We start from the raw sequence: 72,089 nt of genomic DNA, 5'->3' as shown, positions 1-72,089 counted from the left end.
AAGACCATGGGAAGAGACGGCTGGAACGAAATCCTCCACACAGTGCGTGGCCCCTGTTGCCTCCCACTGTAAATCTCAACACAGAGGAGCTCGCTGTGTGGGCGGTGCCGCCCCCACACTGAGCTTCCCATATGGCTCCCTTCGCTGCGCCGTCCTCATGGGACCCCACCCACATAGCGGCCACAAGCATGCTTTGTTGCAAGGGCAGGTGAGTTCCTCTTTCAACAGTCATAACGGGAGGTCATTGGGTCTCGCCTCGATAAGTCCAGCGAGGGAGAAATGATTGCTGTCCAGGCTAGTGTGTCTTATGGTCAGACAGTTCTATATTCGGACAAAGTTCTTTCTTCCTGTAACTGAATAACGCCTCCCTAGGTCCTAGTTCTGAACTTAGGTCCTACAGAGAGTACACCACTTCCACGTGACAGTCATTTCAGCCATCATGCTGAAAAGACAACTTTTTTAGAGCAGATTTAGGTTCACAGCAAAATTGAGAGGAAGGTATAGAGATTTCCCATGTACCTGCTGCCCCCACACATGCACAGCCTCGCCTGTTAAACACCCCCCACCAGAGAGGGAGATTGGCTACAATTGATGAGCTCACACTGACACATCATAATTACCCAAAGTCTATGGCTTACATTGGGGTCCCTCTTGGTGTTGTACATTCTGTGGGTGTGGACAAATGTATAATGACATGTGTCCAGCATTGTGGTATCATACAGAGTAGTTTCACTGCTCTAGAGACCCGGGTTCATCTTATAACATGATTTCAAGACCCTCTCAACGTCTCCGTTGACTCCCTTTGGGCCTGCAATGTTGTATCAATATCTCCTCTACCTTATGGCTGGACCGCGTGGCGTTCCTGAGAGAGGCAGGCCAGTGTGAGCCGGTGAGGCCGTGGTCCGGGCCTGTCTGCACCGAGCGGGGCACGGGCACAGAGCACACTGCAGCCTCTGTGGGGCCACTTGGTACTGTTTCATGCACTGATTCACCCAGCACGTCTGTTAAGCGTCCAGTGTGTGCCCATTGCTGAGGATGTGACGCTGAGCAAAAAGGCTCAGCCGGGGAGAGGAGTGCAAGGGTCTGTCTCTAATGGACCAGATTTAAAGGCTGTCATTCCAAAAACTTCTGAATTATTATTATTATTATTATTATTATTTTTTTTTAAAGATTTTATTTTTTTCCTTTTTCTCCCCAAAGCCCCCCGGTACATAGTTGTGTATTCTTCGTTGTGGGTTCCTCTAGTTGTGGCATGTGGGACGCTGCCTCAGCGTGGTCTGACGAGCAGTGCCATGTCCGCGCCCAGGATTCGAACCGATGAAACACTGGGCCGCCTGCAGCGGAGCGTGCGAACTTAACCACTCGGCCAGGGGGCCAGCCCCTGAATTATTATTATTTTTTAACACAAATGGTTATCCTCAGTTTTCTCTAGATTCTGCAGTTAGGTCTTGAAGTGCAAGATTTTTCATATGAAGTTAGTTTCAGCTATTTAGCTATTTGTTTTTATTTAGCCTGTCAAGTATGTATAACCTGATGCATTACTGCTCCTCAGCTTTGTCACATGTGCACTCAATGGACACACTTTCTACTGTTTACTGAAATTGTTGATAAAAATATTCATCAGGACAGGGTCACAGAGAACCTACGGCAGACCACTACAGACTCCCTCCAGGAGGGCGCTAATCCACATGCGGGTCTCCCACAGAATTCAGTCCACTATTCTTGTATTGTAGAGGATTTCTTCCCAGGATCTAGGGTGAAAATAGGAATTAACTTGAATGGTGGTTTACCGTAATTAGAAACCAAGTTGTTTGTGCAAATTACTTTTCTGGTTAGTTTATTGTCATAAGATTTTGGACTAATCAATGGTAATCTTAAATGTCTTCCAATAAACATCCTATGTTTTGCTCAAGGAGAAGGAGGAACATTATGATCATCATTGATGGCCACTTTCCCACCCCCGCCCTCATTTTTTCAGATAGCCTGAAATTTGTAGGAAACTGGAAATCCTTCAATGTGGCACGTTGAGAAACTAGAATTTGGTGTCTGAAGGAGGGTTTTCTTAGATTAATTCTGAAGATCTAGTTATTGATGGGAAAACAAACCACTGAGGTAAAGTTTAGATACTTTCTAATTATAATTGAGCTGGGAAATTAAAATCTTTATGCAATGTGAACAGACGTAGTTTATATGCTTTTTCAGCCTCAGAGCTGGATTTGGGAAAACACCCTGTCCAGTTAATAAGGAATTCAAAATACGTGCCAAGTAACTTCAGGGGCCTGACGGGGCCCTGTGAGAACTGGAAGCACCGTAGCTTTTGTTAGGTCTCGGTTCCCGGGCGTCAGATGACTCATAGCCCAGACAACGAGACCGGGGCATTTGAAGGCCCGTGTGTTTCTTCATGAAGAGTGTTTCCTTAAATGTAAGTGCAGGTTCCAGATGTTCTTACCTTGCATGACCTGTGTGTTTATATAATCTTAAATTGCATGGCCTCGTTTTCTCAGATGATTTTCAGGATTGTGTGTGTGTGTGAGGAACGGAGGGTAGGGAGCAGGAAAAATACCCACAAGCAGGGAGAGGCCTTTGGGGTGATGAGTCTTACACTGACCGAGGCCAAGAGGCTCTTCATTTTTTTCCTGGCTTTAGTGGAGAATTATGGCTGTGCAGTTTGTCAAAAGTAGTATTACCCTGCATTAAAATTAAACTATGGTTCTCAGAGATGACCTTTGAGCTTTGTAATAAATACCACTGTTGGAAGGTTACGCCTCCAGACGGATAACTCTTTTCTACTGTTCATTTCCTCGCTAACATTTGCGATACTGACCATCACATATTTATTTACGTGTTTACTTTTTGTCACCTCTTCTTCCCATCTGACTATGAATTCCTTGACCTCAGGAATCATGCCTTGTTTTATATGTCAGTGTGTACTTGGCCCCTAGCAGAGTGTCCGGCACATGGTTGGCACTTAACTTGAAACCAAAGTTGAAATTAAAGTTTTTCATCAAGATCTAAAACGTAAACTTCTTGTCTTAGCTCCAAAATTGTGCCAAGAAATCATCCTCACCCATCATAGGAGTGGCTGGATTGGATAATCTTTAGGGTCCCTACAATGGATAGTCTGAAACTAATATGGGTATTAGACCAACTAAAGATTCTCACGCGCCTGAGCCTGCTCCTCGGTGTTGTGGAAATTACAGAAGAAGACGGAGTCTCATCGTCAAGATGTTTATGGTCTAGTTGGGGGTCCACATCACCCACACAAAATGATTCTGACCATGTATATCTAGACGATATATAACCATGGGCTGATTTGGACCACCAGGACCACAGGACTCTAGGAGGAAGAAGAGATCATTGTGACTTGGCGCCTTGATTCTACATTTTGGAGAAATGGCTGGTTATAAACTGGATTCGACAAGCCTTATTCCTGGTGTGTTCCACAAATCAGCTTCTCTTGCCAGTTCTCTGTTTCTGGATGGGTTGTGTAGACGGAATACAATGAAGGGCGTGTTGACTGGGCGTTAGATGAACTGGGTGAGGAAGGGTGATGGCATGTAGGCAGGGATCTAGTCCCAATCCGAACCATGAGCTCCGCGTGGTCGCATCCACTAAAGCACCTGCTGGCAGTACTTCGGTCAGTGCTTTAGAAGTGGTCTCCCCTTTCAAAGAAAAATACACTAGATTGCAGAAGCTGACAATTTCTTGAACTTCAACTCAGTATTTTGTTCCTTTCCCTGAAAGCCTAGAACAATATGGTTTTAGTGACAGATTGTGGCCGCTCAGTGTCCATAGGGACTCGGCGACCTTTTAGTGTGTGCATTAGCCTGGGACCCTTATGGCCTCTGATCCAGAGCCATCTGGGGAGCCCCACCGGCACCCCTCTCGCAGGCACAGACTTGGGTTTCGCTGCAGTGGCCTGCTACTTGGGGGACATCATGCCTGTCGTCCTGAGTCTCAGGGCAACATCGGCTGGTGTGTCACACACACACGTGCACGCACACGCACACACATACACACCCCCATGCAAAATCATCAAACTCTCTCTTTGTCACTATCAGAATCCTTATTCCCACTGAAATATTTATACCATATTTTGTTGCAGTGGCCACATCGTCTGAGTAGCTGCACCTAGACCAGATATGCTGGGATTGGCTGAAATCCGGAAAAAACAAAATTGCCAGTAGCTGGAGAGGTTGTAGATAACCATCTCTGGGGATGTCAGTCACAGGTAGAAGGACAGTCACTGGGCTGGGTCAGCTTCTAGGAGGGAGATTTGCAAGGATGCAGTAAGAGTCCAAGCATCAAAGAGCAGACCAGTGGGCAGGTGCCTAAGAGAACAAGGCGAGAGCCCCAGTATTGGAACTGGGGTCATGATGGGGACTCAACCTAGAGAGCAAGGCACAGGAGAAGCCCATTTTCAGAGCTGTGGCGCCAGGCAGGACCAGGCCAGGAAGTGAGACCCGGGCAGTACCTGCAAAACTGTCTGAGGTCAGCGTCCCAGCTGCCCTGGGGCTTGTGCTCCTGGAATCTAGTAGGTAGAACGCAGGGATGCTCCTGGAACCCTACAGTGCACACATGGCACCTGCAACACATCAGCTGAGGAACCCCGGTCCAAAGTGATGTTGAAGGTACCAGGATGAGTCCAGGGGCAATAGCGGGCAGGAGGACGGGACTGGTGTTAGAGTGAATCACGAATGAGGGAGAGTGGCCAGAAAATCAGGAAAGGGTAGCAAAATTTGATCTCATGTCCTTGAAGGAGGCTTCTTGGTTTTTTTAAAGGATGGAGAGAAACAGTTTGGAAGTGGCAATGAGAGTTATGTGAGAGACGAGACCCGAGAGCTGCCACTTGAGAAGCCTGGAGGGAGCAGTGTCCTGGGAGCACAGCCAGGTCGGAGTTGGAGCACGAAGGGCATGCTGGAGGATGTGGGAAACTTGCTGAGGGCAGACGGTGAGCAGCGGGGGCGACAGATGTTGGAAGGAAAGAGAGTCAGGTTTGGGGGGCACAGGGTCCTGTGGGGAGAAGCACCCGCAGAGACTTAGCGTTACGAAGTGATGATCACGGTGAATTTGAAGCACAGTGAGAGGGACCCTTGACGTCTCAGAGGCTGTGGGGGTTTGAGGTCTTGGGGCGGTGGGTTTATTCCCAGGGTTCGTAGTGACCAAAGACTCGGGGGGTGGTCTCACCCACAGATGGAGGTGCCGTTTCAAACTACGGTAGGAGACCTGACGGTTGCTCTGAGCAAGAATGGGGACATCTCCCCTCTCAACCTGCTTTGTAAACATAATGGACTTTACTTCAGATAATTTATGTTAATGCCAAGCTACTAAAGGTGGGGAGGAGAGACATCCTTAGTATTTTTAATGTACTTCCCATAACTTCCTTCACTGTTTTCATCAACCATTTATGGCATGCATTTGGATAAAACATGCTAATGTGTAAATATATATAATAGGGTCTCTTTTGGAATTCCTAAACTTTGGGAAAAGCGCTGTGGTGCTGGGAGGGGTGGGTGTTGATGGCAAACTGGTCTATTGTAAGACTTTCTTAAAGCACTGAAAGTGCTAAAGTCCCAAATATTTAGAGGCCTTCAAGCCCTTAATATTCCCTTAATTTTATTATGTCTTCAAGATGTTATTGTGAAATATAGCATATGCATGGAAAAGTGCATTTTCATAAATAATTGTAAACAAGAACAGGTGTACCCACCACCCCCAACATACTGCCCCCCTCCGCTCCCCAGTTTCTGTGACATTTATGGTAATTATTTCCTTGATTTTTAAAAATAGTTTACTGACCTATATACGCATCCTAAACCATATAGTACAAATAGGTCTATTTTGAGCTTTATGTTAACTGAATCATGCAGTCTCTATTCTTTCGTGTCTGCTTCCCTTGCCCAACATTGTGTTAGTGAAGTTCATCCATGATGTTGCGTGTCACTAAAGTTATTTTCATTTATGTATAGTTTTATTTTCATTTCTGTGTTGTTTTCCATTGTATGAATATACCAAAATATATTTCTCTTTCCTCCTGTTGATCACTAGTCGTTTCTAGCTTTTGGCTGTTACATAAAAGTTTTACAAAGAATATTCTTTCACATGAATCTTGCTGCACATATGCATAAGATTATCTAGGGAATAAAAGAAGAGTGGAATTTCTGGACTGAATGGTATAGACATATATTCAAAATTATAGGTTAATGCCAAAATGTTTTCCCAAATGGTTGTGGCAATTTTCACACCCACCAGCAGTGATGAAAATTTCAATTGCTCCACATCTCCCCAACAGTTGGTATTGTCAGTCTGGTGGCATGTAGTGATATTTCATTGTGAGTACTTCTTTTTCTTCTATATTTTCCTTAATGATTACTATATTATTTTCATCAAGATGCACAGCAATGGTAGACAGCTTCCTTTTAAATTTCAGAATTAAGTATTAAGCATTTTTCTCTCATTTTAAATTTATATTGCCCTACAGAGAAAAAAAGAGAGCCTGACATAATATAAAGTCTGGGTACTCTTCCATGATTGGCTGGGCTAGTGAAAAGTGGTCTGCTCTTCCCCAGGTCTTGGCTCTAGTATAACGATATCAGGTTATAATATTTTAAATGCAGCAGTGCGGTAGAAAGGGTTGGCTAGTTCTAAACCAGGTAAGGGAGGGGGCAATGAAGGCACACTTTGTTCCAGGAGCAAATTTTCTGAAGATTCCCAGTTCATCAGTTTTTTTCCCCAAATGAGTTTTAGGAGGGGATACAATCTTAACAGGCAGTCCTGGTGGTCTAGTAGTTAAGATTCAGCAATTTCACCACTGTGGCCTGGGTTCATTTCCCAGTCAGGGGACCACACCACCCATCTGTCAGTTGTCATACTGTGGTGGCTGCATGATTCTGTGATGCTGAAAGCAACGCCAACAGTATTTCAAGTATCAGTAGGGTCACCCATGGTGGACAGGTTTCAGCAAAGCTTCCAGACTAAGACAGACTAGGAAAAAGGACCTGGCCACCCACTTCTGAAAAAATTGGTCCATGAAAACCCTTTGACTAGCAGTGGAGCATCATCTGATGCAGCACTGGAAGGTGAGAGGATGGTGCAGAAAGACCGGGCAGGGTTCTACTCGGGTTTCCACAGGGTCACTGGGAGTCAGATGTGACTTGATGGCACCAACAGCAAAAACTATCTTAACGTGATTCAAACACTGAATCAAATATTGCCTATGAGAGGTGATTGCAGTTAACTTTCTGAGGAGAAGGATGGCAAGTTTAGATGAATTCTCTGATGGTACTTTTCCACTTAAGCTGTCCTAGTTGGCTTGGCTTCAGAGACTGGGAGAGACTCTCCACAGGCACTCCAGACAGGGTCTGGTCCACTGGACTTCCTCAAAGTACTACAAGAACACCTCCTGGGAAAATTAAAGGAGGAGAAATATCCAACGCTACTTCAGGCTATAGTTAGGTACCATGAATTGTTGAGTTAATCATAAGGCAGGACTCAAAATCTGATGTGTGGAAGTTCAAGTTTGTGGTAATGGCAGGAGAGCTTTGTCAGATTAACTCTTCCATAGATAATCATTACAGAAACTGTTCAAAACGTATAAAAAAATTGTTGATGGCAATGGAGAGTAACTGAGAATAGGCAGAAACTGGAAGGCATCACACCCTCGAAAGACAAGCACTGGGCTTGGTACAGTTTTTGAGTTGGCACCCTTCTGCCTGAGGTACTCCCCAGTCTGTGACTTGGGCAGCAGAAAGCTGCAGCGTTTCTGGATTGAGATGTCAGAAGAGACACTTTGGAGCTGGGAGATCATCTACAAAGTCAGAGGGAAAATCCGGAAAGACAGAGTGTCCTAAATTGGCATATAAAATCCACCTAATCCTTGGCTGACTGCACAACTATGCTTGTGAGCAGGAGATCTGGAGAATCTGGTGAAAAAGCCACATCTAAAGCCAATATAGATAAATGGAGATTTTAGCTGTTGCTTACTGCAGAGTATGGCATTTGAGCCAAGACAAATTAACTGCTTGCTAAAATAAAAATCATTCTCCAGGGGCCGGCCCCGTGGTGCAGTGGTTAAGTGCCCACATTCTGCTTCTTGGCGGCCTGGGGTTTGTCAGTTTGGATTCCAGGAGCAGACATGGCACTGCTTGGCAAAAGCCATGCCGTGATAGGCGTCCCACATGTAAAGTAGAGGAAGATGGGCATGGATGGTAGCTCATGACCAGTCTTCCTCAGCAAAAAAAAAAAAAAAAAGAAAGAAAGAGAGAGAGAGAAGGATAGGCAGATGTTAGCTCAGGGCTAATCTTCCTAAAAAAAAAATCATTCTCCAGAGGAGCATAAAATAATCCAGAGACTCTACAATGTTTCATTCATAGTAACTTGTACTTAATAATATTAAAAAGCTAGACATGTGAAAAAACAACAAAATGTGGTTCATACTCAACAAAAAAGAAGCAGCAAATAACAACCAGCCCCAAGTGAACCTGATGTTGCAATGGGCAGACAAATGCTCTAAAGCACCTAATAAGGTGTGCGTTAGAACTCAAAGGAAAGTAAGTGCCTAATGAATGAGTAGTTGGGGAACTCTGGTGAAGAATTGTAAATAGAAATTATAGACCTTAAATGTTCAATAATAGAAATGGAAAATTCAAAGACTTAACAGAAGAATGAAGATGGCAGAGGAATCAGTGAACTTGAAAACATATGAACAGAAAACAGCAATTCTGAAGGACAGGGAAAGCATCGAACAAAATGAACAGAGCCTTTGAGGCCTGTGTGAAAATGTCAAGTAGTCTAACAGGGCCCCCGAAAGAGATGACAATGATAATGGAACAGAAAAATGTATTTGAAGAAATAAAGGTTAAACGAGTTCTACATTTGATTAAAGACATCAAGTTACAAATCTAAGAAGCTCAAAGAGTGGGATAAATATAAAGAAAAGCACACCTGCATATGTCATTGCTCAGTTGCTGAAATCCAAGTGTAAATATAAAATGTGAAAAAGCAGTTAGAGAAAATGGCACGTGGCATACGGTAAATGATTACACAGATAACAGCGGATTCCTTACCAGAAATGATAGAGACCAGAAGACAATGGAATGGCGTTTTAAAAGTGATGCAGGAGGAGGGGCTGGCCCCGTGGCCGAGTGGTTAAGTTCGCGCGCTCCGCTGCAGGCGGCCCAGTGTTTCGTTGGTTCGAGTCCTGGGTGCAGACATGGCACTGCTCGTCAGGCCACGCTGAGGCAGCGTCCCACATGCTACAGCTAGAGGGACCCACAGCGAAGAATATACAACTATGTACTGGGGGGCTTTGTGGAGAAAAAAGGAAAAAAATAAAATCTTTAAAAAAAAAAAAAGGTGATGCAGGAGGAAGTCTGTCAACCTAGAATTCTGTCTCCATGGAACTGCTCTTCAACAGTGAAGGCAAAGAGGTACTCCGGGGCTGTGCTGTCCAGTTCAGGAGCCACTGGTGACAGCCACCAAGCACTCAAATATGACCAGTCTGAATGGGGACGTAAGTGTACAATACACACTGCATTTCAAAGACTTAGTGGGAAGAGACCAAGGTAAGCTCTGTCAGTAATGATTTTATTATATTGATTGCATGTTGAAATGATCATCTTTCAGCTATGTCAAGTTAAATAAAACATAATACAATTGTAAGAATGAATATGAAAGACATTTCAGATAAACAAGCACTAATATAATTCATATTCAGCAGACTAGCACTGTAAGAAGTGCTAGGGGAAATTCTTCAAGTTAAGGAGAAACAACAGGTGGTAACGGGATCTAGAAGATTTAGTGACGATCACTCGACATGGTAAATATGTGGGTAAACACTATATCAATATTTTTCTTCTCCAAATTTTTAAAGAAAACAAAATAATTTTTAAACTAAAAATTATAGAACTATATTTTACTGTGTATACAGATACCATATATGAAAGCAATAACATATGAGGGTGATGGAACCATAGCATTGTAAGATTCCTATATTCTACATGAAATAACAAAATATTAAATATAAATAGATTGTTATAAATTATGTATGTACATTGTAATCTCTAGAGCAACCACTGAAAGTTTTTAAAAGAAAATAGCTAAAGGCTGGTGCAAATGCAGTGGTGTTCACAAGTAATTGATCACAGCCAGTTACAGATTTCTTTGTTTCTTCTCCACTCCCACTGCTTCACTTGACCAGCCTTAAAAAAAAAAGAAAGAATATAGCTAAAAACAGAGATTAAAATAGAATGCCAAAAAATCTTTGATTAACTCAAAAGAAGGCAAGAAAAGAGAAACTGAGAAAAAAAAAGCAGATGAGACAAATAGTAAAATGGTAGACCTAAATCCAGCCATATTAACAATTGGAAGAAGTATAAATGGACCAAAACACTAATTAAAAGGCAGAGATTGTCAGACTGGATAAAAAAGCAAGATCAACTCTATGTTGTCTTAAGAGATGCACTTTAAATTCAATGATACAAATAATCTGAAGTAAAAGGAGATAGATATAAATATATGTATATATGTACGTATACATATATATATGTCTCAGGAATCATTAAAAACTGGAGTAGCCACAGTAATACTAGGCAAAATAGACTTTGAGACAAAGTATATTACTAACGATAAAGAAGATCATTTCATAGTTATAAAAAAGACTACATCAGCAAGACGTAATTATTAAAAATGTGTACAAGCTTAATAACAGAGATTCAAAACACATGAACCAACAAAGGAGAAAAGAGAGATAAATGCACTATCATAGTAAAACTGTTCTCAATGATCTATAAAACAACTAGACAAAAAATCAGTAAAGATACAGAATATAAATTATAAATTATGATTATAAATCTATATGTTTACAAATCTATATGTGTAAATTATAAATCGAAATTATAGAATCTAAATGACTTAATTGACATTTCTGGAAACTCCACCCAACACTGCAGAATCCAGAGTATTTTCAAGCGTAAATGGAATGCTTATTACCATGATTCACATGCTGGGCCTAAAACAACACTTAATCAATTTCAGAAGATTGAAATATTACAGAGTGTACCTTGTGGCCACAATGGAATTGCATTTGGAGTCAATAAGAATAAGAGCTCTAGAAAAGCTCCAAATATTTTTTATGTTAAATGATGAACTTAAAACAACCCCATACATCAAAGTAGAAGAAGAAGAAATCATGATGGAAAAGAGAAATAATTCAAACTGAATGAAAATGAGAATACTACATATCAAATTTTATGGAATGTAGTTAAAGCAATACTTACAGGGAAATTTATAACTCCAAAATGCTTGTTTTAGAAAGAAAGTGATTTAAATCAATGCTCTAATTTTCCACTTTAAGAAACTAGAAAAAAATGAGCATATTAAACCCAAAGTAACCAAAAGGAAGGAAATGATAGAGATAAGAACAGAAATAAATGAAACAGGAACAGACAAGAACAGTTGAGAATATAACAATACCCAACTAGATCTTTGGAACATATTAATAAAATTCATAAACTCCTGGCAAGAATAATTCAGAGAAAAGGGAGAAAACATGAATTAATAACATCAGTAATGAAAGAGGGAGATCACTGAGGTCCTCCAGGCACCAAAAGAATAATAGGGAGATATTATAACAACTTTATGCCAATAAATTTGATAAATTTATTGACAATTTGCCAATAAATGGCAAATTAAAATGGACAAATTCCTTAGAAAATACAAACTTAAAAATGACACAAGATGAAAGAAAGAATCTGAATAGGTTTATATCCATCAAAGTCTTAAACTTTCTGTCAAAATCATTTCCGACAAAGAGAACTCCAGGCCCAGAAGCTTTCAGTGGTGAATTCTTTCAAACATCTAAGGAAGAAATATTACCAATCCTACAATATTCTTTTAGAAAATGTAGAAAGAAAATTTTCCAATTCATTTTATGAGGGCAGCATACTTGTGACACCAAAACCTAACAGAAAAGTCACAGAAAAAGAAAATTATGAACCAATATCTCTTAAAAACATAGATGCTGAAATCGTTAACAAAATTTTATCATATTAAATCCAACGATACATAAAAAGGGTACATCATGACCAAGTGGGCTTTATCCTGTGAATGTGAAGTTGGTTTAATGCTCAAAAATCAATATAATGACCATAGTAATTGAATAAAGAAGAAAGTGATATATTCGTCTCAACAGATGCAGAAAAAGCATTTGATAAAAATTAAAACCCATTCAAGACAAAAGGTCTTAGGGAACTAGTCATAGAAGGGAACTTTCTCCATCTGATAAAAGGCGTCTATGAAAACCTTCACGTAACATAATACTTAACGCTGAAAGGCAGAATGCTTCCCCCACGACTGGGAGCCACACAGGGACGCCTGCTGGCACCACCCCCACCAGCATTTGCTGGAGGTCCCAACCAGTGAGAAGGGTGAGAAAAGGAAATGAAAAGTATACAGCCTAGAAACAAAGAAGTCAAGCTGCCCTGTCCACAGACAACGCGATTGTTTACCCAGAAAATTCTACTTTATTGACAACAAAGCTTATCAGGACAAATATGTGCATTTAAAGTCTCTGGATAAAGGTCAATGTTCGAAAATAGAATTGAATGTCTATATACTAGGAGCAAACAACTGAAAAATAAAAAAATTTATGTGTAATAGTGTCAAAAAAATAAAATACTTAGAAATAAGGTTAACAAAAGACATGCAACATATGTACCTGAAAACTAAAAAACTTTGCTGAGAGAAGGTAAGGAATACCTGAATACAGTCACGCTCTGCACAACGACATTTCGGTCAACAACTGACTGCATGTATGATGGTGGTTTCACAAGGTTAGAACCGTACAGCCTGGGTGTGTGGTGGCTGTACCATCCAGGTTTGTGTCAGTATACTCTATGATGTTCGCACAACGACGAAATCATCTGACAATGCATTTCTCAGAGCATATCCCTGTCGTTTAGTGACACAAGACTGTAAATGAAGAGATATAATCCATGTTCATGAATGGTTCAAAGACTCAATATTGGTAAAATGTCAGTCATCGCTAATTTGACCTATATTTTCAACACAATTCCAATCTTAATCCCATAAAATTAAAAAATAGTTGATTGTAACATTGATATGAAAGCACAAGGAATATAGACTAGCCAAAACATTGTGAGAGAACCTATGATACTTGACCTCATGACTTATTAGAAAGCACAGTAATCAGATTGTGTGGTTATAGGGCAAGAAGATGTAAGTAGAACAATGGAATAGAACAGAGATTCTGGAGCCCACATAAATATGGTCTATCGGTTTTTAACCAAGGCATCTAGGAAGTTTAATGGGAAAAGTAAGTCTTTTCAACAAATATTACTGGAATAACTTGATATCCATATAAGAAAAAAAAAGAAACTTGGCCTACCTCATACCATAAACAAAAATTAATTTGAGGTGGATCATAGACATAAGAGTAAAAACTAAAGCTATTAAGTGTTTAAAAGAAAACATTGGAGAATACCTCTATAACCAGGAAGTCGGCAAATGTTTCCTGGACAGGACATGGGAAACAATATTCACAAGAGAAAAATTTAATAAGACATTGAAAAAAATCCCTTTCTGCTCATTAAAAATACAGTTAAAGAAAGAGAATGGGCAAACCCAGACAGGGAGAAAATATTCTCAATGCACATAGGACAAAGGACTTGTATTGAGAAGATAATTCCTATACTCAATAACAAAAAGAAAACAACTGATTTTAAAAAATGGGGAAAGACTAGAACAACGACTTCACCAAGGAAGATACACACACGGTGAAATGAGCACATGAAGAAGTGCTCAACATCATAGTCAGCAGAAGGATGCAAACTAAGACTGTGCAGGATATCAATCCACATTCATTGGAATGACTACAATTTTTTAAAAAGGAGCAACTGGAATTCTAACACACTTCTGGTAGTACACCACTTTAGAAAATGTTTGGCAGTTTCTTTTTTTTTTTTTTTAATGAAGCATGTGTTAATTCAAACCTCCTCCCTCAACATGCCCAGCTTTTTTTTTTTTTTTTAAAGATTGGCGCCTGAGCTAACAACTGTTGCCAATCTTCTTTTTTTTTTTTCTTTCTTCTTCTTCTCCCCAAAGTCCCCCAGTACATAGTTGTATGTTTTGTTGTAGGTCCTTCTGGCTCTGCTATGTGGGACGCCGCCTCAATGCGGCCTGACGAGCAGTGCCATGTCCGCGCCCAGGATCTGAACCGGTGAAACCCTGGGCCACCGAAGCGGAGCGCACGAACTTAACCACTCAGCCACAGGGCTGGCCCCCTTGGCAGTTTCTTATGAAATTAAACACACACTCTTTGATTCAATAATTGGAGTCATGTTTTTATATATTTAGAAAAACCAAACCAAACCAAAAATAAATATACATCCAAAAGATTTGCATCCTAGTGCTCATAGCAATTTTTCTCACAATAGTAAAAAACTGGAAACAACTCAAATGGCCACCAAGAGAGGAAAGGATAAACAAATTGTGGTACATTCCTACAGTGGAATACTGCTCACCAATGAAAAGGAACAGGCTACTGGCAAAGCCAACACGTGGATGACGGTCACAGACATTAAGCTGAGAAAAGAAGCCAGGCCCCCAAAACACATCCCGTATGATTCCATTTACGTGATGCTCGTGTATAGGCTGAGCTAATCAACCAACGGTGAAATATATCTGAACAGTGATTGCCTCTAGGAGGTGGGACAGAAGGCAACCTTCTGACAAGGTGGAATGTTCTACAGCATGATAGGATGTGGATTACACAGCTGTTATCTATTTGTCAAAATTATTCAATTAAAATTTATGCATTTCAGTGTACTTAAATTTATTCCCCCAAAAGAACTGTAAAAATATAGTAAGGATAATAATTGAGTGGGGCATGGAGAAAGGGTGGGGGTCAATGAAACAAGAATGGCAGAATACTGATAATTGTTGAAGCTGGGTGATGGGTTCTTGAAAGTTCGATATACAATCCAACAGGCATGTCTGTAATGGTCCAAGCGGGAGTTTGTGATGTCTCTGGTGTCCCTGACTGGTTGTTCAGTCTTGGTCACTACCAGATCTTGGTGGTGGTGTCAAGGCAGGTGTTAAGAACTGGGAAGTCACTAGAACACGTGAGATTACAGCCTGCAGCAGCACAAGATGGGGGAGCTGGGAGGAGAGCCTAATTCGTAGGCTAGGCAGACACTGAGCACACGGATGGAGAATCTTGGGCACATACATTTTCTACTCCATCTCCAGAAGTGGTCCAGCTTACTGAGAAGTATCTACCGTGACTCTGTGGACTCCGGAAGACGTAGGACTTGACACATGTGCTGTGTGAAGAGGGGGGTGAAGGCGCGTAGGCCTCCTGGAACCCATGGGACTTTAGGAATTCCCTTCCCACCACCTCTAATCCATGCAAAGAAAAAGAAGCTCGCCAATGGATGGTGGATTGTCGAGCAGCAGCACACAGCGTCTGTGCCCAGACATCCATATTGTCACCTGTGGACAGGGCATCTGGGAAAGTAGTGGGGCCAAGTTGATCGGCAGCCGCCAAGTGGCTTTGTAGGGTCATTGCTTGTGGACCAAGAAGAAAAGCCAATCTCAGCTGCTAAGATTGGGGCCATTTGCTCCATTGTCTTTTGATTTGTAAAAGTTCAGGGATGCAGACAGTAAGAGAGGCGATGTGGTGTAACAGAAAGAATCCTGAGTTCACAGTCGGGAGAATTGTGCTGGAGTTCCACTCCACTATTTACTCGCTAATTTGTGGTTCTTTTTTTACTGTACTTACTGATACCATCATAACCCCAATTACTAACCTTAGTCGGTTTGTTAAGTTGAATCTTTCTGTTTCTTGGAGTAGTTGCTGAATATTTGTCTGACACCTGGAGACCTTGCAAAGCTTCATGGTAACTGTTTCTGAAAACAGATTTTTATTGGCAGAAAGTTAAGGTGCTAGGTCTCCATAGACACCAAACTCGGATAGGCCTCAGGAAATGCCGTTATCTGCACAAATCCCTGTTTTCAGCAATGTTTAGATAGTTTACACTTTTCATTGTAACTCCCTGGGCCTTTGCTCAAGTTGTCTCCACTCTGCCTCTCCAATCCAACACATTCACCTTATTCTCTTCATCCTTAAATGCCAAGTCCAGATGCCTCTCCCTCCATGAGGACCTCCCGGGCGATCTGGTGTGACACAAGAATAAATACAACAGAACTGGAGTCACACTTTCAGTGCACATTCACGTGCTCTTCCCTTGCGGCTCCTTCCCTGGGCTCGCCCCGCTTGCTCTGGAGACGCCACTTTTCTTGGAGGACTGGGATTGTTACGTAGGAGTGGAAACAAAAGAAGGACATTGATTTTCAACTTTTGAAATCCAAAGTAAGATTTTTATGATGACAAAATAATCATGAATTCCAGGTTTTGTCGAGAGAGGAAATCTTTTCTAAGGTCCTTTATTCCCGTTACCCTGTTGAGGCCTAGGCCTGTGGAGAAGACTCTGAGCAGAGAAAGCCCAGGCCGTGAGGCACAGGAGTGAACGGCTGGCTCCTTCTGACCTACAGGCTTGTGGAGAGGAGAGAGGAGAGGAGGGGAGTGACAGTCAGAGCTGGCAAGAGATGATATATCCTGACTTGCCCCCCAGAGTGAAGGTTCCAGAAGGGTGGTGTGTGGAGGAAAAGTCAAAAGGAGGGACACTCACTCCATCCCGTCACTTGAAACTCTAGGAGGACCTCTGTACTCGGCTTGGTGCCTCAGCCAAGATGGCGCTGCAGCGTGGTGTGGGACTGGCTGGCGGATGGTGTGGCTCATGAACCTGAGACCATACCTGGCTTTCCCATGGTCTGCGAGGGGTAGAAAGGGAAATCCAGATGTTGCCCTGAGTCCTCCTGAAGGGGTGCAGGGGTGCTGGGCTTGGGGGAAAGAGGAGCTGTTAGTATGGGGATTTCGTAACTCGGGTCTGATGGCCAGACCCCTTGGCCCCTGATGGCACTGGTTACAGCTCAGGAGTGACCAGCCAGGGCCCAGCTGGGCCAGCCTGCAGTGCCGAGACCAGCAGTGGTCCAGGAAAGCCCTGGTGCTCCAACAGCCTTTCATTCTTGTTGCCATCAGGTCACAGAAGCCCACACATCTTAGAGATGCCGTGCGCTTAACCCAAAGAGATGATGAAAATGAAGACTGGGATAGCGTCTTGGATATTTTAATTTGCGGTCCTTCTTAACCCTGGCCCCAGCCAAAGTACACGTGTTCTCCATCTTGCTGTGACCCACGAGAAGAGCAGATGCACCAGGCACAGAGCGGCTTGAGTGTCAGGTGTAAGTGTTGGCCTTGCAACATCCAGTCTAAGTTCTTAGGAATTTAGTCAACATTCAGCATGTTTTTGTCATCCTCTTCTCTTTGCCGTGCAATTTAACACTTTATTATATTGGTATTTGCTGTGCAGCCTGCGGTGCTCCCCAGAAAACGGTCTCGTCCATTGATTTGTTCTGATTGCTCAGTCTCATTTTTCCCAGCAGGATTACAGGGTTCTGAGGGCGCGGTGTTTTCTCCATTTAGTTTGCCCTCCCTAGCAATTAGCATAATGCCACACAAATCAATGCCCAGTATACATTAGCTGATTGAAGTGACACGCAAGGACACGGGTCGGTTCTGTATGATCGAGGCTTTCGCTTAGCTGAGATCCGCTTCCAGCTGGCACCTGCTGCCTTCTCAGAGGCGGAGCGTGACCCGTGAAGCAATGTGCAGTCTGCATTTCTTTCATACATTTAATGAAAGAACAATATTTATCTTTAACGATGCTGACTTGAAGTGTGTCTCTCCTCATTTCATTAAATAGCTGATTTATTTAAATATTTCCATGTTCCTCGTATTCAAAATACACCTCTGGGACAAATGTAGTTGCGGTATTAGATGACATTACGTGAAACGGGAGAAGCTATTATAGTGAATCATTTTGTGTATACGTCTGTTGTGCCTCGGGACTTAACGTTTCACCCCTTCTCACTGGAAAGACCAGGATGTCCAAGGATGACTGCATTCTTATTTTGAAGGTTGAAGCCGTTTCAGAGAGGCGTTTCTGTAATTAAGAGATCGCGTAAGCTTGAGCGGGACTCTCACAAAGGTTCTGGGTACAATTAGAAGACACCTAATTTGCACGTAACTCATTCTTGATGAAAGCCATTTGTCTCTTTGCTCTCTCTCACAAGGGCAAAGAACGGGGTGGTGCCCCCTGGACGCAGCCGCTGTGCTCCCTGCAGAGGCACCTCGCCACCGCCAAGAGCGACAATCCCCTGCAAACTGCACCGCCAGCAAACTGCACCGCAGGCCTGCGTCTGGGGGCTCACGGCGGCCTGGTTCACAGACTCGCGGGAGAAAAATTCCGACGTACAGGACTGGTTACCCAGCCGTGCATCTCCTCACCTGCAGCAGGCAGGTTGGAACTTACCAAGTTGCCCCTTTCACGTTATAAACCTTCAGAAAAGGAGACAAAAAACTTGAAATTTGCTCTCTAGAATAAAAATTGTCCCTTTAAAAATTTATTTGCAGCTGTGCCCAAATGATGATAGATTTATCCCATAAACCGAGGATCAGTAAACACGGTGTACCCTATAAAGAACTAAACAAGTCCTTGCTCATCAGCGCACTTAATTGCGGAGGTTCTATCAAAGCCGCGCACACTGAATCACCAACCGCAAGTGAGGTTGTGTGCTGTACGGAGGTGCCTCTGTCCTTGTTTTTCCACCTGTTAAAATGAAAGATTCTTGGAATATCATATGTGTAAAACTTGTTTATGATGCAAATAGAAAGATGCCCTTTCATCTCTTCACAGCTTTGATGTCGTGATAGCAAGATCTTAGTGCCACCTCCTCCCAGACACGCACCCGAGATGCTATCTGGTTCGCAAACTTGTGCGCCCAGTGTAAATACGTGGGAACCAATTACGAGCTCATTCTGCTTTCAGTACTTTTTATGAGGAATTTGTCCACTTCTAAATTAATAGAAAGATGAGAAGAGTTTGTTGATACATTTTTCTTTAAGATTTAGAATTATATCTGGAGCATCAAGGTAAGGGAAGCCTGTGAGGAGGGGAAATAAAAGGCAGCGCCTCAGAGTTCATTTGCTTCCTCTAAAGAGGACGTGAAGTCCTCGGTGAGCTGGAAATGCCGACTGGAAAGTCCTCCGCCAGACGCAGTTGTCTTTGCACATAGAAGCGTGAATTTCCTTCTCTCCTGTTTTGAGAGGACAGACCCTGCTCCTCTCAATAAATATTTAACTAAGAAGCTCAGTTTTTATCTCTACCACAGTCTTGGGTTTTAACTTTGCTTAAAATCTCCCCCAATTTTAAAAGTATGGATTCCTGGGCCCTGCCCCAGCCCTAAATTTTAGTTAAATATTAACTTTTAAAGAAAGTCTCAGGCTGGGGCCTGCTTATGTCTTTTTTAAAGGCTCCTGGGTCATCCCAACGTACCACCGGGGTTGAGAACTATAGATCCATCGAATCACATTATATTTTAATGTTATTTTACTCATTTAAAAATATGCTCATTATTCAAATACTTCTGAGCACATACGCATACAGAAACCTAAATTTCCAAAACTAGAACAAATTGGAAACAATAGTTGATAGACTCTCTTTTGTACATTAGAGAATCTTTAAGTAAACAAAGTTGCATGAAAGCTGTATAATACACTAAAATTTAATTTTAACTACTTCAATTTCTATTGAAATGGCTGGTAACATGTGTGACAAAAAGTAAGATTTTAAAGAGAGAATCTTGTAAGACAGACAAAATCCTGAGTGTGAGGAAAACTCCTAACGTTCAGACTCCCTGGAAATTCGCTGTACGACTTCCTTCTCATTCATTTTAAAACAGAGAGATAATATTCTTTAAATTACCCTTTGTCCAGAGTTAAAATAGCAAGGAATTTCAGGCAAGTAATTAAAGGCTCAGCTATTGAAGATAAGGCCGATACTAGAACGTTTAAAATGGGAGCTTCATGGATATTCAGGGATCAGGAAAGATTTAAGCCTTTCTCCTCAACTTGGTGTATAAATGGAAGTACAGATTTTCTCTCCAAATTGATAGCCTGCGTGCACCCTGCGAGATCTAAGATGAGTCTTTTAGATCATTTCGAACAAGGCAATTACATCATGTTTGGCGTAATTCTAGCACTAAGTATACCTTATTATGTCCTCATTTTGTAAAGGCTGGTCTTCTGCATATATATGTTCTTTGTACTGACCAGAATGTTTAATTAATTACAATACCACGTCTTACCATCATCCTGCATAATGAGAGTTTACTGTACAGCTATTTTTGGTAGCCTGGAAGAGTGGAAAGCTATTCACAACGATGAGTACCTGAATCTGCTGATTGTAGACATGAGCAGTTCACAATATCCCATCAGTGGTGATGGGGAGCAGACAAGCTAATTGGCCCACTTAAAGGATACAGCTCCCCAAAGAGGGCTGTCTTTCATGGCTCGAGTTCCACTAATCAACAGATACTCGTCGAGCTCCTGCTGTGCCTTGCATGATGGTGGAGACGACGGGTGCAGGGCACCAATCAAGGCCCACAACCCGGGCATCTCTGGATTCAGCCGGAGAACAAGATATGCACATACGACATTTATAGTAAAAAATATCATATTTATGAAAATGCTCCCATTCTATACTCATGAAAGAAAGTGCTCACAGGACGGGCGAAAAGAACAAACGAATATGGAATAAAGTATCAATCACATGTACTGAATGCGGAATGACCAAGCACAGCCCAGTCAAAGCGTTCTGGACACAGGAGCCAGAAGTGCCCTCAGAAGGGTGCCCCGTATGCTCCGTGTCCTGGATACGGGGCGCCCCCCAGAGCGGCCTCAGCTCCTGGGAAGGGGGCCATGCTCCCTGGCTTCGGGCTGTGGGCTCCTGCTCCGTGTTTGTTCGTGTTTTCTGTTCGCCCTGAGATTTTGCTCCAGGAACACAGAAGGGATGCGGTTAGGAAAAGGGACATTTCAGCCCTGGGGGCTCTGGATCCCAAAGTCAAGACACCAGCATCAGGCTCGGAGCCACAACCGGAAGATACCAGCGGCTTCCATGTGACCAGGTGACCGTGCCTTGGAAGGCTGACCACTAGGCAGGCCCAGTCACACTTCAAACCTGTGAGTTTTTTCTATTTTTGTCCGCTTAAAGCCAAAATAATGCCCTTTCTTCAGTGACGCTGTCACCGTCTGAAGAGAGCCTCGGTTTCCCTGAGCCTGTGGGTGGGCAGATTGCCCGTGAGTGTGCCCGGAGGGGCCAGGGTGGCCTGGGCTTCTGCCTTTGTCCCGCCGCTGTGCCTCCCCCGACCGCTGCGCATCCCCTACGCTGCTCATCCCCCACCGCTGCCATGACCCACTGCTGCCATGTTCCAGAAGCCTCCTGAAGCCTGAGGCCTGTCCAGACCTCAAAGGCAGGGAGAAAGGAGGGGGAGGAGAGAGAGGAGGGGGAAGAGGGGGAGAATGGGGAGAGGCAGGAGGAGGGGGAGGAGGGGCCCTGTTCAGATGCCTCATAAGGAACTTTTCGTCCGTTGGTGTTTGTGGAAACGATCCTCTTCAGATGTGTGCATATAGGACACGAATGTCCCTGCGTACGTACAGCTGCCGCCTTCCACAGTTGGGGGTGTGTGGTTTTCCTGCATACCCTTCAAGGTGCGCGGGGAGAAAGGGACTGGAGGGAGCCGGCGAGGGCGTCGGTTGCACCCCAACCCATGCATCGTGTTGTGTCGTATCTGACAGTATGTTCTGGCTGCATGAACCCTATTTGCACCAACTTTGTCCTAAAGCGGTGCAGTTGAATTAAACATAAGGTCAGGTTTAAAAAAGACAGAAGAAAGGTAATCCGACTCAGAAGCTGTTTCAAACAACACTTGATAGTCCGCACAGGAGCTTTCCTGGGACAGAGGCTACTCTGCCGAAAACTGATGAGTTCACTCCAAATGGCCTCGCGTTTTTAAATTCAGCCTCATGGTGCAATACTTCCTCCTACTTTTATTTCAGCCCCACTTATCTCTCCCACTTGGGCTCATTTCACCTACTTTTGATTTGATTTACAAATTTGCTATTGGATTTTGGAGGCATTATGGAATCTATGCTGGTGCCAAAGGAGCCATCCTAAGTTTCTCTGTTGAGGTTTTTTGGTGCCGCTTCGGCTCTGCCTTGCCATCTTATACTCCTGCTGGGACGCCACTTGAGCGGTCACTAATAATGCCATCGCAGGGGCCTCCAGGGCAGCAGGCAGGATTTGAGCTGGGCCCACGCAGTGCAGATGGTCTTCTTATCTTAGACCCCCTGTGTCCAGAGTGAAATGTGCCCGCTCTCCCGGACAGGTTAGAATCTTGCATGTGATTTTGCCCGTCTTACTTTCTCCATTCCGGCAAACTCTGTGTCACACATAGGAGCCATTGAAGAATAACAAAAAGAGACCTACCAGGCAGCAGTGGATCAAAAGTCAAGGGTGTGGGCAGAAGTAGGCGCTCCTTGGGAGTCAACGGAGAATGGCATCACATATTAGAAGGAATACTTCCTCTTGAGAACGGTGGGGACGGGAGGCGAGCCAGTTTGTTCACACTGGGTGTTGTGCCTGTAAGCATCTTCCGAGGCACACTCTGGGTGTGGGGCAGGGGTAGGGTGCCGGCAGAGGACAGGTTCGAGCGCCCTTTGCTTGTGCTGTTGGTCCTGTCCTCACAGTTTGGTTAAGTCAGGATTTACGGGGTGTCACTCCAAGCCTAGCACTATTCTAGCCGATGCTGTAAACGCAGGTCCACCCCTGCAAACCCTTTGCTCAGCAGCTTCTTCGGTTTCTACCTCTGGTATTTTCCCTCTGCGGCCCTCTGCCACCCTAGATTGATGTAAAAATGTTCCCTGTCAGCCCCTCCCAGGTGAGGCCATGTCCACACAGCCTGCTCCTCGCAAGACCCCAGCCAGGAGCTGAAAGGCACCTGCCTCCCGATGCTGGTAGCTCAGCCTCCCCCACCACACCTGGTCGTGGATCGCATGCAGCCTGTTAGAGCGATGTGGTTTTCGTATTCTTCTTGCTATCATGTATGATGCTTAGGAACACCCCAAACAGTGGTTAATTTTTCTATATTTCAATGTGGTTGTAAGAATAATTTCCATGTTTCCTTTTCTTGGTTGTCTCAGCTGGGCCGGAAGCCAGGGTCCCCTGCCTGAGCCAAGCATGCCCCGCCTTCCTCCTGCTGGGGCTTCTCCTGCAAGCCCCTGGGACCCTCTCCCCGAGGCCTCCTCCGGCTGCAGGGGCGGGCTGACCCCACACGTGGAAGTCACACGTGCTGTGCGTTCATGCCCCACAGTCCTCGGCCAGGGCAGACCTGCTGGATGAACAGCCCAGCGTCCTCCTCTCTCAGGGGAGCCAGCCTGCAGGCAAGTGTGGCCCAGGCGCCTCCCCTCTGCTACCTTCCCACTTTCCCCACTGTGCTCCTGCTCCAACCCTCACCACGTGCTCCACCTCTGGAGGAGCCAAGGTATCAGCTGTGCGTGTTTACTGCGAGAAAAATCCCCGCGAACGATAGGACCGCATTGAACAATTCATCGTCAAGTCTTCTGGGCTTTTTCCTGTCTCTCTTTCTCTTGCTCAGTCTCACTCCCCTGACACCCCACCACTCGTACATTTTCAAATCTGGAAATGGCTTTTTTTTTTTGGCCTAATAATATATCTTTGGCCTTTCCTCAAGTATTTAAATATTCTTCTACAACACGAGGTGATTCCATTGTAAGGATGTACGGAAGTTTTAGTCAACCTCTTAGTGAGTATTGGTTTTCCAGTTTTCAATCCTAGATCGGTACTTTGGTGACTGACTGTCTTTGCAGCCTTCCATACTCTTGGGATAAATTCCCAGAGGTGAAGTTTCCAGATCAAAGTACTTAATATTTTTAAAGCTTCTGCTACAAGTTCCAAATTGACCTTCAGAAAGTTCACACTGACACTCTCCTCGGGGTACACTTTCCATTTCCCCAAACACTTGAGCAGGGTGGGTTTAATCTTCCCCAGCTGTAGGGGAGAGTGCAATATTCTCTCACTCTCTCTCTTTGAATTACCTGTTTTATAGTATTAGATTGGATATTATGTGTCTTCTTGTTAAATTATCTTTTTATGCCAATTGCCTGTTTTGGTCATAGTTTTCCTATTGAGTATAGTAGCAGATATTTAAAAAGATCGATAGTTTTCCTTTTATTGCATTTATGATGTTTTTTAATTTGCGGAAATTCTGTTATCATGTAATAAAATCTATCAAGATTTTCCCTTAGTTTTTGCTTTTGCTGCTATGCTAAGATAAGTAACCTCTACGCCAAGGTTAAAACAGGGTTTAAAAACAAACAACCAAGAGTATTTTATGGTTTCTTTCATTTTCTTTTAATTAATTAAATTTTATTTATTTTAGTTTATTCCTGCTAGTTCTTTTTAGTTTATTTAGTTTAGTTTCTTATGGTTTATTTTTATACAAAGTTTGAAATGAAGCCCTTTCTTTCCAAATAGTTGATTTTCTCTGTATCATTTAAAAAATTTTCCCGTGTTACCCCAGTAATTTTGAATGCCGTCCTTGTCGTACCCTGAGTTCTTACTCCTACAGGGGCTGCGCTGCCCAGAGCATGCTCCTTAGGACCACGGTCATTTAAGAGAAGTTAGGTTTTAAAAAGGCACGTTCTGTTCACATAAGTGTTGGAAGCCTGCGTTAAGAGCCATGGAGCAGACTTCTTTCCTGTAGGAATTCTCAGAATCTTTAAGGGCTAACGCGCTCTGTGAGCGACAGCGACTGCCGGCAAGAAGGTACCGAGTGAGGACTGCGCGCCGGGCCGTGTGCTAAGAAGTCTCCATGCCTTTATCAATTTGTGTAACTAACCTTCCAGCGACCTGCTGCTGTTGCTAAGCCTGGACTGGTGGGCGGGACGCCTGGATTCCTGGCCCGCAGGTGCCAGGTGCCCGGAGCTCCTCCTCCGCGCCGCCCTCCCTGCGCTGCCGGCCTCGCTCTGCTCCTCCGGCGGCTCCTCCGCCCCTCCCTGTCTTCTCGCGGCTCGTCACACCGCGTGCTTCTGAGCTCTGCTTGTACAAGGCCTGCCTCGAAATTGTCAGTTGTGTCCACAACTTCTGCCAGATTATTCTCTCATAAATTTTAGACTCACTTTATCTAATTATAAAAATAGCACTCGAACAAAACGCTTTAAAGTTGGAAACGAAATTTCAGGACACTCACAGGTTGATTTGAGGGAAATCGGTAGTGTTGTGGTCCTCAGTTTAGCAGGTGTGGGAGGCACTCCATCCTTCTGTTTCTTTAAGCATTCTTCTACATCTCGCAGTGAAGTTTAAAAATTTTCTTTGTACGTGTCTGGCACATTTCCCAAGATGTTGTATTTTTCTAGATATTTTCTATTTTGTTATAATTTCTTGTTAAGTGAGGGCTTTCTTCCATTGCATTTTTTAAAATATAGAAAACAAAGAAGCAATAAGAAATCATAAAATTGAAATTATAAATATAACAAGAGAAATAAAATATCAGTTATAACAATAAGTACAAATGGGTTAAAGTTTTTGAATGAAAACCAAAGCCTTTCCTCATGGTTCAGGAAGGAAAATGAAGTATACGCTACTTGTGAAATATGCACCTAAACAAAAAGTCAGGAGCAGGGTAGGCAAAGATGTGTTAAGAAAACACAGAGAGAATAAGCTCTCATATTAATATTAAATGTCATTAAAACCAAAAATCATTCTGAGACCAAAGTGTTTGTCCCATATTTATAAAGGTACAATAAATAACAGTGTTTTAGCAATCATTAATCTTTAAAGCCCAATAAAATAGTGAAGGATATACAGTAACTAGGATTATAAGTAGAAGAGTAAAAACACTTTTTCCTATATTATTTTCCACAAGCTTTCTTGTGTTAAAGTTTGTGGTCAGTTTTACCATCCACATGTAGTTAATTTATATGTGTGGTGTGAAGACATAATCAAGGCTTTAAAAAATATATTGTATCTAATTGTCCTAGAATCTTTTATTAAAAAGAATAGCTTTTCCTCACTCTTTAGTGCCACCTTTGTCTTAAACAAAGTGATCATAAATTTAGGAGCCTATTTCTGCCTGTCATTTCTGTTCCAATCATCAGTTCTTTATCGTTTTGTCAATACCACATCATCTTAATCACCATGACTTTAAAAGATCTTAATATTTAGTAAAGTATGTCTCCTAACTGGTTCTTCTTCGAGAGTGTCTTCAGTATTCTTTGCTCTTTGAATTTTCATAAAATTTGAGAATTAGCTTGCCAAGTTTCTAAAAACAGAGTCTCTTGGGTTTTGATTAAGATTGTATTTAATACATAGATCAATTTTGGTGAATTAATATCTTTACCATATGTAGTCTTCCCATCCACAAATACTTTATATACTTCCATTTGTTTAGTCCTTCTTTAACTTATAATACTGTCTTATAGTTTTCCGCAGATTGGTCTTATATATCTCCTGTACGACTCATTCATAATTATAGATATTATTTGATCTTCTTGTACATGGTTTTTGTTTATACTTTTCTAAAGAAGAGCCTGAGACAAGGATGGGGGCCAGGTAGTTTATTTACAAGGTGATCCAAAGGATCAGAGCAGCAGGAGTGGGGCAGGAAAGCGAGGAATGCCGAAAAAGTGGGTGTAACTGAACCAGTACCACTGTGGATAATTGAGACTCAGTTTCACAGAAATTGGAGAATGGGTCCCAGGATTTTCCCACCAAAGGACGGGCTGGGACTTTTGCCAACAACCCCATTCCTCGAATGGTTGAGGGTGGCCTCCCAAGGTATTACTGTTCCTGCACTTCTGGGGTGTCTCTGTGCACAGATTGAGAGGACTTCTGCATCTTGGATGAATTCCCTGAGCGGAGAAGCAGACCCCACAATGTGTGCTTGATGTAGGACACGACCACGTGTGTGGAACTGTCCACCACAGCTGTGCTGAAATCAGGTTGGTGGATAGGATGTAGCACAGAGCACAGCAAGCATCTGCTACATTATCTTTTTTTTCTTAAATTATTTCTGTTTGCTGCCAGGAGAAAGATATCCAATTGATTTTTATATATTGACCACAATCCAGTAACCTTCTTAAATTCACTCATTAATTCTAATAACTTATCTATAGATTCTCTTGGATTTTATACTTATAAAGTTACATCATCTGTCAATAATGACAGTTTTCTTTCTTTTATACCAATCTTTGTGCCTTTTATTTCTTTTTCTTGCCTTATTGAAGTGTCTCGACCTTCCAGGGCCATGTTGAACACAAGTGGTGAGGACAGGCAAGATTCTCCATCTCAGAGAGGAAACCTCTAGGTTTTACATTCAAGTAGGATGTTTATGTAGATTTCCTAAAGATGTCCTTCATCAGGTTGAGAGCATGCTCCACTACTCATAGTTTTCCAGAAGTTTTTGATCATAAGTAGATATTGAATTTTACCATTTTTTTAATTCTATAGAGATGGTTTTCTCCTTTTTTTTCTATTTTCTTGTGGTGAATTGCTTTGGAACCCACTGCTATTCTCTTATTATCAAAAGGTCATTTGCAAGAAATGGCATTAATGGATAAATCAGAAAGATATTTACTTCATCCATCCATTACACTAAAGAATGGTGAGAACAATTGTTCAAGGGCAGAGCTTCTTAATTTTATTGCCCTTCTTTTTATTGACTGATTGATTTCCCACAGACCTCTGCTTGGAGGCTTTGAGCCTCTTCTCATAATGAAATTTCTCAACACAAAATATATAGGATTTCTAGGGAAACAAATTAAGTTGAAATATGTTGTTTCAAAGGAAACAGATATGTGTAAAAATATGAAACAAATTGGTGGTATAGTAATATGTTTACTTTAGAGCAACATATTAGATTACAAGACCCGGTTGCAGGCTTGGGACCCACCGCAGTCCTGAGGTAGTGCTGAGCCCGAAGGGTATTTCAAGAGACCAGCAACAACCGTCGTCACATCATGTAGACTGTCTGTGATGTCACTGGTGGCTGGTGTGCTTGCCCACTTCATCACTGCAAGAACACTAGAGTTCAGCAGAGGTTCATGAAATTAAAGATGTGCTTTCCCCATAAGTTCACATACCCTGGAATTCTCTCTCTGGACCCTGTGGGTCGTTAACCCCTGTGAGGAATTCCTGCCATGGAGTCCAGATCTGTGGTTGGGTGGGTGGGGCCCGCCCCAGGAGAGCTGTCTTCCTCCTGGGAGCCCTCAGACCCTCTCTCACCACTTGCTCAGAGAAGCTTCGTTCCCTCCCTGCGTGAGTGGCTCCTTCTCATCCTTTAAGATGTGTTTTCCATGTTGCCCCTCCGCTCTGAGTCTCCGCACCATTCTCTGTCAACATACCTGTTCATGCTCTTCTGTATGCTAGTTCCACTGTGCACGTGGACATTGACCTGTGATTTGCTGCCCGTCTCCCCTGATGCCCTATGACATCTCGAGGCTCTCCTCTTCTCCAGCATGTATCCACTGCTAGCACAGGCTGGGCATGTGGGATGTGGTCTTCAATGTTGAAGGAATAAAGATTGCTCTTTTCTGAATTGCATTTTAGCAACTGAAGCCATTACAGTGATCAGCCCAGGAAAGTCACTGTTGTTGGAGCTGCGAGACTCTCACTGTTTCCCTGGCATCAGTTCCTTGGCTGGGGGCCTGCAGGAGAGAATTCTTATCTCGGAACCTGGAAGGGCTGAGGTGCGCTCCATCTCGTTTGTCTCAGTTGTGCTATTTGTTTCCATACCACGAATCAGGACCATTGTTGCCCTTTCACCCTGGTTTCTCAAAAACTTAGGCGCAGGTGCACGGCCCCTGTTAGGAGACCTTTGGGACTGTAGGGTGTGTGTGGAGAGTGTCAGTGTCACTCCTGGTTCAGCTTATTTTTCCTTTGACTATTCTTTGTTCAGCTGTAGGCTCATCTTTACGTCCTGCCTTATTGTGCTGTGCTTACTTCTGGAAGCACCAGGAATGGTCTTCTTCTCAAGTGCAGTGTGTTTTTCTGTGCCTGTATTGGGGTGACAGTAGGGGCTAAGCAGACAGATGGGTCCTCTCTTCCAACCTGGTGGGACCACACACTCCACCGAGGGCCCTCCTGCTCCCCCTTAGGAGAACTGTCAGGGTAGACACCTGGCTGCACGATCCAGGGTGGACAGAGTGGAGGTGGCCCCAGGATGGAGGTGGGGAGGAGACAGTGGGTCTGTGCGGAGCCCTTGTGGGGTGGGGGCAGCCCTCTTGCTCTGGCTCCACTAGAGCCCAGTGCTTCATCTTTTGGGGGCACAGAGAGGTGACCTGGAGAAGGGTGGCTGGAACCCTCTGAGGATGAACGCTGCTCCTTCTGCAGCCCGATAAATTTAACACATCCCAGGTTACAAGGGAAGGTGCGGGGAGAACACGTTAAGCCACTTGCTGGCCAAATGGCAGGCTTACTTCTGTGTCTGCCCACAAGGTGTGCCCCATTCATAAACTCTGCTCTCTACACACCGAACCCCTTTCATAAGTTCTGTGCATGGCAACTTTTATAGAGGTGCTTTTTTTGCTAAAATATTTGCTTGAGAGTTCTCAGCATCTCTGTTCCTCCCACCCCTCATCCTCCAGGTTGCAAACCAGCTCCTCCCAGTAAGTGTCGCAGCCCAGCTTTTCTTTGGTGGCAGCGACTGTCCAGCCAGACCATTTGGACAAGACTTCAGGGAGCAGGGGAGGCCCTGTCCTTGGTGAACAGGGCGGATATAAACCTGTTCTGCGGCCCGCAGAGAATTTAGTTCTCTTTTGCAGAGAAGACAGAGAATAGAAGTAGTTTCTGTGATTTTCCATCTTGTAAAACAATTGCACGATTTTTTTGTGCTGTCTCTCTAATAAGGTATGCCACTTTTTAAGCACAGTGTTGCTTTGGCGTAATAAATAACGTACATAACGACAGATTATCTTTTCTGACGGAGCTTCTACAAACACGCTTCACATTTCCTCCCACATTAAGGAAAAAGAAAGCAATTTTTGCCCCGCATTTTAGCAAAGGTGTTTCATTCCATTGCAAAGGACTTTGTGCCGGGAATGAGACCCGTGCCATGATCTCTCTCATCCTGCGGAGTTCCAAACATACCTGGAAATCTCTGCGAGTCAGGGCTCTCACACTGCTCCTCCATTGGACAGGAATTCAAGCAAAGCGGCGCCCGCTTCACAGTCATCTTTTCTTTTGGCCAAAACAAAATGAGAATCGTACACGAGAGCGTGCACTTTCTAGCTCAAATGGACACTTCACTGTGAGTTGCAAAACCGTTTTGATTTTGCAAAAGCCCATTAAATTTTGGCACCTGATAAATATTGCTTGATGTCATTATCATGAACACCTGCTGTCTGTGGGATCAGTCTGCTAAGAAAGCGACGCATTCGTCCAAATTAATCTGAGGGAGACGATGAAAGGCAGCTGCTCTCAGCCCCGGGCCCATAAATGAGCTGCACTTGGCCGGGTGTGTTCCTCCCCCAGCAGCGCGCAGGCCTGAGGATGCGAGCGCTAGGAGCCTCTGTGACCAGGCACGGGCGCGGCGAGCAGCAGGATGCATGCATCTCAGGCGTCTGACGCAGTTCTATAGCAGGGAAAATCAGCCTCTCCCGAGACATCGGGGTTCACTGAAGCTGAGACATTGGTTTTATTCTACAGCTTTCCAACGTCACCTAGACATTTTCCTGAGCATTTGATGGAAAAACAGGCCTGCTCCCTGGAGTGAGGCTGGGTCCAGCCAGCTTCAACGGTTCGCTCCCAGGGGAGGAGGCCAGAATCCTCGCGTCAACTGTTTGTGGGCCAGGTTCTCTGCTCAGCGCCCTGTCAGCAACCTTGGCATTTGCAGATGATGGTGAGAACTAGATGTACCTTCTAACTTCAGAAAAGATAATTCATAGCACATGGCCCTGGTACGGCAGAGGTAGCACTCACCTGTCTTCAAAAACAGGAACTACTTGGGATGAGAGATAAGAAATCACCTGTTTCAACTTTCCCCGAGACCTAACGGGGTCACAGATGGAGAAGAGCGCACATGGCTTCCAGCACAGCAGAGCGAAGAAGCACCCACCCCTCTGAGCACAGCATGTAGGACGTTGCTGTTGGGCAGCCTGGCTGGGCTGGCTGCCAGGAGTGGGGCCTGAGGAAATCCTCTAAGAACCCTTTGGAACCCCACACTGACCCTGTGGATTGGAGCCAGGAGAGCAGGCAGACCCCCACAGCTGGGGCATCAGAGGCAGGGCTGGGGGACCTTACCTTCTGGGAGAGGGAAGTGCACCATGTGACCAGTGACACAGAATGAGATGTACGCCGATAGCAATCCGTGACTCCTTCCACCACCCGCCGCTGGAAGCAGGGTCTGCTTGCAGGCGCGAAGCAGAGCACTGCTCCAGGCCTTGCTGCGTGAGGCCCTGACTGCAGCTTTATTAACATGCGCCCACGAACAAGCTCCCTGGCCACGCTGCCACCAGTCCCACAGGGACATGAGCCACAAGACCCCCAATAACACCATTGATGGCGTAGGGCTGGCCCTGAGGTCAGAAAGATGTGGCTGTGGGATCCAGCTCTCTCTTATTTGCTGTTTCCCTTTCGAAGCACCATTTACCCTCCCTGCCCTTGAGTGTGTCCTTGTCTAAGCAGCGGGGGTAATAACATTGTCTTTTATAAAGTTATGTGCAGTAGTTCATGGAAATGCTTAGCATAATGCCTGGCATTCCGCATGCAAAAAAGGTTGGTTATTGTTAAGCGTGTAATGGAAAAATAACTCCATAGAGCAATACGATCGTCTAAGATGATGGAAACAGTGATTTAGCACTCACGCTACGTTGGAGGCACACTGAGCTGTGGGCAGAGCCACCTCTCCGAGCTCTCCTAATCTTATGCAGTATTTCATGCTTCTGGTGTGGAGTGTCAGGAATTTTCACACAATCTGAAGCTGGATGCCAGACGGAGTATAAACATGGCGGGAGGGAGGGCCCTGCGGAGGGCGCTGGGCCAGGGGTGCAGAGGTGGCATTTCCTGAGTTCATGTGTTGGTGCTTTTTCTCCCTCTCCTGTGACAGGCTCTTGAGGAATGAGACCTGGGAACTTCCGGAGGAGGCTGTGAATGTGGCTGGAGGGTATGAAGCTGTTCTTTCACAGCGGAGTCTGTCCCACAAGATGAGTCAGCGGGTGTCCAAAGCAAAGTTGCCCCTCCAACATTCTGCGAGCCTGGGGCACCGAGCTGTCCGGGGGTCCTGAGCACCGGCCCTCGTCAGCAAGGCGGCCCTGTCTCTGCGGCGAGCACTGCAGCCCGCAGCGGCCAGGTGAGGCCATTCTCCAGTTGTACCTGTAGGTCTCACGTTTAGTACTGAAATATATTTACCAAAGACACAATGGCACATATGGTTGTAGGATCTCAGTGACAGCTGGCAAGAATATTTTTAAACCAATAGCATGTATTTCAACTGTACTATCCACTGAGCACAGGTAGATTCAGAGTTTGCACCTTGGGACATCAGAAGCACACGAATGGCTCCAGGGGGGCGGGGTTCTGGTCTCTGTGTCTCTCCCCGATGTTCTGGGTGGGGGACAGCTGGAAGCTGCTCCCATGGGATGGCGTGGTTTTTCGCAGAGTTCTCCCCTCAGCCATGGAAGGGTAGTTGTTGGTCAGAGACCACCTTCAAAGGCAGTGCCGCTGGGACGTGATCACCAACACCTCTGATTTCAGGGCAAATGGGCTTTAGTAGGCGTCTCCCGTTAATAGGTGGCTTCTCAGAGAATATCCACACTTGTCTCCACACAGGCAAAATGCCATTCGAAGATAGTTTGGAAGAGCAGCTGGTTGATTCTGGAAGCTTCTATTGCCTAGTCCAGAAGGTCAACCGGTGCCTTATTCCCGAGAATGAGAAATTCACCTCCTTTTCTGCCTGGAGTGGGCAGCAAGGGCTTCCTGGACTCACTCCACTCTCTCCTCCAATCCTGACGGTGTCGTAACTCCGGTGTGCAGCTCTCAGGTAGAGCACGTTGTGACGAGAGCCACGTCACTGTTGCGAAGATGCCCACATAGTAGTGTCATTTCGTGAAGATACTCCACTTTCTTTGCTGAGGTGTGAACCCAAGATGATGAAATTCCTAGACCCTGGACTCAAAGTGTAAGAAAATGCTCCCACAGGGAGTGACAGAGTTGGGTGAAGAACGTGGGAAGCAGTTCTTGGGCAGCCTTAACCGAAAGGCCGTTCTGTGTCCGTCCAAGTGCCCCAGCTCACTTGGCAGGAAGTCCTTCACATCGTTCAGACCATCAGATGTTTTCCAGAGAATTTTCTAGTTTTTAACCATTCTTCTTCTGAAGGCGGTTGATGGGTTTATGGCTTTGTTTGGGATGCACCTTTCGAAAGCACGAGCAAATTGTATAGTTATTATGGCGACAATTTTTCTTCCAGAGTTCAGCCTTGTTCCTGGAATGCAGGATAGAAAGTTTAAGTGCTTTTTCTATGCTTATAAATAAACAAAAATTAGGGAAACATAGGGAAAAAAAGACCTGGGGGCTCGGGCTCATCCCCCGCCCTGTTGAGTGGCTGGGCGGTCCTGCGCGCCCTCTCTTCTTACCTTAGGATCGAATCCTTTCTCCTCCTTTGAAGAAAGATGGTATCACCTGAACTTTTTCAAATGTCTGAGAGTTAAAAGCTACCTCTTCAACCTGCGGTCCTTTAAAATTTACGGAGGAACAAGCTACGTCAGGCTCGACGAGGCCGGCCCCACATAAAGTCAATACTTGTCTCAAAGCAAACACAGTCTTCGAATACAAGGTCAAAGGGAAAGAATCCCGTCCCCCCGCCTCCCCCAGCCACTTGTCTCCCTTCAAAGACGGAGCTGGTGACCTGGCTCCTTGTGCAGGTCAAATGCGTGTCATAGCAGACACTGGAGTTAATATTAAACTAAAAATTAATAGATTAGATAACTATTACATGCTTTTAGTGCCAATTAATTTAATAGCTGTTTTTTCCCCTCCTTTTACGAGGCACGAAAATACAGCGCATAGTTTCCTGTGGCAAGGTCTCGGGCAGATCTTTTGTGCTGCCATTGCCACCGCCTGGCCGGGCTGACACAGGTAATCCCCTCAAATTCAGTGTGGGGTGATGTCACGTAGGAGCCCTTCTAGCAGGCTATTAAAAGCACATTGAACGTGCTGCCTGTTGTAAGATTTATGCTAGCTTACGCTAGAATAACAGTGAGGCAGTGGTATTTGTTTGAAAATGAAAGGATTATATGGTCTTTGTAAAACGAGGAATTTAGTTTTGGGGAGGGGCAGTGAAATGGTGATTTATTTTTTGTTGATGTTCCTATGAATCCTTTGATATGTCAAGTTCTGTCACTGAGTATTAGGACATTTGTAATTTCTTGAATCAACCAAGAGGAGGTACATACGGGCTCAAATAATTTATGTCAAAAACTCAACTGTGCAACCTAAATGCCAGCCACTTATTGTAAGACGAGAGTGGGGATGGGCTAGTTGGTTTTTAAAAATCTGCAGCTAGTTAAATTTTGTGTCTTAGGGGGAAAAAGCCACCGTTCTCCCGATATTGATTAATGGTAAGCGGAATGTTTCTCGGGCTTTCAGTTTTACTCCAGGAAGACGGGATACAAGCAGTCGCTCCTCACAGTTTTGGTTCCGTTCCTGGGGGAACCTGGTCCTGCCTCCAGGACAACGTAGAGCCTCTGCGTTCAGTGCTCAGAAGTCGGGGATTTTTAGGAGGCGTCCTGGGACCCTGCTAGTGTGAAATGTGTCTCCTCTTCCCCATCGGCCTCCTTCCCCGCACTCGGAGTCCCCAAGGGCGGGGGCCACGGGGGCTGATGACCCACCACTTCCTCCCCCAGGAGGGGCCGCAGGGCCCAGCACGTCCTGGACCCTTCATTTGCATTTGTGGGGTGTTACATGAGTGAGTGCAGTCCACTCTTCAGGTGAAGACACGGAGGCCCCAAGAGGTGACACTACTTAGCAAAGGTCACCCAGCCACCCACCAGCACATCTGGATCTCAGATGCAGCGTTCTGGACTCTGGGTTCAGAACCTTTGAAGAATATGGTACAGTTATGCTCACTGATGGCTTGCCCATGTCGCTTTTCCCCTGGTAAGTAAACCAACAACAAACAGATGAAAAACTACTTCCAAGCGAATCACCCTGGCTGTAATTTCCACTGAAACAACAACTCAGGTCCCCCGAGAGACTGAGCGTATGAAATTTTGTATGAGTGATGGAGTCAATTGGCGTTTTTCTCTCTTATTGAATAACTAGAGTGTAGAAGTAAATAGCATATACTTATTATTTTCCTTCTTTGTAGTGCTGTCATGTAACAAATTGACTTCAAAGAATGCCTTCTATGAAACATTAGAAATGAAGCATGCTCTGTCATCAGCTGAAAGCATAGTAAGTAGCTTGGGATCCGGGGAAGGTACTGGCACTTGCTGAAAGAAAACCCAGGGCGCTCAGAATGCCCTGACTTGCTAAGGATGGTCGGCCACTGGGGATGAGTGACCCAGTGATGCCGACCTGTGATTGCCCCCGTCAGACGCTCACCGATTCTCGGTCCTGCTTTGTAGCGATGTTCACAAGAACTGTGCTCGATCGGAGAATATTTGGCTCTTGCAAGGTGTCCCCTTGTCCAGGAAGTCTTTCCCTGCAGCGCTGACATCCAGCCTCGGTTTGACCTGAAGCTAAAGCTGGAGGGCAGGGTGAGTTCATTGCTGACGCCCCCCGGAAGCAGAAACAACAGAAAATGCAGTTGTACATTTCCCGCTATTAATTATGCATCAGGATCATACGGCTTGTGGAGTTCAGACGAGCACGGTGACCCCAGGGCACGGGGCCTCCTTCCTCAGCCCTGGGAGGGACAACTACGTGACTCGGCAGATTTGTTGCCTCAGTTTACTCTTCTCTAAATGGAGAATGCTGAGGCAATACAGAGAGAATTGGATGAGTGGTAAGAAACGGGTGAACTCTTGAAAGTCTTTAAGATTTGGGGTGTTTTCTCTTCAACTTGACATTCTAGACTCTTCCCCCTCTCGTCCCAAACCCCTTCATTCCTGCTGTCTCCTGCAACTCTGTTCCTCCCAGCTTTGTTTATCTGAATCTACCTTCTCATTCTCTGAACCACCGGAGTTCTAATCACAGTCTTCCTGCTGAGCAAAGTGGAGGGCCGGGAGTGAGCATCCGTCAGAGGCGGCGACTACAGGCACGGGCAGACGCTTCCGTCATCTACCACACACGGACACGCGGACACACACAGATACACAGACATGCACACACAGACGCACACAACACAGACACGCGGATACACACACGCGCACACGCACGTATACACAGACATGCACACACGGACTCACACAACACAGACACGCGGATACACACACATGCACACGCACGAACACATCTTTGAATTATTTTATGTTTATTCCTGAATCCAGCAGTTCTCTGCTCTTTATCCTCTTCTACCCGGCCTGATTGCAGACGAATGAAGCAGAAAGTATTTTATTTTACTCTGAGAAAGCTGAGAGAGGCTGTAATTTATTTATAAAAGGGGCTTTGCAAAAAAGTGAGAAGAATAAAAGGCAAAGGATCGTTGACAGCACGGGTGCCTGCCGTCGTGGCCTCTGATGACAGGAGCTGAGGAGCCATGTCCCCGATTGTCGTGGGCTGGAAAGAACCTCAGCCCCTTGTCCTTGCAAGAGCACAGGGTTCAGTTCCCCCACATGTGGTCATCGCAGCACACTTGTAAGCCCCTGAGCGGCTGCACTCGATCTCCACAGAGCTGCTGGGCCCGACGCGCTGGTCCCGCAGGAGAGAAGCCTTTTCCTAAATTGTGCACAGGTGTCCTCCGGCCTGCACGGGCCCAGCCTCCGCGTGTGCCTTCGGAAGGCAGTCGTGGCTCTGACCTCTGGACGTCTTCCTGTGACCCTTTCCCTCTTTGCATTTAAAATTTCACTCAGAATTTGTTGAGCAATTCCAGTTTAGAATTAGCTCTGCATTTTCCATCTTACCCTCTTAAAAATCACCCCAAAGCAGCAAGGAGAATGAGAATTAAAATGCAAAACGCCACCTTTACAACAAAATTGGGAGACATCTGTAAGCCTGAAACACAATCTATGAGAGAAGGCTGCCAAGGGGAGAGAAGGTCAAAGGGAGGCCCAAGAAGAGGTTCCGAGAGGGCACACACAGCTGCAGATGTCAGGACGCACGGGCAGAGGGAGAAGGGGACCCCTGCCACGGGGGAAGCCAACAATCATTTGTTTGGAAGCAGAGAAGAAGATGATTGGGCTGGCAACAGGAGTTCCCTGGGTGCAGCGTGATATGAATTCTCAGGAAACAGAGAAAGCGTGTTTAAACTGAGGAATTGTGCAGTAAGCTATATTTGTAAAATCCATCTATCTATCTCAGTGTGTTGGTGAGGCAGGGTGGGGAGAAACTCTGCACAGGAGCAGCCCTGCACCACTGCCTGGATTGGCTGGAGCAAAGTAAATCTAAATGAATTTAATCCTACAGATAACCCTGGGCACAAAGAGAATTCCATTTGCTTGGAATATGACCTTGGATATTCCACCACATGTGGCTTCATCAAATGGCTTATAGGAAGAAATCCCCTCATTCAATGATAAATTATAATTTAAAATGTCTATTTAAAAATACCAAAGGGAAATGGATTAAATTAACAGGGTGAAAAATGGCAAATGGAAGCTCCTATTTGAAAAATATTGCCCAGAGGTAAACAACAATAGTGACCAAATATATCACCATGAATTTTTAAAAGCAATAAAGCAGTTTACCTCAATAAAACAAGAGCACAAACACAAAATATAAGAGCTCATAAAAAAGAGGTTTAACAGCAGGTGACAATCAACTATAGGTTGCCATAATTCAGGAAAGAGCTGAGTAAAACTACCATGTGATCTAGCAATCCATTTCTGGGTATATGTCCAAAGGAAATGAAAACAGGGTATCAAAGAGAAACTGGCACTCCCATGTGCATTGCAGCACTATTCCCAATAGCCAGTATATAGAAATGACTTGTGTCCATCAACAGACGAAAGGATAAAGAAGATGGGAGATATATGTATGTACACACAATATCATCTTGATTCATTGAGAGCTGGAGTGATGTCTTACATCATTTCTATCCCTTTGAACAGGGCATACACAGGGTCTCACAAGTATCTGAGGTCATCAGTTGCTAAGTAGACCCACACTCTGCATCAGGAGCTCAGCTCCAAGCAGGTGAGCCCCCTTGCAGCCCCTCTCTGACACGCTGCTCACTCCGACTCCTCTGCCTGTCCTCCCTCTGCCTTCCGTCACCTGGAAGGGCCCTGCTTTCTCTTAAGTGCTGCACATTTCCTCTCTTCCCAGGATCAGCTTAAGTCTCATTCATTTTTTTTTCCCCTCTAAGTCTTTTCAACTGCTTCAGCTGAATCCTGATCTCGTCTTTTTCAGAATTCCTATTTAGGACATTGATCTCCAAATTCTTCTCATTTGAATGTCTTGACTCATCAACATGATAAACTCCTTGAGTATCTTTTCAAGCGTATTCTAAACAACACCTAAAATCAGGCTGGGTAGAGAGTAAGTGCAATAACTGACTTTCTATTAATTGATTGACACCCTTGGAGGGTTTGCCAAGGGGCAGCAGTGAGCAAGGCTGCCCAGCTTATCAAGAACATTGCGCCAACGCAATCCCTGCCCAATCGTGTTTAATTACTTTGCAGATGTTTAACAGTCTGTATTGTGTATGCACTTCTGAAATTGTTCCAGTGTATCCATAATTGATTTAGGGGATATGCAGGTTAAACTCTTGGTGGTTTAGGAAGGATGGAAACTTGAGTGGTAGTAGATTAATAATTGCTGTAAAAGTGAAAGCAGAGATGAGTTTTTAAGCCTTTGGCAGGGGGAACAGTAATGATTCTCTGTGAAGTATAATCCCGAGAAAAGAGGAGTCACCTTCCCTCAGATACTGTCTCCATCCTTAATGCTTTATGATTTTTCTCTTTAAGATGTTCACCTCTTGGCAGCGTCTCTTACAGAGATGGGATTGTTTTTCCAGGAGCTGAGCCAATCTTTGCCTAACTGATGAATTACAACAGAAAATTGCACTGCAGAGGACAGAACTGAGTTTGGCAATTGAAATCATTCCCTAACTCGTGTTGCCCTTCTGACACCCTCTCACCTCCGCCTGAGGCTTCCCGAGTGACGGACGGACACTCCTAGTGAAAGATTGAAGATTGAGAGGAAGTGTTTTTAAACAAAAAAATAATATTTTCGGAGATTTTCTTAAATTGATTAGAGGGAAAAATATGCCTGACATTGGAAAAATGAGTTCAAAGCCTGCGGTTTTACAGAGGTGGTTGTGTCCTTTTCTCCTTCTGTTCAACTCCTAAGGCCCACCATCAATGAAGTCTTCCCTGAGATCATGAGAGCAGTAAGATCAGAGAATTTAAGAACCAGGAGTGATGTTATTAAGGAGGTAAAATTCCCTAATATTACAGATGAAGGAGCTGAGGCCTGGGGAGGTTGTCGGATCTGCCCAAGGTCAGCCAGCACCCATGCATCCTCTTCCAACTGGCCACCTACTTTGATACTCATGCCATTGATGTGAGCATCTAACCACAGCATGCATGCTCTCCATCTCCATCTTGTTGTCTCTATTAGAAGCACAGGCTCCTGGACGGCAGAAAATATGCGTGATGTATTTTTTTTCCCGCGATTATATTCCCATTGTAACAGGTTGCTGGATAGCAGATGGTGGTGTCACTGCTGGTTGAATTTCCATGAATATAGTAAATGGCTATTGAAAGATAAACTGAGGGATATTAAAAATTTTAAGAGTTTATTTGAGCCAAAATCAATTTGAATTGGGCAGCGCCAAATCAGAAGTGGTTAGGAAGGAGCAATCCACTGACAGGAGCTGGGGAGAGACCTCTGCAGGGAAGAGGCAGAGCGAAGCCAGGAAACCATTGACTGGCTGTTCCTTAAAGCCTAGTTGGCTGTTGTGATGGGTCATCCTTGGGTTTCAGTTTCACGACCTGGAGGCATTTACGGGCTTGGATTTTGACTTGCTCACGACCGTCACCACGGCATTACAGCCTCCTCATCTGATGGCCTCCTTGCTTAATTACTCTAATATTACCGATTGGTGGAGCTGTCATAGGTGGTTAAGCTCTTTAATCGGGGCCCACTTAGAGTCATGTCTTTGGGTTGCTGTGTTCACAACGTGCATCCGTATTCCTTAGTTTTCTTGGTATCAGTGGACACATTCTGTACTTTGAAGTTACTGGTAATGTCAAACTTGGGAAGCACTTTATGTGTTTATTTTCATTGTGCTCATGAATTCATTTCTCCTTTTGTAAAATGCAGCTCGCATCCCTCCCAGGGGTGCAGCAGCCAGAGACCACAGAAAGCCACAGGAGCACAGAAATAAAAATTAGGAGGCTTGGATGCTTGTGCAGACCTTCCCACTAATTGACACGTGACCTTGGGCCAATAATCAAACCTCTCCTGGTCTCGTCTTTCTCTGTAAAGTGAAGAAACGCGACCACATGTCTCCAGCGGCCCTTCCGGCTCTGACACTCTGTGCTTGAACCGAGAACAGATAGATCAGGTGAGGGGTTTGGCGAAGGGCCTGTGGGTGTGCCCCCTCTCTGGTGACCTTGTCCTCACACAGGTGTAACTAGGAGTGTTGCCACAGTCACTGCTGGGAGCAAAGCTGGAAGAAATTTCTGCTGTGCCTCCTAAGCCAAGTGTGTAGTATGCCCTGGTGCCATTGCAGTCAGTGGCTCGGGGGCAACTCGTCCCTTGGAATAAAAGCTCCAGGAAATGCTGGGCTGCGTGGCATCGGCACTCTCATTCTTCCTGTGCTTCCTCCAGGTGGCTCGTGCCCTGAAAGGGACGCCTTCAGAGGCAGGCAAGAAGGGGCCACTCACGGGAGTGAGGAGGAGGTGGCGTCCTGGGAGGGAAGCGGCCTGTGCTGCCCTCCCAGCCCCACCAGTCCTGTCTCGATTTGGGTGCCGCGATTGTCCTGCGTCCCTGCATCCGTGAGATGGCAGTGGCCTGCTTCCATGGCTTCCTTCTCTGGGAACAAATACTATATTTGTCATTCCAACCTCAGTTTCTTTGCTCAGCCCAATGGATGTCAGGTCCTTAGCGGAGAGCGCGGAGGGGTACTCGGTTGTCCACACCTGCGGTTTCAGGAGATGCAGGACACCGTCTAGTCCTCGGCGGTTACTCTTGTCCACACTTCTCGTTTCACGGATGAGGTGCTGAAGCCCAGAGAGATCAAAGGTCTTCCACTCGGCTGTTGAGGGGTAAGAGCCAGACCCACCGCCTCCTCTCCTCCCAGTGCCTCCTGTTCCCAATAAACATGTTCCCCACCTGCTCTGCCACCAGCCGCGCTCCCCAGAGTCAGCAGAAGTGCAGGCTGAGTTTGGCCTCCTTTGCTGTTGGTTAGATACCTGACAGGAGATGCATCCGTGGACCAGGCGCTGGCGTCGGGGCTGTGTTAGTCCCTGCTCTGCCACCATCAGCTGCGGGGCCTTAGGCACGTTTCTTAGTCTCTCTGTGCTTCAGTTTTCTCGTCTGCGATTTGCAAAAAATACCCACCTCACGGAGTTAGTTGTGAAGCCTTAATTGGTTAATGTATAAAACTGCTAGCCCAGGGCTGGCAGGGTGGTGACACTCAGCTAATGTGCCCAATGTCACTATCATTGCATGCTGTCGTCACTTTCAGGGTGCAAGCCTGGATCGAAACTGGTGTGGAAAGTTGAGAGAAAAATCCCAGTGTAGACAGGGGATGAACTCTATTTAGTCAAGCGTTTGTGTAATGAGCATCACCTGTGCGCCCAGGACTCCTCGAGAAGCTGGGAGGGGGAGGTGAGAATCAGTGTGGTCCTCACACTGAGAAGGTGAAGGACATCCACCCAGAGCAGCAACCCCAAGTCCAGGGATGGGCCTGGAGCCGGCCTGGGGTGTGGACAGTCAGGTGGAGTGGGAAGGGGGACCATGAGAGGAAGCAGACCCTGCTGGGAAGAGACGTTCACGTGTGGGGTTGAGGAGGCCTCATGTGCAGACGCTGCCGACACGTCATAGGAAGAGGGTTGGACAGACAGGGTGGGTGTCAGACGTGAAGCAGACATGAAGCTGTCATCCGTCTCCATCAATCTTCTTCCAGGAAGGAACCTGACGTCCTGACATGCGCGTTGATGTGCCCAGGGAGGAGCCACGGGGGGTCTGGTCTTCTCGGACGGCGCCCCAGTTTCCTCCTGCATCAGAAGGCGAGTTGGTCTGGACGGTACTGTGCACAGCTGCTTCTGGCTCAGCTGCTCGTAAACTCCACATCTGAGAACACAGCAGAAAAGATGCAAGTACTGACTCGGAGCTGGTGACTCTGGGAACCATGTTTGTGAGTGACTTTGCTGCTGCTACAGGAGCCTGAGGTGGCCGGTGACAAGTTGGGAGAAGTGGCCTGAGTGTGGTGTATTTCATTGGTCTATACTGAATTTGCACGAAAGCAGCGGTTCAAGTGTGTAATCGTGCAGTTCTGTGGGAAATGTCCTGCCAGTGGTTCAGCAGACCCTTGTTCTTTGGAGAAGGAAATTATAAAATACCTAATTTCATGTCTGCACACGGCCCCCAGGGAGTGGTGTGAGAGGAAAAAGCCACCAGTTACCAAGTACCTACTGGGTACACTATGCTCAGGTATGTTGATAATCCCATTTAATCTTCACAATCTATCATGCATTCAGTAGTTTTTCTGTTAATGAAGAAATTGATATTCTTGTCCAACAATGATTCCAACACATGTGATCCCAAACCTGGGCCCCACCCTATCTCCGCAGCCAGGCAGCCTTGAAATCTCTCAGCTCAGCTATGTCCAAGTCTTGAATCCCGCCACCCACGGCCTTTCCTGAACCGCACCAGCTTCCTGGGGGCATTTCTGGAATTCTGCGTCTTCTCCCTTATCCCACTCCCTGGTCCCACTGGGAAATTACGATCTGTGGCTCCAGGCTGGGGCCGCTTCCCAACATCATTGCAGCCTCCAGCGCCCAGAATGGCTTGACAGTGGTTCTGGCGCCTTCCACCCGGGTGGTGCTTCTAGGTTCACAAAAGCACTTTCACTGCTATCATCTAACTCGCGTCTCACGACAATCCCAGGACAGGCATTTTTACCCTAATTTTTCAGCAAGGAAACGGAGGGGAAGGGAGGGCTAAATGGCTGCCCAGTAGCGCACGGGGAGCGGGTGGCGCGGTGGGAAACCTGCTGCCTGGCTTTGAGCTCAGAGCAGATTCCCTGGGATCTTTGGAAGCACCCTTGGGAGAAGCCCTGGCCTGGCCCTGCGTCCTCGAGGGTCCTGCCCCAGGTGTGGGCAATGGGAGGCTGTTTCTCAGACTGCACGAGATGGATTCCAGGAGAACCTGGGATCCCACGCAGCCGGTGACGACAAAGCGGCCTCGGGGAGAGACTGCAGGTTGATCTTCCTCACCAGCCCTTCTCTGCTGCCAGCTGCTTCCTCTCCTCCCCGTCACTGAGGACCGCAGACTTGAAACCAGATCCTTCCTGATGGGGTTCCTTAACAGATTTTTAATGCGCCTCCCTAAGGAGCTCACACATTCCCGGGAATGACTCGCTATTAGCAACGATTACCCTGGTAAGGGATTTTCCCGGTCCCTTCCTGGCTTCTGGGATGAGATGCATAGAATAATACCTGGCAACAGAGAAGGCACTTAATTAAAATATTTGTGGAGTGCTTAATTAATTAATAATATAGTCATACAAATTCAAGAAAAAATGACAGTGCCTGTTTGATGTCTGATACAAAGGGATCTGGGTTCTACTTTCCTTTTATGAGCTCTCTTTTGGGGTGGCAAACTGGAGCAGGAGAGGTAGGTCAGTGGAACAATATTTTGGGACTGCCACTGGGAACAGTTTTGCTTGTTGCTTTTTCCCTACTATACTAGCATATTATTTAAAAACCTCTTAATAATGCCCGAGCTGGTTCAAAGAAAGGGAGAAAAACTATGAATGCAAAAGACATCCACAAACAGAAGTTGTTTGCGAACAGCTGAGGTACGTCTGGGTAGTTTAGGCGCCAATCAGGGCAACTGGCCTTTGTGTGGGGTGTGGGGCAGTGGTTCCGACTGAAGGTGGTGCATCTCCCGGAGGCTGGCCTTAGGCAAGGAGCAACGGCCAGGAGAGGTCAGCGCTGTCTGAAGGAGGCCAGATCTGTCACCAAGAAGGCCAGGTAGCAGAGAAGGATCAGGAAGCACATCTGGGTCCGAGGGTCGGAAGGAGGGTCTGAAAATGGAGGAGAGAGTTGGAGACTGGGGCCGGAGGGCCCCTGCAGCAGAGGGTCTAACACTTGAGGGGGCCTGTGGCAGGATTTTCTCAACATCAGAAGTCGCTGGAGGAGGACCCTGCTCCTGGTGGAAGGAAGAAATCCGGGAGATACTGAAATTCGGTTCAGGAATTTGTGCCTGAGGCCTGGGCCTTTTCTTCATCACTTTGTTGCCAGTACAGAGTACCTTGAAATGCCACCTCTTACCCCGACCTCATTTCCTTAATAGCTAACAACAAGTTCTTGCCAAAAGGCCTGCTATTGATCGGAAATTAGCCACGGTGATATTTAGAAATGTCCTTTCTAGATTTCCACATATTTTAATTAACAAAAATAGAATTTCTCATTAAAATAATATAATTGGAATAATGGCTTGTGCTTCCTACATGTGGTCAAACTTTATTTTTCCACCAAAATCGACATTTGCCTTTGAGCTAAGAGAAATACAAATAAACCAAAACGACAAGGACAACATCAGCAATGACAACAACAGCTGGACTTCTGTGTGTGCTTCTGTCTGTCTGTTTAGAAAAACCAATGTTAAAGTTTAGGGCTAATGGTGCAGAATGACGCATAGAATCCCAAACTGGACCTGAAGTCCAACATTTTCCACCTTGCGCTCAGGAGGCAGAACTGCTCCCAAGCCTTCGTGGGCCGTGGGCCGTGGCCCCTAGGATGACGTGGGAAGCTCCCAGAAGCTCTTACGTTCTCAGCAGTGTTTGTGCTTCTTACCAGGCAATAAAAATGATGGCCTGACAATAATTCCCGTGACGGATCCTTTTTCTGAGGGCTTTTGACGTCTCTGCAGCTGGTTATGACGCTTCTCTTGCAGAAATCTCTCTAAGAAATACAACCAACCCAGTCAAGCAATGAAGCGACCGTGTGATTACCTGACCCCAGTGGCCCTCAGACCCCGTGTTCCCCGGGGCTCAAGGCACGCTAGACTGGCTTGCAGTGATTATGGTTCAGAACGTGTGTGCAGGCGGGGCATCGACTCTCAGCTCTTTGGTGCCATCTGACCACTTCATGGACTGTCAGAGACTGTTCTTCCTCTGGCCGCCACTCATCCTGGGTCGTTTCTCTGTTCAACAGCACTTGTCCCACGATGTGGCAGCTGGACTTCCAGGACATGAAACTTTGCTCTAGTGAGTAATTCTCAAATTTTGAGGCTAGCATAGCTACCATCTCTGAAAATGCACAGGACACAGTCAGAGGAGGACCCAAGAGCCCAGCAGACCCCTGTGACTAGTGCTCGAGATGCTGTTGCTTTTCTGCGTCTGTGCTTTGGTTTCCTTCCCTCTCTTCATGATGGATGGCCTCGGCCTGCCTCTGTGATGCTGCCATTCTGCCCATCCTTTGAGGCGTCACTCCTCCCCAGCCCTTGGACTTCTCCCCCAGTGTCCTCAGTCCCCACTCTTTTCTTCTCGACTCTCAGCATCCGTGGTCTGGATATTCGCTAGGATAAGGCTGCTTTGCATTCATAATTACCTTCTTGGACATAAGCATGAGGGAAATGGAAATCCAGACCACAATGAGACATCACCTCACGCCTGTTGGGATGGCTTTTATCAAACAGACAAGAGACAACAAGTGTTGGCGAGAGCCTGGAGAAAAGGGAGCCCTCGTGTGCTGTTGGAGGGAATGCAAATGGGTGCAGCTACTACAGAAAACAGCATGGAGGTTCCTCAAAAACCTCAACGCAGAACTACCATGTGATCCCGAAATTTTTCCTCTGGGTATATACCCAAAGGAAGCGAAGTCAGTACCTTGAAGAGATCTCTGTACCCCCATGATCATTGCAGCACTGTCACAACAGCCAAGACATGGAAGCAACGTAAGTGCCTGTCAACAGATGAACAGATAAATTGTGAGATATATATACATCTGTCTGTCTATCTATCTATCTGCACCTAATGATGAAAACTTTATTCTGCATCACAGTATCTGGAAAATGAAGGTGCTTTTGGGGGCACATTACAGATGAGGAATGAGCCATATATAGTGAATTCAAAACTCATTTACAGAATTATTTCCTAACTACTGCCAGATACTCCAAATTACCAGTGTTTAATTGAAAGTAAAACAGGGTTGGCCACACTAAAAGGCTAGAAATTAAAAATGACAGAGTGTGTGAAATATTATTCAGTCTTTAAAAAGGGATCCAGCCATTTGTGGCCACATGCATGAAGCTGGAGGACGTTATACTACATAAAACAAGCCAGACACAGAAAGAAAAAACTCCATGATCTCTGTTACATACGGAATCTAAAAAGTCAAATACACAGAAGCGGAGAGCAGAGTGGCGGTTCCCAGGGTGGGGTTGGGGGAAGCAGAGAGATGCTGGCCAAAGGGCACAGAGCGGTGGTTACGGGGGATGAGTAAGGCCAGAGACCCAGTGCACAGCATGAGGACTGTACTTAAGGAGTGGCACTGACTACGGGAGATTTGCTGAGAGAGTAGATGATGCACACAAGGCAACTATGTGAGGAGATGAAATGTGATTCTTGCACTATGTATATTATATCAGATCATCATATTGTACACCTTAAGTATATACAATTCTTATTAAAAATGAGATAAAATAAAATTCCACATGGAGTCCCTGATTTCATCTCTGTCGAGCATAGTGCCCACTGTGATAAGGACTCTGACCACGAGTGGGTCGCTGGCCTGGTTGATGGCCTGATCCAGAGCCGACCCTAATTCAGTGTGGGAAGTAAGGATGGAGGCAGGGGGCTAGGTGGGCGGGAGAGGAAGAGCGCCCACAGGGACCCCCTTCTTTGCTCATGCTTTGCCCTGAGGACACTGATGGGAGGCGGCCAGGGTCGGATGGCAGCCGAGGCAGGAGTGTCCCACCTGAGACCCGCACGGCAAACCTGCCGCCCTGGGGCTCAGCAGGCAAAGCGTGGGGTCCACACCGCACTCGGGGCCCGGCCCAGGGCATCCAGAGCTGTTGGAGGGTTTCCTGTGGGAACTCCCTTCCGTCAGGGGGGACGGCTCTGGTGACTGTGGCCCCTGGGGTGGGACGGGGGGGTTAAAGCACTCTGTAGCCTGGAGAGATTTTCCGCTGTAGCAGAGGTTCTTGGTGCTTTCCTGCTCCTTCTGTGGTCATTTGCTCCCTCTCCAAACGACCTTGCCAACTGTGCCTGTCTGAGAAGATGCGTGGAGAGTCCGTTGGAACTGGAGGCCTCAGCTGGGAATTTTCTACTTTTAGATGCCATTTTATGACTCAAGTTTTGACTTCCTGGAAATGTTGCCCTCACAAAAGTTGCCTGAAAATGGAGTCTTCCAACTCTAAACCCATTTCTTTATCGACTTACGCCACCATCTCAGAGAAGGAAATCCTACCCTAATTTCTGATTGATTTTCAAACATCAGCTACCAGCACATTAAAAAGCTCTCGCCCGATTCCTTTGATGGGTAATTAACAGGCTACAGCAGATGCTCAGTGATGCTTGGAAAGTTACATAAAGAAACAGGGAGGGGACATCTTGTAGAGCAAAATTCTTCACCTATTTATCAGGGTTGTTGTAGAAAGGGCCGCATAAATGTGGCTTTTCAAATTACATTAAATTAATAAATACTCATCAGGTTTCTCCTAGGTCCCTCTTTTTTTTTTTTTTTTTAAGATTTTATTTTTTCCTTTTTCTCCCCAAAGCCCCCCAGTACATAGTTGTATATTCTCCGTTGTGGGTCCTTCTAGTTGTAGCATGTGGGACGCCGCCTCAGCGTGGTTTGATGAGCAGTGCCATGTCCATGCCCAGGATTCGAACCAACGAAACACTGGGCCGCCTGCAGCGGAGTGCACAGACTTAACCACTCAGGCACGGGGCCAGCCCCCTAGGTCCCTCTTTTTTGTCCTGGGACTGAGTCATTAATTTTGTGGGAGCATGGATGCCTCAGTGAGTCCTACTGTCACCGTCCCCTCTGGCTGGAGTCACGAATTTCTTCTCCTGCAGGCTCAGCCCCAGAGTTCCCCAAACTCTCATCTAGGCAGCAGACACGTACAAGAAGCTCCAGCTCTGTGGGTCGTTGCCCTGCGGGCCCCCAGCTTGCCCCGTCCCCATCCCTGATATGCGGTCTTGCTGCTTGAAGCCCGTCCAGGTATGGGGGGCCGCAGTGCTTCTCTACTGCATGCTATCAGGCTTGTTCTTTTCCTGAGCTCTTTATAGAAAAATGGCTGGTCACTCAGCATCACCTCCCGGTGTTTCCTGTGCTTTGGGTGTTATTGTGGTACCCACTCCCAATGGGACTTCCCTGGGTGTTGCTGTGGCCTGAACCAAACCTGAGTCCCACACCTGGTCCTCCCTCCAGGGTCGTTTCTTCAGTCGGGCTCCTGCTGAGCCCAGCTCCTTTATCCCCTCGGCCAATGATGCTGGGATCTCGGAGAGTCTGTGTTGGTCTTCTCCGCATCCTTCAGACAGGGCCGCATTAACTGTCATCCCTTCCCAGACACCACGTTTCCACCTCCAAGCTGCTCGACTTCCCTCCCACCTGAAGTGCACCCAGCACCCTGAGAACAAGCAAGACCCCGTGGGTGGGAGCGGCGAGGGGGCTCCATCCCCCCCTGTCTGCGCCTGGCTGGGGGCAGCACGGGGGCAGGAGGCTCGACTTTGGCCTGGTTTCCAGGTCAAGTCTCCACTTCTTAGATGTGAGACTTTAGGGAGGTGGGTTAGTTTCTCTGGATTCACACTTAGGGAGCCCTCAACAACAGTAGCTGCTGTTAGAGTGATCTGTTTCCACCTGAGACGTTATCTCCCGTGGTGGAGCATTATCCTTTCTCCCGTCTTCCCGCACCACCCCAGCTTCAGGCTGTCTCTTCTCAGTGATCCCACAGCATCTCTGTCACAGCATTTATCACGCTTGGGGAAAGCACGTCCACCGCCATCTCCCCTGGGCGCGGGAGGGCGGGGCCTCTCTTACCGCCTACAGGAGAGCAGACCTAGGAAGCAGCAGGCTCTCAATGCGTGTGTGAAAGCTAGACGAGTTTTGCTGTATGCAGGCACTCCACCGTGTGCCACTCACCCTTTGTTTTCAGGAAATGCCATTCACTCGTCTTGACGCTCAGATGCTGATGGTCTCTCTGCAGCCTTCCTGCGATGCCCGAGTGTTCCTTCTGTCCTAGCAATCTTAGCAGTGTCACCTCTGCTCATTGTAAGTACTGGACGCATCTACCGTTGAAATCCAGGTCTGGGGAATGAGCAGCCACTTACGGCCCAAGCTCTCCATTTTCGGATCTTAGGACTCTTTCCTCTGATGGTTATGGAATACGTCCCATGACAATGTATTCTACGATGGGAGGGGCTGTGCCACCTCCCCCAGGGTCTCTTTATTTTTATTTATTTATTTTCTTGAGGAAGATTATCCCTGAGCTAACTACTGCCAATCCTCCTCTTTTTGTTGAGGAAGACTGGCCCTGAGCTAACATCCGTGCCCATCTTCCTCTATTTTATACGTGGGATGCCTACCACAGCATGGCTTTTGCCAAGCACTGCCATGTCCGCACCCGGGACCTGAACTGCTGAACCCCAGGCCGCTGGTCTCTTGAGAAAAGTCAGGGCCAGATGTTCGTGCAAAGTGGAAGCAGCCCTCCCCTGCTCCCCCTGACCCCCTCACCCCAAATCGGCCCTCTCCGCCTTCCTCAGTGGCCCTCTATGAAGCATTCCTTCTTCACTTGGAGGAGTCAGAAATACGCAGGCGACAAAGAAATGAAGGACTGGGGAGGACTGTGGAAGGCTCTGTGTGTCCAGGATGTGGGGCCAGGCAAGGAGAGACGGCTGGAGAGAAAGCAGAATTGTCAGGGGGAGGAATTTGCCTCAGGCCCAGCTCCTCGCCCCCATCTGGGCATCATTTCTTTCTTGTCTTTTCAGGACCCCAAACTAAACACATGAAGAGGGCCTCGTCCACTTCTCTGTGCCTCAGAATGCTGGGTCTTCCTCCTGCCGGGGCGCCGGCTGATCCGTCCGTCTTGGGGACCGTCCCTGTGAAAGTCTCGTTGGTTCTTTCCGAGAACTCATCGGGAGGGAAAACTTACAGTGGTACCAACGTGTATTGTAACAAAATGCAAGGAAGGTTGACTCAAAGGGGCATTTTCTAATAGAATTTCAGGCAAAAGAACATGGTTAAATGGAAAAACATAGCTTTTAAAAGAAAATGCTCTTATGACTATTGCTTTTTAAAAAATCTGTAAAGTAATATTGTACAAAAAATTGCTTCCTTTCCCAGTACGTGAACAGTCCCCATGGATAAAAAAGTCACATTTCCAATCATCCAACTCATTCACTCATTGCAAAGGCTCGATGGCACACCTCTTAGGTTCTAGGCCGTGTGCTGGCCATGCGAAGGTGAAAGAGACACTGTCCCTCGTAGTCTGTGACATCTGGGACAAACCGGGAGAGTGGGAGGGGATCTGGGAAGTCATACAGCCTAGAGTCGCATGTAAGACAGGGTCACATCTATGACAACTTGGGCGAGTGGCTACTTCTGCTCCCGCCCCTCCCGTGACGGGCACTGCCTGCTTGGGGACGAGTCGCTGCATTTATGACTCCCTCGGTTGTGCTGTGTTTGCTCATATTGCTCCCAAATTTGTCTTCTTTTATTTCTGCTTCATAGTTCTTCTGGTTCTTTCTCTTGGAGCTACACAGAAGGCGCCTGGGGATTTTGGAGAAAGTCCGTGTGACTCTCAGTTCCCCCGTGTCCTCTTCCCAGTTTCCTGCCGCCGTCCTCGTTGGCTGGGAATAGTCTGCACAATGGAAGTAACTGGATTTTGGAGTCAGACTTGGGGCTGGGCCACATTCTAGCTGCAAGAGCTTGGACACACATTTGTTAGCATTTTGAGTGATAATAAGCCCGTATTTTCTCACTTGTAGAACAGAGACAAAAATCCCATCTCATAAGATTGTTCTGAAAATAAACCGAGGAAATCTGTGTGATACGCCAGCACAGACTCCACACGTCCTTGGGCATAATAAACACTTGTCGTCAAGTGACCGGGTGAACGCAGGGTTTCACTGCTCTCCTCTCATTGTTCTGCCCTGGACCCATCCCGGCTGCTCATCGGCTCCTTTAAAATAAGGCGTTCAGATCTGAGCGTGGGATGTCAATCTAGGGAAAGGAGTAGTGGCTTTATTTCTTGGGTTTATCTGAACTTTTACTTATGGAAGCTGATCGTATGTATTTTAAGCAGCCTTCCATTATGCAATGTGTTTTACAATACGTAGGTTCCTTGAATTTGTCGTTCAGCTAAGAACCTCAGATTTTGTTTGTTTGTGGTAAAACTAGGTTTCTTGACCCCAGTGGGTGGAATTGACTTATCAAGCCCGAGAGCAGGATTTTCACATCCCTTCTGGTTGAGTTGCAGGCAGGTCCTCGGGCGCCCGTCTCAGATTTTGAGCTGGAGCGGAATCTGGAGTCACCGTGGATTTTATTGCTGTCTCCCCTAACTTGGTGTGTGTCATCTGCAGTTTGGTTGAACATATTTATTTTAAAATTTGAGGCTGATCTGGCTGCCGTATCTTTTCTCATTGATTGCCAGGGTAGGATCAGCGTTTGAGGACTGCAAAGCAAGCATCCCACACTTCTCCTTAAATGTGCTCCCCATTGAAGAATGTGACCTTCCAGCTTGGAGGAGGAATTTCCTTCCATCAAGGGCATGCCTTCTATATCTTCATCTGGTCAATTTACAAAAACACCAAGGTGGAACATGGACTAATGCAAAATCTGGCCATATACCACTTTTCTCCAGAAGGGTTCAAATCCAGGTCCCCTTTGGAGTGTATTTACTGTTCAACCAACCAGGAATCCATCTAGTAACACTATTGTCCGTCAGGTCCTACATCACCATTGTGAAGGAACCTCACAAATGTGCCACACATCGAGATGCAAGGTGTAAACAATAATGATGGCAGTGAACATGTACCAAGAGCATTGTGTTAAGGGATGTCACTAAATTATCAAGTGGAGGCTATACATTGACTACAGGCGGGGAAACAAACACTTAGAGAATTTCAGAAACTTTGCCCACATCAGACTAGGAAGCGGAGGAGCCGGATTTGAAGGCAGGCAGGCCAGCCCGAGCGCCCACAGTCGTCACCGCTACTTACTCCTTGATTGTTTTCAATATCACCAGTTATATGTTTTAATAATAATTCTCTACCTTTTCATAGACAGTGGTCAAATTTTTTCTGTAGAATTTTAAGTAATGGATAGATGATAGCTTTGGGGAATGGTGTGGGAATATTCTTGCTGAGGACAGAGGTAGAGATTTTTTATTCCAGTTTAAGTTTGCTCTTTTGGTTTTCTTCCATCTGGCTGCAGTTAACACTTTCGTGTACAATATTATCACCAAGTATGATGCATTCCTTTTTAAAATTAAAGAGCAAACAAGTAAAAAAAATTGATATTGTTAACTGCTTTCCTGGAGGCGGTATACCTTCAGCCTTGTCTCCTGTGTTTCCCAATAGTCCAATAGTCCCCGAGGCGGGTGGCACAGACATCTGCATCCGCGACGTCTATGTCCACAGACGTCTGCATCCACGACATCTGCATCCACATCATCTGCATCCACGATGTAGTCAGGGGCAGTCGTCCCTGAGGTTGAAACGGTGACCTCGAGTCACACTGCAGCATCTTCAACAAGAAAAGTCATTTGCAATCCATTCACGAAGTCTTTCTCACTGAGCAGTGACATGGAGAGGAATAAAAAAGATTTTTCCTGTTAATTCGTGTGTAAACATCACATTTTGCTAATTAGAATATTCCCTTCTCTAATATTCCTCTTCAACAAAGTTTTTACCCTCCTGCCTTATAGGTCTATGAATCCTGTTATTATTTTAACATCTTGAAAAATATAGCATATAAGAATATGATCATATTGTAGGAAAATTTAATCTAATAGGAAATATTATTTTCTTTGGTCATATCTCAGTTATTCAGATCTTGATTACCCAAATTTCAATTCCTTCAAATTGGATCCTGTTTTATACCACATGTTGCGTGAATTTTAAACCCTTCAACAAACTGGTTTTTATCAGAGAGAATGTCAAGTACTCTAAGTCCCTAATGAGCTGGCATTCTCTTGAAATTCCTTAAATAGTTATAATTACCCAAGACATAGTGAGACATCTGGCATATGGGAAATTGTCCTCCAAACAGGATGGAGAACAAAGGCCGACAAGACTGAAAACCTTTAGAATGAGGAAATGGACGTGGACGTAAACTCAACAGGGAGGCCCAGAGCATGCTGGGAGATCTCGAGGACAATTTGCTCTGCTTTCCAGCCTCAATCCCCCTTTATATCATTGTCCTTCATTATCAAAGATGCCGCTGCACTGCTGACATTGTCGTTTCCTGGGCCAAGATGTCCATTTAGCGTGTACTTAGAGTGCATCTCTGCTGTGCCTGCTAGCATGGTGAGGCGGAAAGATGGCTCATATTGCAAGCCATGCTACCGAGCTGGTGGGTTATTCTGGGAAGGCGCTCTGCAAAGTGGACCACATGAGAATTCACCCAATGTCAACCGGAGGGGTGGAAATAAGAATAGGGGAAAATTCATTTTTCTTTTAGAGATCTCAAAATGCTTGACCTTGTTCTTGAGTTTATCAAAACAAGCATGCTTTGTCTCACAGCTTTTAAACTAACTGCAGTATCTCCTATTTGTTTAGAGTGCGGCAGCTTAAGGAAAGTGTTCTTTCATCTTATACGTACATCATAAATCTATTCTCATGAAGTGGACAGTATTGTGACAAAAATAGTTTACACCTCCAAGTTCAGCCCTGCATACCATAAAGATGGGTATATGGTCTTTACCCACAAGGATCAGAGCTGCCTGGCCCAGCAGAGAGTGGGGGCTCCAGGTATGATGGCTGTCAGGCAGCCAGTTACCAGAGTGAGCTCTTCAGAAAACATTAAATGGGTGGTGGAAAAAATGCACATGTGGATATTGTAGCACAGTTTTGGAGCTATCCAATTCAAAACAGATAGGAGAAGCTGTAGAGGAAAATACACTGATTTATCACAGAATACCCTGAATTGACAACTAGATGTAGTAAAAGGAAAGCCTTCAGAGGTGACTGAGTCTAAGATCATCAGCACGAAGCACAAGGCTGCAGAGCATTAGAATTTAAACTGGACAGTGAACGGAGAGTGTACCATGACTGAGAAATCACAAGGGGAGCAGGCCTGGGCATGATGAAAGATTTAGACTCAGAGAGTGCTGGTGTTGACTTGAAAAGAAGAGCATCCAGACCACGCAACACCAAGGATTTTAGCATTATTCCCAATAGCCGAGGTATGGAAAGAAACTAGGTGTCTGGTCAATGGGTGCATGGAAAACAAAGTTATATATGTGGAATATTACTCAGCCATAAAAAGAGATCATGCCATTTGCAACAACATGGATGAAACTGGAGGACATTATGCTAAGTGAAATAAGCCAGATGGAGAAAGGCAAATACTGGATGATCTCACTTATATGTGGAACCTAAAAAAAAAAGTCAACCTCACAGAAGCAGAAAGAAGTTTGTTGGTTACCAGGAGCTGACACGTGAGGGAAACGGGGAGACGTGGATCAAATGGCACAGAGTGGCAGTTATGAATAAGGATGAATAAGTCTAGAGATCTAATGTACATCATGAGGACCATAGTTAATAATACTGTGTTGAATACTGGAAATGTGTAAGGGAGTACATTTCAGGTATTCCCATCAGACATATACAAAACAGAGAACTAAGTAAGGAAATGGAGATTAATCAGCTTGACTGTAGTAATCATTTCACTGTGTATACGTATATCAAACTATTATGTTGTACACCTAAATATATATATTTTCATTAAAAAATAAAATAACACTGTTCTCAACTTCAAAAAAAAGGATTTTAGGCACACCAAACCTTCCTATTCAAAAATCCACACCTTTAAATGTACATATTACAACCTTATATAATAGTATTTTATCTCAATGTGTTAACAGGTTCTTTCAATTTGTGTGACTATATTATCAATATTATTGACTTGCAAGAAGAAGAATAAATCACTGGGACTAAACTTATTCACCAAGCATCTCTAGGATCAAGGCATTGTGTTAGCAACAGTAGCCCCTACTCTTGAGGCTCGAAGCTGAGCAGAGCTTACAGCTGGTGGTGCAAACATTTGCGAGTGGGGATGTGAGCAGAGAGAAACGTCTGAACAAGAAAGGAGCCAACTCTGAGCAGCTGCTGTGACAGCTCACTCAGAACCAAACAGACGTAGGCCACGCACGTGCAGAATTAAAGTGATTATAAAGGTTTAAACCATTTCTCTGATGCCTTTGGCAAACACGGACAAAAGGTCGCTCCCTTCCATGTGAATAACAATGGTATTGTAAAAAGAGCCAGGTGAAAAGGAACACACAGATTTCCAGAATAATCAAAAGACACATTATTGGTATTTCCAACACACAGTCACTGACAGCGAGGAGGGCGAGACTCCGTCTGAGAGGTGTCAGAATTCTGGGCACGTCCCCAAATGCCATCTCAGTGAGCACCGAGAACATCAACGCAAACCTGTGTGGGCAGCTGGAGTGGCAGGACGTGCGTGGGATCATCCCCGGCCCTGGGCATTGATCCTTTTAGTGACAATGCAGAAATCAGTACCTCCGGACACTTGTCATCTCGCCTTTTTTTTTTCCCCAAAGGAGAGCAAGGAGCCTAAATGTAAGGTTGTTAAACCAAAAGCCGTGGATGGAAGATCTAATCTGATGAAAATCTGCTCATATTTCTACAAATAACTATTTAGCAAGATCTGGAGTCTCGAGGGTCCTGCCTAATGTTGTTGACATCTGGGAGATCAGGAGGAAACCAACGAAGATCAGAAATAGAAAACCTTGACCTTCAAACAAGCAGGAACTCACTGGTGGAGGCTGAGAACTACGGAAAGCCTTTCTCCACATGTCTCTATGGCTCCTCTGTACACGTCCATTTATTTCCCAGGTTCCTTGAAATCCTTTTTATGAAAACATTTCAGTGTCTTTTTTACTTTAGTTCGGTTTAGGACAACGTTTCCTCCATTCCACACTGTGACTGGATTGGGTGACGTGGACGGGGGTAACACGTGAGCCGGCTTGGGAGGTGAGCACATTCTTTCACATGAGGGGTGTGTTCCCAAGTCAAGGCACACACACGATGCTGTGAGCACTCGGGGTGGGCAGGGGGGCACCGAGCCTGCGGGGGCTAAGGAAGGATCCCGGGAAAGGCTGCAGGACAGTTTCCAGGGTGAGTGCATGTCCACAGGGAGAGGGGAGCCTGGAGTGTGCATGTGTGCGTGTGTGTGTGTGCATGCGTGTGCGTCAAAGGTGAGAGTGACATGGATAAGACTCAGGAACATAAATAAGACTCAGGCAAGGACCGGCGCAGAGTGTGAGGCAAGAACAACAGTGAGAGGCAGCGAGGACGGGAAGAGAAGGCAGCCTGGGGAGGGTGGCCGAGCCTGCCTTCGGGTGACCAGGAGTCTTTGAAGGACGGTTTTCACATGTGGAACTGACAAGGTCAAATTGGTATTTTAGATAGTTCATTCTGATGGGGACTGATTAGGGGTAATGATTGAGGGGAAAGAGAGAGAGACACACACATGGACAGAGACAGACAGATGGGGTCGGGTTGTGTGTCCGCAGAAGGGGACTAGAAGAGAGCAGGAGAGCTGCGCATCCAGGCCGTGGTAGCGGGATGGCACGAAGGGCATGGCTCACAGAGCATGTTGGAAGGTGGAATGAGCGGAACTGCTGACGGCTGGGCTGGCTGGGGGACGGGTCATCCTCCTGGAAGTTGGAGCGCTGGTTTTCTGTGATTTGTGTGGTTTGAGGGCACAGAAGTCCTGCAGATGCCCCCCTGAGTCACCAGACAGAACAGTTTCACTCACCCTTTGAATATTAGCCAGTTATTACTTTCATTCCTGTAACTTTAAAACCTATTCGCCTTTGAAGTCCTTAAAGGCCTCGAAATCTCATCAAAAATGCAGAAGCCAGTTGGGCTCGTTTCTGGTTGGTCAGTGGCTGGTGAGTCAAATCCCGTCTCTCGACTGGTCCTCGCTCCCTTAGCCACGGCGCCAGAGGATGCAGAGAGCGCCTTCTGTTTGTGTGAAGTGGGTATTAATATTCTTAATTAAGAAAAATTTCAAACACTTAGAAAAATTAACAGAAGAGAATATTAAATGCCAAAATACTGGTGACTCACATTTAATAAAATGCTGTATTTTCTTGCTATTTTTCTGTGGAAACATTTTAGAGTGAATTTGGACATAATGCTAATATATCCCTGATTATTTCAATATGCATCTCCAAAATATAAGGACAGTTTTCCTCATACCCACAATGACAAATACCTGACACAATGAATAACTCCCCATTTGTCTGCTGTCTGTGTCGCATTTCCGCCATGCCCCAGTATGTGTCTTACAACTGGTTTGCTTAAGTCAGGATGCGACCAGAGGCTGTGTCTGCTCTTGGTTGCTAAGCACCGGGGTCTTCTCCTCTGCAACAGTCACCTCCCCTCATTTTCTGCTGCGGCAAAACAACAAGGATGCTTTCATTTCCAAAGATAAGGGACCACACTGGATCCTGATGAGATATTTCATTCCCCTTAAAGCTTCGACCAGACCACCAATAATCAAGGGGCTCATGGGTTCCGTTGACTTTCTCCTCACTGTCCCATGAGGGCCAGACAAGCCCCTACTCAGACAGGTGGCAGAGAGCCGGCGGGGAGTTGGCCCGAGAAACGGAACATGATTGATCAGAATTTCCTGTTCTATGGATTATCCACGCCCCATAGCTGCTCTCTATGTTGCTAAGAGATATAGAAGGACTCAAAGAACATGAGACACTCGAAAGGAGGCACGCACCCAAAGCGGCAGAGGCAGCTTAGGACAAAAGCAATATTTTAGCATGTTGTTTAGAAATTGGCATAAGTTTAGGAATCCATAAAATAAATTAGTAATTGATGTCAATCAACTTAATATTAATCCAATATATTAACTTAATTCCAATGATTAATTATTAAATAATTAATGTTAAATATTAAATACTTTAAATATTATTTTAATGTAATAATATTAAAGTGAATGCCAATTTAATATTAATTTAATATTTGAAACTAATGATACATTTATAAATAAATTAGTATAAATTTATTAATTTAGCATAAATTTTAGGCGTTACAAGAGTTTGTAGTAGAGGAAATAAGTTTTTTAGTTAAAATGTTTACTTATAGCCAGATTTCCTTTGTTCTCAGCTGGAATTTTGCATTTTTTGGTTTTTGTCTTCCCATCTGATTCATGTGGCCCCTTTCATTGCTCAAATAGCTTTTCAGACTTGATTGAATTCCAGTCATCTTTTTAAAAGTGAAAAACAGAAAACCAGGGAGACTCAGTATGGTCAAGATGTCAGTTCTTTCCAATTTCATCTATAGATTCGATACAATCCCCATAAAAATCCCAGGAAGATATTTTATGGATATTGGCAAAGTGACTCTATGTTTATGTGGAGAGGAAAAGACCAGGAGAGCCAACACAATGCTGGAGGACCAATTCTTCTCACTTCCTAAATATTACATATTTAAATTGTTTTATCTTTTTAACAGGTGGTTTCAAAGGATTGTACGTCTACGATGTGATCGTGACCACCATCATCTTTATGATTGTCTGGAGGCAAAATACACATACATGCGTAACTTCGTGTGATCCTCATCTCTCTAATTCCATAATACAGCCCACTTGAGAAGTTGACTTTTAATACAAAAATTCTACTTCTGGCAAATTCGCGTGTGCACATCCATTCTGTGAAATTAAGTATTCCCTACAACATCGCTAACACGTAATTGACCTTGGTCTTGAGACTTGGCCATTGGTTTTAAGAGTGGCACTGACCAAAAGTTAGCGAGAACTGATGGCAGAGCTAAGAACACGACATGGATGCCAAGCATCTCTGGATCGGTGTCATTTGCCAAAGGTTCTCAAGATGCTGCAATTCAAGAAAACATGCGATTTTAGCATTGTTGGTAAGAGACCCACCAGAGACTCTATTCCAATGGCCACTTCTTTAAACTCATCTCCAATGGGATGTGATTTGGTCCCTCCTTGCCTTCTGAGCACAGTGGACTTGGCGTCCGCATGCCTGAGTCCTGGTGCTGCCTCTGCCTCTGATCAAATGCGCCCCAGCACCGGTCACCATCTCCCTGGGTCCCAGCTCCACCTCCACAAAGGAGGGGCTACGCAGCTGAACCCAAAGGTCGCCTTTTCATCCTTGATTCTGTTTGTGAATGTTCACAGATGACTTAATTTCCCTTACATTTATTTTTTTCCCCGAAATGCCCCTTTCATGTTGCATTTCAGAGATTGTACACCTGAGCAGAGAAATCTGCACCCTTTCGCATTTTTCCACATATGTGCCAGCAGACGGGAAGGTGCTTACAGAGTTAGGTGTAAAGCAGTAACTACGTGTGTATTGCTTCTGCCAACCTCTGCAGAGAGCACAGAGAGCACCAGTCCCCTCGCCCCGTGCTACCAAGGGAGCTACAGTTTAGGAGGGAAGAATGGTAACTTGACATGAGGCAGCCAGAGAGCGGCACAGCCCACGATGACGAGGACGGTGCAAGCTGCAAGGCCACCAGGATGAGAGCTCAATGCCAGCCCCGGCAAGCACTGAGCTGGGCTCCAGGAGACGTCGGTTGTGTTTCCATCTTCACGCCGGCCGCTTGGAGCCTTTGTGCTGGGGGGTGAGATGAGGGCAGCTGCACCTTCTCCCCAGGGTTAGGCGAGGTCAAACGAAGGCCGTGTATGGGCACTCTGGCAGCCCCCGACACGACGACCTCGCCACCACTCAGACGGGTGGATAGGCCTCGCACTCCATTCCTGCCGGACGCCCCTTCATTGAAAAATTAACAGAGTAGAGGAGTCTTTCCTTAAACTTTTATTTGCTTAAACTTTTATTGACGAGCACCCCTCAATAAGCTCCTGGTTGTAACCTGGTCCTACCACTGACTGGATACAAAGTCTTGACTAAGGAATCTTCTCTCTCTGGGCCCATTCCTTCATTTAAAAAATCGACTGGGTGACCTTAAAATGCCACAATTCATGGGATCGAAATGGCAGGAATTGTGCCCTCAAAACTTAGAGTCTAAAGCAACTTTCCTGGGCGCAGAGAAGGCCTTTGAATCATAGCCCAGCTTTTTGTTTTTTCTTCCTGGAACAGAAACAGATACACGTTACCCACTATAATTGTGAGCCAGGACTTTAAAAAATTACTTTCTGTCAGCTGTGGCACGTTTAAACACCCAAAATATTTCAGGAGACAGTTGACTTCTGTGTTTCAAGAAAGATTTAATAAAGACGTGCGTGTTCAGACTTGCTCTGCGGCCCTTCTGTCTGTAGCTGGCGATGCGGGACCCAGGCCTGTGACGGTGCAGTCAGGCATTTTTTTCTCCAAACTTGCTGCGCACAGTTTTAACTCTTCGTTCGTTTCCTACTTTCTCACCTCTCCTTTCAACACTAGCATGCAGCTTACCACATGGAGGCCCAAATAGCCTATGAAATATTTTTTAATCATCTGAAAATGCCAGATCAATCGGCGAGTGGCTTCCGCGCCTCTCCGCAGGACTGCTTCAGCTCAGACCTGGCCAGTTTTGCATTTTGCAAGGCGAGGCAGGGCAAGGCTGGAGTTGTTTTGTACCAGTCTCTGGGTCCTCAAAACGCCCGCCGTGGAAATACCCTTTGGTTCTGGGAGCAGTTAAGATCCTATCTCTGTTCAAAATCATCATTACAGGAGAGAGAAGTAATTTCGGTGAGACTATTAGCAGCATGCCTGAAACATCCTTATTAACTTTTTCTTCTTTTGTGGTCCATCTTTTATCAGGGCCTATCTGCATTCAGCATCTGGCCCGGCTGCCAATACATTTTAATAATAATAATACGTTGCACTTTTTGAGCACCCTTTCATCCAGGAGCCCAGAGCGCGTTGCAAACATTAATTAATTAAGCTCCGCTCAACACCCCTTTGAGGTAGGTTTGCCCTGGTATGGTACAAGACGGTTCAAGTGGTTCCCTCTCAAGCTCGCCCACTCGAGCTTAAGCAAAACCCCAACAAAGGCTCCCTTCTGTGGGTTCAGCTGAGTCCTGGATGAAAGGACAGCTGCCCGGCTGAGGACTTTCTGATGTGGACTGCCCGTCCCGTCACCTCTGCGCCGGGTCCTGGCTCCGTCCTCTGACCTTCTCCGTGCCAGCTTCTTCCGAGAGGACACTCGGCTCTGGGCACCTGAGAGCCGAGCCGATTCCAGAACCACCAGCTGCGGTGGAAAAGCGAGCGAAAGAAGAAGACGCATCAGGCTCTTCAAATCCTGCTATTGCCGAGGTCAGAGCAGAGACAAAACATCCCATGTCCAGGGTCCTGTGGCGTCAGAGGTGGGGAGCCTCACCCTGGAGGATGGATCAGAGAAACGCAGAAAACCTGCAAGTGCGTGCGTTCCTAATCCAACAAGTATTTACGAGCCGTCTGCTCTGTGCTGGGCTCCGGGAGGCCCGTGATTAGAAGGAGCAGAAGTAACACCCCGGGCCTCCTGTCCTCTGGCCTAATCTTGTGTGAGATGGCGCACACCAAGAGAGGGGACAGACGCCTTTGAAAATGGTTGACCTCGGTGACAATGGAGGAGCGGTGCCTGGTTCTGAGGCTGGAACCCGAGGAGACCGGCACTGAAGGAGGTGGTTCTGAACTCTGGGAGGCTGTGGGTCTTTCAGGAGCTCCTGCAGGCACGTGGATGAGGTGACCTGCAAGGGGCAGAGAGCTCGTTGTCATTGTTTGTTTCTAATGATGCCTTTTCCTGTGAATCTGCTTATAACAGTCTCCGTAGAATTAAAATGCAATGGCCCACCCCTTTACACGGCTTACGGTCTTAGATTTGGTTTGGCTGAGAGTAAGAGGAGAGTGTCCAGTGCGTGAAAATCTACTAATCACCGAGAGAGGGGAATTAGGTGCGAGGGCTGCTGTCCTTGACTGCTGGCTAGTGCAGGCCTCTCCGCATGAGCTCCAGGATGCCTGGGTCTACGGAGACCTCTGTGGGTGAAGCAGAGGCCCCAAGAAGAAAAACAGTTGTCTGCTAATTGGTTGATGGTGTGTTTAAGAGAGGTGTGCGTGAGAGAGTGCATGTGAGTGTGCATGCGTGGGAGTGCATGTGGGCCTGTGACGGTATGTGTGCATTTGTGCATGCGTGTGTTTTGTGTGAGTGTGCACATATGAGCGAGAGTGTGAGAATGAGTGTATGTGTGCTTGTGTGTGTGTGTTCCATACGTGAGTGTGTCTCTGAGTGTGTGTGTGAGAGAGGGAGAGAGAGTGCCTGGTTGCAGCCCAGGGGATCTGACTGAAGGGCCGTCCCTGCCAGGTGCCGAGCTGGCTTCGAAGCGCCTCACGCCTGGTCGCTCACGTTTTGGACTTGCTCTGATTCCAACTTCCTGAAGTCTCCTCACTGTGGGAGGATGCACTTGACAGTTCTAGCGTGTGCTCTTCAGCAGGTGCTACAGTTCGCTGTGTGCTAAAACCACCTAGAGAACCTTCACAAATCCCCTGCCACACGCCTCACCTGCCAACGACTAACAGGGTCTCGGAGACGGGACCCTGTGCCAACACTTTGAAACTTGTCCGGTGAGGCCAATGTGTAGCCAAGCTCTGGATGGTTCTGTACCATCGATTGGTAATTCTGAAAACATCTACTTTTCCAGCCACAGCTACAGTTACAGACTTTTCCTTCCGACTCAGAGATGAACTTCTTCCCTTGGCTCATTTGAACTATCTGGACTCACGGGGCTGCAGCGGCAGTGGCAACAAGTTACCTGTGAATGAAATCCGAGTGGTCCTCCTTGATACAGAGGACCTTGCTCCTCGGAGAACTGGCACAAGCCACGTTTTTCTTTTTTTTTTCCAGATGTTTTCTGCAGCATTCCCTATAGCCAAATCTTGGTTCACACTGCTTGTTTGAGATCTAGGGGTATTTTGACAATGTCCATTTCAAAATGGCATCATCTTCCCAGATCTTAGTTTGTTGGATTATTTTTCCTGAAGTCCCTGAAAGAGAACAGAAGAGGAGGAAAGGAATTCTTTTCACGTCTTCCCTGTAACAGACTCCCCCTGTTACTGAGCCTCACTCAGGATGGTGCATGTGTGTGTTACTAGCACAAGCCTTCTTTACAGTGAGGAGCCCTCCCAGCTCATTCCACCCTGCATCAGTTCCTCTGATGGACAGCCTTGCGCTGAGCCAGCCCTCTGTCAGGGTCCACATGTGGATGCTCCGCAGGTCAGACTGATTGACACAGTGGGGTCCCGCCCACAGTGGGAGAGGAGAGCGGCCATGCAGCTTGCCCTCCTGTCTCCAGCGCTCTGACTGACTGAGCTGCGCAGGCGCGGGCTACCTTTGTAGAAAACACATTCATCACTGGGAATAGTTGTGTATCTTCTGGGCTATAAAGAGATGGACATTCAGACAAGCCTACATGGAGAGGGAGACCCCTCCCGTTCGGGTTAGCCTCAGGCGTGCCCCTAAGAGTTCAGATGCTTATTAGAAGCTTGGAGTTACCTCCATCCACCAATTCTGAGAGACCAGCCAGGGATTCCGGCGGGTATGGACTTCCAGCTGGAATGTTCCTCACGTTCATCTTTGCCATCCCTGGAAATTCCCCGATTGGAGATGCTTTCCCTCCCCAGGTGGACCAGGAAAATGAGAAAGCCCCTCAGAATGGCTCCATCTTCCTTGGGCCGTCTCCCGAGCAAGGCCAGAGCCCCCCTGGTGACAGATAATGGAGGTGAACGGCCTGGTCTGCGCTTGCTGTCAGCTCTGGGAGCGTGTTTCCCGTTCACAGGACGTCAGCGTTGGGTAGAGAAAGCGCTGGACATCAGGGCACCTGGATTTTGGTGTTGGCTTTGCTCATAGCATATTTATATTCAGCAAATTCCTTATTTTTTTTCCTGAGATTCAATTTCCTTGTTTATGAAGTGAGGGCTAAAAATGATATCACAGGCTTATGGTAATGTCCAAATAAAATGATGGATGTTAAAGAATTCTGAAGACTACCTGGAAAGAACACTACTTCGTCATGATTTTTTTTAAACACCTAATTTTCCTATATTTGGCCCACTAGTCAAACAGAACGATGAATGGTTAAGGCACAATTAGCCCGTTGGGGGATTTTTCCATAATAAGGTGCAAGTTCCAGGGATAGGAAGGGGAAGTTTGGGATTTATTGTTAAGACATATATTGATTTTCAATAGATTTTTATGTGGGTCTTGGTATCCACTGGCCACACCTCACTGCGACCCGGTTGTGGTTTTAGTAGGCGCATTCGAGCACCCTGCCTCCCGAACTCGTTCCCTGCCCTCCCCGAAGGGGTGGGGCCCTCCACAGGTGGAGCTGCTCCTCAGCGGGGGCCCAGGGAGCACTCGCAGGAGTCGGCTGTGGGCCCGCCCTCTGTCCTCTCAGGGCCCAGGTCGCTGCCTGCCTGGGGTGGTGTCTGAGCTGTGGAGGGTCCCTCCTAGGCTCCGGACCCCGACCCACCTGGGTGCTGAGATGCTGCCCCACCGCCCTTTTCCCCTCACCTCATCAACAACACCCTCACCTGCGCGCCCACACCCAGCACCCAGCAAGCTCCCGGCACCCACATCCAGGGCTGGATTGTTAAATTGCTGCTTCTCTGAAGCTCTTTTCTGAAAGAGCCCAGACCCTTTACAGGAAATAGGGCATTTGGAACCACTTTAAAATGAGATTTTAAAATGCTCTCATTAACGTTGTTTGCTCCAAAAGAGTAGCACCATGCGGTAGGGATTGACAAGGGTCTCTTTCCTTTAGACCAGGGCCGTCTTAGCATCCACAAGGGGGAGGCTGACCTGGCCGGCCTGGACAGGGAGCTGGTCCAGCTCCAGCACGGCGTGTGGGTCGTCATTCCTGGGGGCTCTGGACAGGCCCTGCTACTGTCCTTCACACAGCTGGAGACTGTCTACAGATTCTGTTTCAGGAAGTTCTGAAATGCAGGATGCAATAGAATTTTCTGGATGAACTCTGACCCTTGAGTGATAAAGGACCCTCCAGTTGGAATGCCCAGAGCAGCCGAGTATTCTGGCCTGAGAGTCTCTCAAGTGCACAGGGTCCCTCCTGCTAGACCTCCCAACGTTTGCTAAAGCTGTACTTCTGAGAAAATGTCAGAGGGAAAAAAATGCCAATCTCTTCTCCTTTCTGTTAAGAAAAACTAGATTTTCCCCAGAGAAGGGAGACTTCTTTTTGACGGGTCCACCTGCAGTGTCGGGTGAAGGTTGGAGAAAGCCTGGAACGGGCTGGCTTTGTTCTCTGAACACCAGGACTCTCAGAGATATGGACTTCCTCTTTCTGTGCATTTCACGTTGGCAGTGAGTCCTTGGGGACATCTTGGCACTGTCAATGTTGCGATGGGAGCAGGAGGGCACTGTCTGAGGTCATGAAGGAAACTCAGGGAGCAGAGGGTCAGCCAGCCCACCCAGGGAGGGAGGAGAGTCTTGTCCTCTCTCAGACATCCTCCTCCTTCTCCGGGCGCATCCCCACGCTCTGATTGCCCCGGCCCAGCTTGTGACCCCCTGAGCCCGCCCTCCCGGATATGCTCGTGACCCCGCTAAGCTTTCCACATTCTGTTCTCTTGTTCCCTTTACCCTGAGATTTCCAGACAATTGGGGGCCAGATGGCACTAGTGATGGAGAAAATTTTGCTGTTTCCCACACCATAAAGGTGTTTGCATTTCAGTAAGGACCAAGGAGACCCAAAGCCATCATCTGAAGGAGCAGATGTCTGATGGGACCATTTTAAGAACATATGGAGAAGTGTTTTTGTCTGTTTGTTGGGTTATATTTGGAATTTTGGTTTCCATTTTCATGGGGCATGTTTATTGAGATGTAATTTATATACAGTAAAATACACCCCTTAGATGTATGTTCACTGAGTTTTGACAAATGTATACAGTCATGTAATCTTGATGACCACAACCAACAGAGAAAACACTCCATCACCTTCCAAATTTCTTCCTGCCCTTTGCAATAAATTCCCTGTTCTACCCCAAGACCCTGGGAAGCACCGTGTGATCTGGGTCCCCTCTAAAATGTCCTATTAATAGAATCACGTAATATGTGGGCTTTTACATCCGGCTTCTGTCACTTAGCAGTTTGCTTCTGAGGTTTACCCACCTTGCTGCCCGGACAGCAGACGCTTGTTTCCCTCGATTTCTGAGTGGTATTCTGTTGTATCATATTTGGCAATTCGTGTATCCATTCACCAGTGATGAATGTTTGGGTTGTTTCCATTTGGGGCTATTAGGAATAAGGCTAATATACACATTCATATTGGGTCTTGGTGGGAAGGTATATTTTTATTTCTCTTGAGTAAGTGCCTGGAACATGATTGTACGGTAACTTTACAAGAGAATGTCAACCTGTCTTCCAAAGTAGCTGCATCACTTTGCATTCCCACCTGAAAGGTGTGAGAGTTCCGCTGGCCAGCGTTGACCAGAATTTTAGTCATTCTAGCAGGTACGTAGTGATGTCTCATTGTGATTTTAATTGCACTTTCCTAACAACAAATGGTGCTGAGCATTTTCAGCGTCTGTTCAAATCTTTTAACCACTTTTTTTTTTTAAAGATTGGCACTGGAGCTAACAACTGTTGCCAATCTTCCTTTTTGTTTCTACTCCCAAATTCCCCCCAGGACACAGTTGTATACTCTAGTTGTAGGACCCTCTGGTTGTGCTGTGTGGGACGCTGCCCCAGTATGGCCCAACGAATGGTGCTATGTCCTTGTTCAGGATCCAAACTGGCTAAATGGGCCACTGAAGCAGAGCACATGAACTTGACCACTCAGCCATGGGGCTGGCCCCTGACAGCTCTTTTTAAAATGAGATTGTTTGTCTCATCATTACTGAATCATGAGTTCCTTATAGATTCTGATACAAGCTGTCATCAGATATGTGTTTTGTAAATGTTTTCTCCCAGTTGGAGGCTTCCATTCACTTTTTTAGTAGATTCTTTCAAAGAGCAGATGTTGCTAATTTTTTTATTTTCTTTTTTGAGGAAGATTAGCCCTGAGCTAACATCCGCCACCAATCCTACTCTTTTGCTGAGGAAGACTGGCCCTGAGCTAACATCCGTGCCCATCTTCCTCTATTTTATATGTGGGACACCTGCCACAGCATGGCTTGACAAGCAGTGTGTAGGTCCATACCCAGGATCTGAACTGGCGAACCCCAGGCCACCGACGCAGAATATCTGAACTTAACCACTAAGCTACCCAGCTGGGCCCAGATGTTGTTAATTTCAACCAACTCCAATTTGTAGCTATCCGTTGATTTAGCATTTCTTTAATTTCTCTCAGCAAAGTCTCTTCCTCAAAAGTTTGTACCATTAAGAATGCTGATTTTTTCACTTTATTAGCATTGCTATTATTTAAAAATTTTGGCTGTTTAATAGGCAGAGAATGCTGTCACATTATCTTACGCTGGATTTATTTTCTGATTAACGAAATTGAACGTACTTCTTGTTTTTGGCCACTTGTCCTCCCCCTGTGGCTCTCCCGCTCCCGTCCTTTGCTGATTTTTCCGGCGGAGGTCTCCAGCGCTTTCTCTCATTGATTTTAACAGAACTTCCAAAAGCTGCTAAACTTAAAGATGATAAGGGACAACTTGTTTGGTCCTTATTTTAATGAGGACAGCTTTGTTATTTTCTTATTAAGTAGTTAATATTAAAGTTTCAAATATTGCATTTTGAAGAAATGTTCTTTTTTTAGAAAATAAAATCCAGAAAGGCTATTAAATGTTGCCCTTTGGATCCCTAGCCTGATGTTAGGCCATCACATTCGCAGGATAATCACAATATGATCGTGATGAGAGATACTTTTCATCTACTCATGAAATACATATTTGGGTTAACAAAAATTAAGAATTTCTGTATGTCCTCACGTGACGCATCACAAAAAAAAGAAAGACCATATGGTCACCTCAATGGATGCAGAAGAAGTTTTGACAAAATTCAAGACCCATTCACGATTAAAAAAATTCTCAGCAAACTCTAAATAGAGAGCTCTGTCTTGGCCTGATAAAGCACGACTCTGAGGAATTCACAGCTGACACCACAGCTGGTGGGGAAAGACCGGACGCTGTTTCCCTTAGATCTGGATGTGGGCTGGTGTGCTTTCCCACCAGTTCCCTTCCACACTGTACCTGAGGGTGTAACCAGTGGAATAAAGAAAGAAAAAGTAATAAAATTCATACCTACTGGAAGGGAAGAAATAAAAATGTTTATTCACATATGTCATGACCAACTATGTAGAAAAACCAAAAGAATCTACAAAAAAAAAAAATACTGGAATTACTAAGTTTAGCAAAGTCAAATGCAAACAATTGTATTTCTGTATGCCAGCATTGAGCAGAGGGAAATTGAAATAAAAAATAATACCATTTACAATAACATCAAGATTGAGGGTTAAATCTTACAAAATAAGCACAAGAATTATAAGCTGAAAATTACAAAGCATAAAATAAACTAGCTATAAAACAATGTAGTTGCATCTTGGCCTATAAAACTGTGAAAACTAAAAAGAAAAATATGCAATAATGTAAAAGAGGTGAGAAAATTGCCATTCTGATTGGTACAAACTTTTGGAAAATAAATTTTGTAATGTTTATCAAAAGTCTTAAGATAATATCCACAAGAAGGAGTCTAGAATTATGTACAATTAGTAGTAGTTTGTAAAACTTGACTTTATAAAGTGGAAGTTCTGAGTATCACAGGTGTGAAAGGACAGAGAGATGGGAGACTCAGTTGTGGCTGTCCGACGAGGGGTGTGGCGTTGCGTCCTCGCACGCATGGGAGAGGTCCCACACAACTCCCTGGAGGTCACACACAGACACTCAATGGTGTGGTCAGTGACACGGAATCTCCTGCCGTTCACTAATGGCCACCCAGATTCAGAGCCAGATGTCATCTGTGTCCTGGCCGACCCCCTGCCCGTCTTCCCTCACCCTCTGTGTCCTTGCCGTCCCCCTGCCTGTCTTCCCTCACCCTCTGTGTCCTTGCCGTCCCCCTGCTCGTCTTCAGAGCTCCCAAGGCCACAGCCACCACACCAGACAGGTCCTGGGAGGGTCAGTCTGCGCTGTGCCTGACTGTGAAATCTCAGAGAATTCATGTAAGTCATTGAATATACAATCACAGGATAATGGAGACAAGCGTGTCCCCAAGATTTGGGGCTGGGAGACTGGTGAACCTAGGAGGCCCTCACAAAAGTGAGTGAAGGGAGGTTTTGAAATACAGATCAAGAGCTAAGAGGGAGGGGCTGACACCTGAAACTGGGCTAGAGCTTAGTCTTGGTCTATTTAGAGAAAGGTTTATATGCTTTTAAATTGTGTCAGTCATTCACATTTTAGTAAAAATGAAAGACCTCAGGGCAGACTCTGATGAAAGAGGGAAGGAAAGAAGCTTTGCTCCTTGGGCTGGTGGAGAAGTTGACAGGAGGAAGAAGAAGGCAGAGACTGTCATTGCCTGCCTCCTCCTGCTGCTGTCTCGCTTCTTGCCAGCAATGCCTGCCGTCCTGCTCTGATACAGGAAATCAAGGCTCCAGTGGCTTCTGCCGACCATAGCATTGTTTGTTCAGGAAAGCTTTGCACGTGCATTATACACCACAGATCACGGTCAAATCCTGCAGCCCAGAGGGGGAGCAGTATCTGGCACCTGGTCCACGCTGGAGGAGTACGGTCATTCAGCGCACCGTTGGTAGACTCTGATACTGTATGTTAGTGTAATGTGACTGGCGGGCGGAGATTGTTTTCCTACCATCCCTGAGCCTGTCTAAGCATCCCCAGGACGCTGGGTGCTGCAGAGAATGACAAGGCAGGTTAGCCATGAAGGTTGCTTGTCCCCAAGGGCTCCCATCCTAATTGGGTGGACAGGACACATGCAGAGACCCACCACAGGGCAAGACCGAGGGCAACGCCATGGTGCGTAGACTCTCAGGGTCACTGCAGAGAGGGCGAACTCTCCGTTTCCATCGCCTCACTTACTGCCGGTGGGCGGCTCTGGGTGTTTGTCCAGCTGCAACGTGCTACATTCTCCTCTGGACTCTCCAGGTGCCCGCCATGCATCTCTGGCCTGCCTCACAGCCGTGGCACGCTCGACATGTCCACAATAAAGCTCATGGTGCTCTCACCGGCCCCCATCCTTCCTCCATTTGCCTCTCACCCTGATAACTGGCACCATCCGTCCTGCTTGCTCATGACAGAAACATGGGAGGAGACCTTGACACCTCCCCCGCCCGCCCCCCCCCCCCACCCCCAAGAATGCAACCAGTCTCCTGGTGCTCTCGATCCATCCCCTGACCCACATCTCCTATCTGACCGTGGCTGGTTCAGACCAGCTCCTGCCCGCACCCCTACAAGACCCCCTCGTGGGTCTGCTCCTCCTAGTGCCTCCCCCACCTTTTGTCCAAAGGGAGAATTGCAAAACTCTCCCTTGGCCTCCTGTTGACTTAACGAGCTGCGCAAGGCTTGGTATGTTTTTCCCTCAGTCCCGTCTTGAATGCCTCCCCACTCATGTATTCTTTGCTCCTTTGGCCGCATTTCCTATTTCGATTTCTAGAAAAATCCATTTGGTTTCTTGCACCAGCACCTTTGCATACGCTCTTTCCTCTGCTTAGGACAGGCTTGATTAATCCCCTCAAACACACACACACTTCCTCCCCGCATCCTCCCCTGCCCACCCTCCCCTCCCCACCCTCTGCCCTGCGAGCTAACAGGAAGCCCCCTCCTCGAGCCCTGGACTGGGCGAGCGACCCCTTTATAGATGTGAGTCCCTGGAACGGCTCCCTGGTGGCCCCTCCCATTATCACAACACACTGTCTATGGAGGTAATTACCAGATCTTTGCCTCCCGGGGCTGTGAGCTCCAGGAGGGCAGGGACAGCTGTCCACTTCACCATAGCCGGGTGCCTGCCGTGCAATACGTGCTCAAGCAGCCATCAGCAGACCGTTCTTACTTATTTATTTATTTTTGGTGAGGAAGACTGGCCCTGAGCTAACATCTGTGCCAATCTTCCTCTACTTTGTATGTGGGACTCCACCACAGCATGGCTTGACGAGCTGTGTGTAAGCTGCCAAAGTGGAGTATGTGAACTTAACCACTAAGCTGCCAGGCCGGCTTCAGTTCTTATTTATTTTGATGGAAAATATTTAATGACAGCTGTAAGGGCGAGAAGCGTTAGTAGGAGAAATGAGGCTTGAGCTAGGACGGAAAGGGTGCGAAAAGGTAGAGAGAACTGGGTGAGGGGAGAACGTTGAATAAAGGTGGTTTCGGGGAATGCGGGTGATGTGGGCGCACAGCCGGGCCAGCGCAGATCTCGTGAACCAACAACTGTGGAAACAGGAATGACCGTTTTTGTCTGAGGTCACCGTAAAGGTTCTTGAAAAACGGAAGAGAAACTGGGTCGTCTCGTGTTAGAAAATAAAATCAATGAAGAGTTTTGAGTAGGAGGGCTTTCTTTTCTCAAGTCAAATTTGGCTTTGAGCCCTGTGAGCGAGTTTTCAAAGGTACCAGGAGAGCTCAGTCTCCCTTTGGGCCTCGACGCCCAAAGTCAGGTGCCTCCCAGGGGCCTCCCAGGGGCTTGCCCGCCCGCGAACACCTTGTAAATAGTTAATTGCA

General features: G+C 46.1%; 2 long non-coding RNA genes across 7 annotated transcripts; both read left to right on the top strand.

The window, feature by feature from the left end:
* Nucleotides 1-4,782: 4,782 nt before the first annotated feature.
* Nucleotides 4,783-18,440, top strand: LOC139046084 (uncharacterized). The gene is made up of 3 exons (XR_011505639.1): nt 4,783-4,951; nt 17,120-17,322; nt 18,214-18,440. It is a non-coding gene; the product is annotated as an uncharacterized lncRNA (long non-coding RNA).
* An 8,176-nt stretch (nt 18,441-26,616) lies between these two features.
* On the top strand, nt 26,617-58,450 carry LOC106823387 (uncharacterized). Of its 6 annotated transcripts, none has more exons than XR_011505631.1 (9): nt 26,617-26,998; nt 28,605-28,744; nt 32,101-32,343; nt 32,823-35,444; nt 35,618-39,525; nt 40,416-41,362; nt 42,226-42,752; nt 49,428-49,543; nt 50,260-58,450. It is a non-coding gene; the product is annotated as an uncharacterized lncRNA (long non-coding RNA). The 6 variants fall into 6 exon arrangements; XR_011505630.1 differs by having other exon boundaries at nt 26,619-26,998; nt 35,618-40,659; nt 41,180-41,362; nt 50,260-58,448; XR_011505627.1 differs by having other exon boundaries at nt 26,619-26,998; nt 32,823-35,147; nt 35,359-35,444; nt 35,618-41,362; nt 50,260-58,447.
* Nucleotides 58,451-72,089: the final 13,639 nt, after the last annotated feature.

This window comes from Equus asinus, chromosome 1 (genome assembly GCF_041296235.1).
Source record: "Equus asinus isolate D_3611 breed Donkey chromosome 1, EquAss-T2T_v2, whole genome shotgun sequence".
Taxonomy (NCBI): Eukaryota; Metazoa; Chordata; class Mammalia; order Perissodactyla; family Equidae; genus Equus; species Equus asinus.
This window is presented reverse-complemented; position numbering and strand designations above follow the sequence as displayed.